We start from the raw sequence: 72089 nt of genomic DNA, 5'->3' as shown, positions 1-72089 counted from the left end.
GCAATGAATGGTGGGGTGGTTGGGGTATTTATAGCCCCAACCACCAAACTTGACCGTTGGCTGGAGGCGTCTGCTCGATGGCGCACCGGACAGTCCGGTGCACACCGGACAGTCCGGTGCCCCTGCCACGTCATCACTGCCGTTGGATTCTAGCCGTTGGAGCTTCTGACTTGTGGGCCCGCCTGGGTGTCCGGTGCACACCGGACATGTACTGTTTGATGTCCGGTGCACCGGTATGGGCAAGTCTGACGTCTGCGCGCGCTGCGCGCGCATTAAATGCACCGCAGAGAGCCGTTGGCGCCGAAGAGAGCCGTTGCTCCGCTGGCACACCGGACAGTCCGGTGCACACCGGACAGTCCGGTGAATTTTAGCGGAGCGGCTGCCACGCGAAACCGAGGCTGGCGAGTTCCGGAGGCCGCGCTTCCTTGGAGCACCGGACATGTCCGGTGCACACCGGACAGTCCGGTGAATTATAGCGTGCCGGCTTCCGAGAAATCCCGAGGGTGAAGAGTTTGAGTCTGAGTCCCCTGGTGCACCGGACAGGTACTGTTCACTGTCCGGTGGCACACCGGACAGTCCGGTGCGCCAGACCAGGGGTGCCCTCGGTTGCCCTTTTGCTCCTTTATTGAATCCAAAACTTGGTCTTTTTATTGGCTGAGTGTGAACCTTTTACACCTGTATAATCTATACACTTGGGCAAACTAGTTAGTCCAAAGATTTGTGTTGGGCAATTCAACCACCAAAATTATTTGGGAACTATGTGTAAGCCTAATTCCCTTTCAGGGGGGGGGGGGGAGAAACGGCGAAGGGGAAACCCGCGGCCTCCGTATTGTCCTACGCCAAGGTCGGGTGCGCTTGCAGTAGGGGGTTACAAGCGTCCGCGAGGGAGAGTGAGAGAGAGCCTTATGCGGTGGCCTGTCCTCCCGCGCGGCCAACCTCTCGTACGAGAGCCCTAGACCTTCCTTTTATAGGCGTAAGGAGAGGGTCGAGGTGTACAATGGGGGGTGTAGCAGTGTGCTAACGTGTCTAGCAGAGAGGAGCTAGAGCCCTAAGTACATGCCGTCGTGGCAGTCAGAGAGGTTTTGGCGCCCTGTTCATGTGATGTCGTGGCCGTCGGAGGAGTGCTTGAGCCCTATGGAAGTACAGCTGTCGGAGCTGTCGGATCCTTGCTGACGTCTCCTTGCTTCCGTAAGGGGCTCAGAGCCGCCGTCGTCATGGAGCATGCGGGGTGCCATCATTACTTGTTTACCGGGGCGAGCCAGATGGGACGCCGGTCTTGTTCCCCGTAGCCTGAGCTAGCTACGGGTAGGGTAATGATGGCCCCCGTATGACATGGTCGGTCCGAGCCTGAGGTCGGGCGAGGCGATGACTCCTCCGAGGTCGAGGTTGAGTCCGAGCCCGGGGGTCGGGCGAGGCGGAGTCCGTCTTCCGAGGTCGAGGCTGGGTCCGAGCCCTGGGGTCGGGCGAGGCAGAGTCCGTCGTCTGAGGTCGAGGCTGAGTCCGAGCCCTAGGGTCGGGCGAGGCGGAGTCCGTCGTCCGAGGTCGAGGTTGAGTCCGAGCCCTGGGGTCGGGCGAGGCGGAGTCCGTCTTCCGGCGTCGAGGTTGAGTCCGAGCCCTGGGGTCGGGCGAGGCAGAGTCCGTCTTCCGGGGTCGAGGCTGAGTCCGAGCCCTGGGGTCGGGCGAGGCGGAGTCCGTCTTCCGGCGTCGAGGTTGAGTTCGAGCCCTGGGGTCGGGCGAGGCGGAGCTTCCTATGGCACCCGAGGCTGGACTTAGCTGCTTTCAGCCTCACTCTGTCGAGTGCCACAACAGTCGGAGTGGGGCAGGCGACGCTGTTTTCCTGTCAGATCGGTCAGTGGAGCAGCGAAGTGACTGTGGTCACTTCGGCTCTGTCGACTGAGGAGCGCGCGTCAGGATAAGGTATCAGTCGACCCTTGCATTAAATGCTCCTACGATACGGTCGGTCGGCGTGGCGATCTAGCCAAGGTTGCTTCTCTGCGAAGCCTGCCCGAGCTGGGCCTCGGGCGAGTCAAAGGTGCGTCTGTTGCTTGAGGGGACCCTCGGGCGATACGTGAATCCTCCGGGGTCGGCTGCCTTTGCCCGAGGCTGGGCTTGGGCGAGGCGAGATCGTGTCCCTTGAGTGGACTGAGCCTTGACCTTAATCGCGCCCATCAGGCCTTTGCAGCTTTGTGCTGATGGGGGTTACCAGCTGAGATTAGGAGTCTAGGGGGTACCCCTAATTATGGTCCCCGACAGTAGCCCCCGAGCCTCGAAGGGAGTGTTGGTACTCGCTTGGAGGCTTTTGTCGCACTTTTTTGCAAGGGGACCGGCCTTTCTCGGTTGTGTTTCTGTAACACCCCAGGTGTTACCATGGCTAGAGCACACCTTGGCACTAAGGACTGTGAATTATATGGGGTAAAGGCTTAGGGCAACACATAAGAACTTTGGAGATCATGTGCTAATCAAGTTGCCAATGACCTAAGAAGCATTACTCTAATCCTTGCTCACTTACTACCTTGGATAAGAGGGGAGAAGAACCCTAGACCTCTCTTAAACCCTATCTCCCAAAACCCTAGGTAAGAGGGGAAAGAGAATGAACAAGTGTGCAAAGCATGAGTAATTTTTACCCAAACCTTAACTAACCTTATAACCATCAATTAGGGGAGGGAAATATTGCAAAAGGACCCCTGGAGAAACCCCAATTCAAATCTCCAAGTGGAGAGAGAGCTAGAGCTCTCTATTTCCCTCTAAGTCAAATTCTAACCCTAATCCAAAGACCAACCGTGTTCACCTTGAAGATGGCACCAAAACCACTTAGGTTCTATACCAAAAATGTGGTATACCACCTAAGGCACCCCCTGGAAAAAGTGGAAACCGAGACTTGGACGTTTGATAGGTTTTGGCATCAGTTTTGTCGCGGTGTGGGCAGTGAGACAAGCCAGATTTGGCGCCCGTCGATCTCCTGATCTAGGGCGTATCCTCCATTGGAACTCACACATGTGAGATAGCCCTAGGTGCCAGGAAGAGGTCTGCGCCGGATTCATGGCAAGATTCGCACGTTTGCGTTCTCTGGAGATGTTTGAACAATGGAAGAAACATACCTCCACGTGTTCGACGCTTCCTGCCCGCGCCAGAGCACGCTCACGCGCGCCCCCGCATGCCCAGCGCCGCGCCCGAGCCAAGCCAGCGCCATGGCCCGCGCCCGCGCCTATAAAACCCTCCCAGACTTCGGCTGCACTCTTCCGCGCACCCTCAAACCTCACCGGAGTCTAGCTCGCCGCCGTTTGCCCGTGCGCAGCGTGTCCGCGGCCGCCCAATCCCTCTGTCACCGTAGACCGGCCAATAGAGCCATTCCCAACCCCGTCCAGCCCTCGGAGAAGACTGTGCACACCTCCGTGAAGCTCCCCGAGCGAGGAATCAGAGTTTGCTTCGCCGGAGAGGCCAGTCCACGCTCGCCGGAGCTCTCAACCCCGCCGGAGTACGTGGACCGGGTAATCCACTCAACCATCCTTCGATTCCTTGTGCACACGGTCCCTACGTTACCCCATGAAGCTCACCGTGCCCTTGGATTGAACCAGTTCGCCGTGGTTTGGCCGGTACACTCGCCGCCGACGAGAACACCCGCCTGCGCGCGTGGACCGGGCGATTCCGGCCATCCCCGACGTCAAGCCGTACCTCGACGTGACCGCCAGAGCCTCCCCGAGCCAACCCCACCCTTCGCCGGACCTCCCTCGCCGCCGGTAAGCCGCGCCACCCTTTTCTTTCCCGCGATTACTGTTTGCATAGGGGGAAGGACTGCGGGTGAGAGGGAGAGAAGGTCAGGGGGTTTTGTGAAATGTCAGAGGCACAGGGGAATAGTGGCGCGAGGGTAGATTTGCGAAGGTTGATTTAGTTTAAACCCAGGGACCTCGGTGTAAACTGTTTTTCCAGAAAACCTTTATTAAATCTGTTTTTAAATTGAACAGAAACTTTGAAAATCCATAACTTTTGTTTAGTTCATCCAAATTTGGTCAAACCAATTTTGTCAGACTCTAAATAATGTAACCTACTTAACAAGAAAAATATAAAACCCCCTATGTACTATAGAAAACATTAAAGCTCTGATTTAATTATAGTTTTGACCAAAAGCTCAATAATAGGGCAAAAATTAGTTGCACTATTTGACTGGGGTTAGAAAAATTTTGAGAAGTTTATATCTACCTACTAACCCAAATAAAAATGTTAAATCTCTCTGTCCACTCCATTAAGTTAGTTTTTACCCCTTATTCTATAATATGCTTAAGGATAAGGAAAATAGAAAATGTAATTTAAATAATGAACCAGAGAGTACCTCTATTTTTGTTAGGATACTTATTCAATATAGTTCACTGGAAAAATATATCATACCCTGTTTTAGTATAAAATAAGTAGGATCCCTTTTGTTTTAATAAAACAAGTGAAACTTAGAAAAACCCTACAAAAATAACCCCAAGGTAAAAACACCCCCACCCTTGGGATAACTAATGTTTTATTAATGAGAACTTAGGAAAAATATGAAATCTGCTGTTTGACATTTTTCAAATAATAATGTAGTAGAAAGTGCCTTTTTGACATTAAACTTAAGAAAATCATAACTAAATAACCACCCCTTAGTTTTCTGTGATTTTTAGCACAGAAGCCTATTGTTACTATTGGATGTCAGCAAAAATAACCTTTAGGACAGAACCCACCCCTAACTAAGAGATGTAGTGTAAAGTGGCCCATTTTGCATAACTATTGTTATTTTTGTTTAAAGCCTAGCCTTTGTACTTTAAGCCTCAAATTCTTAAAACCAGCTAGAACAGCAAAGGGCAACCCACTGTACTTTTTACAGAATTTTTGGAAAATATTAAACCCCTGTCATAGTTCAAACCTACCCTAGAAACCCTAAGTAGAAATTAAGAAAAAGGAAATGAATAGTGGTAATTAATGTCATCTTAAAAACCTTGTAAATTTGTCCACTGAAATCTATAAAGACAATACAAATCCACTATGTTATCCTAAAAGAAAACCTAAGCCTAAAAGGTAATAAGTATATGTATATATACCACTAGAAGCCCTACATAACCAAGAAACCCTAAGTTACTTCTTGACTTAAATTCTTTTAGCTTAATGTTATTAAATCTTGCATAATCATGACATACATGTTCATTGCATCTCGATAGACTGTAACCTTGCTGACGGAGAGTACATCCTCGTGCCAGAGCAAGGAGCTGCTCAAGAGGTAGCCCCGGATCCAGCACCCGAGCCTGCACCAGAGGACCTGCCTGCCACTACTTTGGAAGGCAAGCCCCGGTTTTATGCATAACCTGTTATTTATGCTATTTTACTTCACTTAATGATTGTAGGATTGATTGTGCACTTAGGTGTAGGAATTGTTTGAAACCCTAGTTGCATGATCTCAGGAATCCTTTTGAGATGAATACTAGTATGATAGGTCGAGTAGTTGCTTTATTTAATTAGGATCTCGGTAGAAGACGAGTGATTTTTCTAGCACTCGCGCGAGATCAGGAAATTGATTGTACCCACTTCCACACTATCATGATACTAGTTGGTGGACAACAATCCATGGGGATTGGTTGTTTACGAGATGGGAAAATGGAATAAGGATTAACGTGCGGATACCTGTGTCAAGCGTTTGAACGTACTAAGCACATGCCGAGAAATATGGTAAATCGGTAAGCCTAGTACCTGAGTGAACCTGGCAGTGGACATATCCCCTCACGCGACCTGAGACGAGGTCTCCCATTCCGGTTATGGTGGGTACAAGTGCGGTCACTGCACGACGGCCAGTCGGGGTCAGTGAGGCATTGTACGCCAAGGCGGTGAGCCCTGATCTGCTGACGGGGAATCGATGGGGACGGTTGATGTGTGTGGGGACGGAGTGCCCCTGCATGTTGTGTGTTTAGGTTTACCTTGCAAGGATAAAAACTCGATTCGAATCGTCTGCTTCTCGCAGCTAATGAGACTGCTTGATCCATTGTACTGCATTGAGTAACAAGTGGAATTATGATGAGTTGATATAAGATGCTGATTGCTAATAATGCTTGCTACTATGTATTAGTAGATAGTACACTTTTAGCCTTAAGAGAGTCACACTTAATTTTGACAAAGTTAAAAACTTGATTTAGAAACTCAGCTAGTGCTTTTGGCAACCAAACCCCACAGCCAAACAGCTGCATGTCTAGAGGTAGAGGAGTAGACTCCTCACACCGGGTAAGTCTAGCTGAGTATTAGTATACTCAGCCTTGCTTGTGGCATAATTTTTACAGGTTCTCTAGAGGAAATGGTTGCTGGAATAACTTGGCCGTCCACCTTGCCACCGGGTTGGACTGTCGAGTGGGACCCTGCCTCGGCTGAGGAGGAGCATGAGGAGTGATGGGACAGGCTTCCCCATCTCTCTATTTATTTACCGTTAGTTTATTTCCGCTGCACTTCGAACAATGATGGTTACTTTTGCAAAAACTCCGATGATGATGATGATGATGTAATAATTTAATACTCTGGCATGTATGGTTTTATGCTTTATTGTATTTGCTCTGTGACTCACCATCGAGTGAGATTGTGGTACTTGATCCTGTCAGTGGCCGTGCCGGACTAGATCCGAGGGATTGACAGGTTATTCCCATTTAAGTGTGGTCTAGCCTCTAAGGCGGGGCTTAGGCACTTAAGTTGGAATAATTCAGGCAGTTCCGCCACAGCTGGTATCGGAGCTTGTACCACCACAGAGGAATCAATAAAATGTAAATACCATCAATTTTCCAAGTAAAACTTGATAGAAACAATATTGGATAGATAGTAGGACGAGCAGGATAGACCTAGGACGTGAAGCCTTAGGGTAATAGAAGGGTAGCTAGGTGACTAAGTAACTAGGCCCTACAGGCCACATTTACAGGATGGGAGTTCTTCCCTATTCCTTTTATCTTGTTGTGAGGCCGTTCAGGACGAGCATGCATGCATTCTTAATTAAGCAAATGGATAACTGAGTAAAGGACTTAAAAACAAGATAACAACCAACTAGGTCCCCAGTGCCTTTTCATTTAACTAGAGAAAGGCTGAGTTTTATTTTTTCCTTGTTCTTTTTATAATTCTTTTTCTTTTACTTACGCTTGACCGTACACAGATGACTTCCCACGGATCCTCCGATGACGGGAATGCACTGTCCCACACTGACGGGCTTGCACGAGAGGGTTTTCCCCGCATTTTGTGGGAGGTACTTCAGGGGGCCGGATACACGACACCCCCTCAGTACGCGGTGCAGCAGTTTGAGAAGCACAGCGTGCCCCGCTGTAGGGTGAGGATGACCTTGGAGCCTCATCCCCTGCAGCCAGGCTGGCGCTCATTGGACTCCGAGTCTTTCGGATACCGAGCGGAGGACACGATCGAGGCGATCGCTCTGCATGGATTGACTACTTTCTGCGGATTCCATCCTTTGGAGCTGGCTACCCACCCCATTGGCTTGTTCCCCGCTGAGAGGGAGGACGACCCAATGTGGAAGGATCGGGTGGAGCATGCCAAGGATATCTGGGCCATCTACCCAGGACAGACCGCGCACTTGACCGTACGGTGCATGAATGCTCTGTACCGTCTGCAGGTGATGCGCGGTGAGGCGATGTCCCATCTGATGGCACTGCTGGAGGCAACAAAGATTACGTTGGACAACTGAGAGGAACTCGTGGTTGATTTGTCTCAAGAAATGGTGGAGAAGGACTTGCAGGTGGAGCAGCTATCCACGGATATCCAAGAGTTGGAGGAGCTAGTGGGCACCAGGGAGAACACCATCGAGGTTCTAGAGGATCAGCTCATTAACACTCAGCAGCAGCTTGCTGAGGCTAACGAGCACCTGGATATGCATCACCAGGAGATCCAGGACCTGGAGGCCAACAAGGACGTCGACATCGAGGGAGGAGATGAGCCTGCCTCCAGTGTGGACACTGCTGGCTCGGGAAGACCACCTTCCCCCGAGTCGAGTGTTGCTTCGTTCGCTCACTAGGTGTTCAGGACAGGCTTAGAAGTTGGATAGTCGGACTCCTCGCAGCTAGCTTAGCTTTTGCACCCTTGGGGTACTAGGCTAGATAGAGTTGAGTCATTTTGGGACAATTGATGTAATCATGCTAAACTCTCTTGAAAGCTTGTTTGATGGATGCTGTCATCAGTTTAAATTTGGAAGGAAGAATTTGTGCCTTTTAAAATCCTTTTGATTGAAGTCGGAGTCTATCTTCTTGTTTTAACTTTTTCTTCGCGATAAAATCTGAACTTGGAAATAAGGTGTTAAGTATGTGGTTTTTCAGATAGCCGGGAGGCAGCGTCGTGGCCAGAATGAGCATGTTCCTCCACCGCCACCGCCTCCCACTCTGCAGGAGCTCATGGCTCAGCAGAATGAGATCTTGAGACAGCTGGCTCAACGACAGCCACCACCTCAGCACTATGGTGGTGGAGACCATCAGCGTCACCCCGCAGCGGCTACCTATCAGGAGTTCCTCAGCACCCAGCCTCCATTGTTCACCAGGGCGGAGGACCCACTTGATGCAGATGTATGGTTGCGAGTGGTGGAATCCAAATTCCCGCTACTCCATGGAGCTTGCTCAGAGGTCACCAAAGTCAGGTTCGCCACCCAGCAGCTTCGCGGACCCGCAAGGACTTGGTGGGATCATTTTCTTGCTATGCAGCCAGAGGATCGAGAAGTAGAATGGAGGGAGTTCAAGGCAGCTTTCAGGGGACACCATATACCAGCCGGGATTATGGACCGGAAGCTCAATGAGTTTTTGGCACTCACTCAGGGCAACAGGACAGTGTTGCAATATGCCCAGGCTTTTAATGACCTATGCCAGTATGCTGGGTATCACGCAGATACGGATGAGAAGAAGATAGACAGGTTCAGGAGGGGGCTCAGCACTAAGCTCCGTGACCGTCTCAACACCGTCAGGGCCAACAGTTACAATGAGTTGGTCAACATGGCTATCTACCAAGAGGACTGCATTACAGCTAGACAGGCAGAGAAGAAGAGGAAGACCCCTGTGGCAGGACCCCCAGCTCAGCCACAGCGCTTCAGGATTGTGTCCGACACCCAGGGCAGGGGACCCCAGCAGCAGCAAGGGCGATGGGTGATCCGACCGCAGCAGCAGGCACCCAACCGCTCCCAATTTCCAGCTCAGAGGAGCAATCAGCAGCAGCAGCAGTACCGCCAGGCAAATGACAACAGGTGCTTCACATGTGGCAACACCGGGCATTATGCCAAGAATTGCCCCCGGAACCAGCAGAGGCAGGAGCAGAATGTCAATCAGAACCAAGGCAAGAGACAGAGGGTGCAAGTGAGGCAGGGCAGGCTGAACTTCACCACCATGGCTGATATTCCAGAGGGAGCACCCGTCATGACTGGTATCTTTACAGTTTTGAATTATCCTGCTATTATTCTTTTTGATTCTGGTGCATCGCATAGTTTTATCAGTGCCAAGTTTAGTGCCAAGTGCCAATTACCTTTTCACCACACCAATGGAGGTATCACAATTTCAACCCCAGGAGGCAGGATTGCCACCTACCAAATTAACAAGAATGTGCCTATAAAGTTTGGTAGTGTGATAATTAAAACCAACCTCCTCATTTTGGGGTTGGATAGTGTGGATATCATATTGGGAACTGATTGGTTGACCAGAAATCAGGCTGTGATAGATATTGCAGCTAGAGCCATTGAGGTGCACTCACCAACTTGTGGTGGAACCACACTATATTTGCCTGACCAGGGTTGTACCCGATCTTGTGCCTTTGTTATGTTAGAATCCCCAGTGGACAAGATCCCAGTGGTCCGTGACTACCCGGATGTGTTTCCGGAAGAATTACCAGGAATGCCACCTGACCGAGACATTGAGTTCGCAACTGAGTTGCAACCCGGGACCGCTCCTATCTCCAAGAGACCCTATAGGATGCCTCCCGCAGAATTGGCAGAATTGAAGAAGCAATTGAAAGAATTGTTGGACAAGGGGTTCATTCGCCCAAGTACTTCACCATGGGGATGTCCAGCATTGTTTGTGAAGAAAAAGGATGAGAGTTTGAGGATGTGTGTTGACTACCGCCCTCTTAATGCAGTGACTATCAAGAACAAATACCCACTGCCCCGTATTGATGTTCTGTTCGATCAGTTGGTAGGAGCCAAGGTATTCTCCAAGATAGACCTTCGCTCAGGGTACCATCAGATCAAGATCCGTGCCAGCGATATTCCCAAGACGGCTTTCTCTACCAGATATGGGTTGTATGAATTTTTGGTGATGTCTTTTGGGCTGACCAATGCCCCGACTTATTTTATGTACCTGATGAACTCAGTGTTTATGCCAGAATTGGATAAGTTCGTGGTCGTTTTCATTGATGATATTCTGGTCTATTCCAAGAATGAAGACGAACATACTGAGCACCTGCACATCGTGCTTCAGCGGCTGCGCGATCATCATCTTTATGCTAAGTTGTCTAAATGTGAGTTCTGGCTGAAGGAAATCAAATTTTTGGGTCATACAATTTCTCAGGATGGGATATCAGTTGATCCTGAGAAGGTACAAGAAGTGATGGATTGGAAACCCCCGACTACAGTGAGACAGATTCGGAGTTTTCTGGGATTGGCAGGGTATTATCGACGATTTATTCCGGATTTCTCTAGGATTGCCAAACCAATGACTGAACTGTTAAAGAAGGGAGTCAAGTATAATTGGAGCCAAAAGTGTGAAGATGCCTTTCACACATTGAGGCAGCGTTTGACAACAGCCCCAGTGTTGGCTCAACCTGACAACACCAAGCCATTTGAAGTTTATTGTGATGCTTCTTGTACCGGATTGGGATGTGTCTTGATGCAAGAGAACAGGGTCATTGCTTATGCTTCCCGAGCACTCAGGCCCCATGAGCAGAACTACCCCACTCATGATATGGAATTGGCAGCTGTGGTTCATGCTCATAAGATATGGAGACACTACTTGATGGGAGCTCACTGTAACATCTACACTGATCACAAGAGTCTCAAATACATCTTCACTCAGGCAGATCTGAACATGAGGCAAAGGAGATGGTTGGAATTAATCAAGGACTATGATTTGGAGGTGCATTACCACCCTGGTAAGGCCAATGTTGTGGCAGATGCTTTGAGCAGAAAGGCCAGTGCAATTGTATGAGCATGGATGCAAGAGTCACCACCCTGTGCGATGAGTTGTGCAAGCTGAACCTGGAAGTTGTTTCTTCGGGTGACCTAAGCTATATCTCGGTAGAGCCCACATTGCAAGAACAGATAGTCAGAACACAGGTTGAGGATAAGGGTGTTCAGGTTATCAAAGATATGATCAAGCAAAAGGCAGAAAAATACAAGTGTTTCCGACAGGACAGCAAGGGAATTCTATGGTTTGGAGATCGATTGGTTGTTCCCAAGGACCCTAAGCTCAGAAAGAAGATACTGGATGAAGCTCACCTTTCTAAATTCTCCATGCACCCTGGTAGCAACAAGATGTACCATGATCTCAGATCTCTATATTGGTGGACTAGAATGAAAAGGGAAATTGCCAAGTACATATCCGAGTGTGACACCTGCCAGAGAATCAAAGCTAGTCATTTGAAGGCAGCAGGCCCTTTGCAACCCCTTTCCATACCATCTTGGAAATGGGAGGACATTTGCATGGACTTCATAGTGGGATTACCCAATACCTCCAGGCACCATGATTCTATTTGGGTTATTGTGGACAGGTTGACCAAGACCGCTCATTTCTTGCCAGTGCACACCACCCACAAGACAGAAAAGTATGCAGAAATTTATGTTGATCAAATAGTGCGATTGCATGGTATTCCGAAGACCATCATATCTGACAGAGGAGCACTGTTTGTGGCACGCTTTTGGGAGAAACTGCAAGAATCACTTGGGACCCAAGTAATCCGAAGCTCAGCATATCACCCTCAAACAGATGGCCAGACAGAAAGGGTGAATCAGATTTTGGAAGACATGTTGCGAGCATGTGCACTACACTACGGGAAGGATTGGGACAAGTGTCTTTCCTTAGCAGAGTTTTCCTACAATAACAGCTATCAGTCCAGTCTGAAGATGGCACCTTTTGAAGCCTTATATGGGAGAAGGTGTAGGACCCCACTAAATTGGTCTCAAGCAGGAGAAAGGGAAATTTTTGGGCCAGACTTGGTACTCGAGGCAGAGGCAAAGGTCAGGGTTATTACCAAGAACTTAGAAGCTGCTCAGGCCAGGCAAAGGAGCTATCATGATAAGAGACGGAAGCCTCTACAGTTTGAGGTGGGAGATCATGTCTATCTTAAGGTATCACCCACCAAGGGTGTCCAGAGGTTCGGGATCAAGGGCAAGTTAGCTCCTCGCTACATTGGACCCTATGAGATCAAGGCAAGTTGTGGACCCGTAGCCTACCAATTGGAATTACCACCTCACGTGTCAGCAGTTCATAATGTGTTCCATGTATCTCAGCTACGGAAATGTGTTTGTCTACCCACTGAAGTACTACCGGAACCAGACCTTGTGATAGAACCAGATTTGTCCTACCAAGAGCACCCCGTCAAGGTATTAGATCAAAAGGAAAGATCAACTCGGGCAAGGTCGGTCAGAATGTATAAAGTTCAGTGGAGTCACCATTCAGCAGAAGAAGCTACATGGGAGACTGAGGATTTTCTACGCTCTCGCTTCCCCGACTTTCTGCCCAAAGGAGTCGGTACGTAACCCCAAAACCCCACCCCCACCTGCCCTTTGAATTCAATTATAAGAAAAACTTAGATAACAAGGATAGTCTAAGTTGTGGATTTAACTTAAGAATGGCTTCCTTCTGAAGTTGCAAAGAGGATGACATTCGAAGAGCAGTTAATAAGAGAAACTTAAGTATAAAGGAAGAACAACACCAGCACACCTTCAAGCACCCTCCAAGGGACTCTACCTAAAATCTCGGGACGAGATTCCTTTAAGGGGGGAGGGCTGTAACACCCCAGGTGTTACCATGGCTAGAGCACACCTTGGCACTAAGGACTGTGAATTATATGGGGTAAAGGCTTAGGGCAACACATAAGAACTTTGGAGATCATGTGCTAATCAAGTTGCCAATGACCTAAGAAGCATTACTCTAATCCTTGCTCACTTACTACCTTGGATAAGAGGGGAGAAGAACCCTAGACCTCTCTTAAACCCTATCTCCCAAAACCCTAGGTAAGAGGGGAAAGAGAATGAACAAGTGTGCAAAGCATGAGTAATTTTTACCCAAACCTTAACTAACCTTATAACCATCAATTAGGGGAGGGAAATATTGCAAAAAGACCCCTGGAGAAACCCCAATTCAAATCTCCAAGTGGAGAGAGAGCTAGAGCTCTCTATTTCCCTCTAAGTCAAATTCTAACCCTAATCCAAAGACCAACCGTGTTCACCTTGAAGATGGCACCAAAACCACTTAGGTTCTATACCAAAAATGTGGTATACCACCTAAGGCACCCCCTGGAAAAAGTGGAAACCGAGACTTGGACGTTTGACAGGTTTTGGCATCAGTTTTGTCGCGGTGTGGGCAGTGAGACAAGCCAGATTTGGCGCCCGTCTATCTCCTGATCTAGGGCGTATCCTCCATTGGAACTCACACATGTGAGATAGCCCTAGGTGCCAGGAAGAGGTCTGCGCCGGATTCATGGCAAGATTCGCACGTTTGCGATCTCTGGAGACGTTTGAACAATGGAAGAAACACACCTCCACGTGTTCGACGCTTCCTGCCCGCGCCAGAGCACGCTCACGCGCGCCCCCGCATGCCCAGCGCCGCGCCCGAGCCAAGCCAGCGCCATGGCCCGCGCCCGCGCCTATAAAACCCTCCCAGACTTCGGCTGCACTCTTCCGCGCACCCTCAAACCTCACCGGAGTCTAGCTCGCCGCCGTTTGCCCGTGCGCAGCGTGTCCGCGGCCGCCCAATCCCTCTGTCACCGTAGACCGGCCAATAGAGCCATTCCCAACCCCGTCCAGCCCTCGGAGAAGACTGTGCACACCTCCGTGAAGCTCCCCGAGCGAGGAATCGGAGTTTGCTTCGGCGGAGAGGCCAGTCCACGCTCGCCGGAGCTCTCAACCCCGCCGGAGTACGTGGACCGGGTAATCCACTCAACCATCCTTCGATTCCTTGTGCACACGGTCCCTACGTTACCCCGTGAAGCTCACTGTGCCCTTAGATTGAACCAGTTCGCCGTGGTTTGGCCGGTACACTCGCCGCCGACGAGAACACCCGCCTGCGCGCGTGGACCGGGCGATTCCGGCCATCCCCGACGTCAAGCCGTACCTCGACGTGACCGCCAGAGCCTCCCCGAGCCAACCCCACCCTTCGCGGGACCTCCCTCGCCACCGGTAAGCCGCGCCACCCTTTTCTTTCCCGCGGTTACTGTTTGCATAGGGGGAAGGACTGCGGGTGAGAGGGAGAGAAGGTCAGGGGGTTTTGTGAAATGTCAGAGGCACAGGGGAATAGTGGCGCGAGGGTAGATTTGCGAAGGTTGATTTAGTTTAAACCTAGGGACCTCGGTGTAAACTGTTTTTCTAGAAAACCTTTATTAAATCTGTTTTTAAATTGAACAGAAACTTTGAAAATCCATAACTTTTGTTTAGTTCATCCAAATTTGGTCAAACCAATTTTGTCAGACTCTAAATAATGTAACCTACTTAAAAAAAATATAAAACCCCCTATGTACTATAGAAAACATTAAAGCTCTGATTTAATTATAGTTTTGACCAAAAGCTCAATAATAGGGCAAAAATTAGTTGCACTATTTGACTGGGGTTAGAAAAATTTTGAGAAGTTTATATCTACCTACTAACCCAAATAAAAATGTTAAATCTCTCTGTCCACTCCATTAAGTTAGTTTTTACCCCTTATTCTATAATATGCTTAAGGATAAGGAAAATAGAAAATGTAATTTAAATAATGAACCAGAGAGTACCTTTATTTTTGTTAGGATACTTATTCAATATAGTTCACTGGAAAAATATATCATACCCTGTTTTAGTATAAAATAAGTAGGATCCCTTTTGTTTTAATAAAACAAGTGAAACTTAGAAAAACCCTACAAAAATAACCCCAAGGTAAAAACACCCCCACCCTTGGGATAACTAATGTTTTATTAATGAGAACTTAGGAAAAATATGAAATCTACTGTTTGACATTTTTTAAATAATAATGTAGTAGAAAGTGCCTTTTTGACATTAAACTTAAGAAAATCATAACTAAATAACCACCCCTTAGTTTTCTGTGATTTTTAGCACAGAAGCCTATTGTTACTATTGGATGTCAGCAAAAATAACCTTTAGGACAGAACCCACCCCTAACTAAGAGATGTAGTGTAAAGTGGCCCATTTTGCATAACTATTGTTATTTTTGTTTAAAGCCTAGCCTTTGTACTTTAAGCCTCAAATTCTTAAAACCAGCTAGAACAGCAAAGGGCAACCCACTGTACTTTTTACAGAATTTTTGGAAAATATTAAACCCCTGTCATAGTTCAAACCTACCCTAGAAACCCTAAGTAGAAATTAAGAAAAAGGAAATGAATAGTGGTAATTAATGTCATCTTAAAACCCTTGTAAATTTGTCCACTGAAATCTATAAAGACAATACAAATCCACTATTGTTATCCTAAAAGAAAACCTAAGCCTAAAAGGTAATAAGTATATGTATATATACCACTAGAAGCCCCACATAACCAAGAAACCCTAAGTTACTTCTTGACTTAAATTCTTTTAGCTTAATGTTATTAAATCTTGCATAATCATGACATACATGTTCATTGCATCTCGATAGACTGTAACCATACTGACGAAGAGTACATCCTCGTGCCGGAGCAAGGAGCTGCTCAAGAGGTAGCCCCGGATCCAGCACCCGAGCCTGCACCAGAGGACCTGTCTGCCACTGCTTTGGAAGGCAAGCCCTGGTTTTATGCATAACCTGTTATTTATGCTATTTTACTTCACTTAATGATTGTAGGATTGATTGTGCACTTAGGTGTAGGAATTGTTTGAAACCCTAGTTGCATGATCTCAGGAATCCTTTTGAGATGAATACTAGTATGATAGGTCGAGTAGTTGCTTTATTTAATTAGGATCTCGGTAGAAGACGAGTGATTTTTCTAGCACTCGCGCGAGATCAGGAAATTGATTGTACCCACTTCCACACTATCATGATACTAGTTGGTGGACAACAATCCATGGGGATTGGTTGTTTACGAGATGGGAAAATGGAATAAGGATTAACGTGCGGATACCTGTGTCAAGCGTTTGAACGTACTAAGCACATGCCGAGAAATATGGTAAATCGGTAAGCCTAGTACCTGAGTGAACCTGGCAGTGGACATATCCCCTCACGCGACCTGAGACAAGGTCTCCCATTCCGGTTATGGTGGGTACAAGTGCGGTCACTGCACGACGGCCAGTCGGGGTCAGTGAGGCATTGTACGCCAAGGCGGTGAGCCCTGATCTGCTGACGGGGAATCGATGGGGACGGTTGATGTGTGTGGGGACGAAGTGCCCCTACATGTCGTGTGTTTAGGTTTACCTTGCAAGGATAAAAACTCGATTCGAATCGTCTGCTTCTCGCAGCTAATGAGACTGCTTGATCCATTGTACTGCATTGAGTAACAAGTGGAATTATGATGATATAAGATGCTGATTGCTAATAATGCTTGCTACTATGTATGAGTAGATAGTACACTTTTAGCCTTAAGAGAGTCACACTTAATTTTGACAAAGTTAAAAACTTGATTTAGAAACTCAGCTAGTGCTTTTGGCAACCAAACCCCACAGCCAAACAGCTGCATGTCTAGAGGTAGAGGAGTAGACTCCTCACACCGGGTAAGTCTAGCTGAGTATTAGTATACTCAGCCTTGCTTGTGGCATAATTTTTACAGGTTCTCTGGAGGAAATGGTTGCTGGAATAACTTGGCCGTCCACCTTGCCACCGGGTTGGACTGTCGAGTGGGACCCTGCCTCGGCTGAGGAGGAGCATGAGGAGTGATGGGACAGGCTTCCCCATCTCTCTATTTATTTACCGTTAGTTTATTTCCGCTGCACTTCGAACAATGATGGTTACTTTTGCAAAAACTCCGATGATGATGATGTAATAATTTAATACTCTGGCATGTATGGTTTTATGCTTTATTGTATTTGCTCTGTGACTCACCATCGAGTGAGATTGTGGTACTTGATCCTGTCAGTGGCCGTGTCGGACTAGATCCAAGGGATTGACGGGTTATTCCCATTTAAGTGTGGTCTAGCCTCTAAGGCGGGGCTTAGGCACTTAAGTTGGAATAATTCGGGCAGTTCCACCACAGTTTCGTTCCGGTGGGTGCGCGCGAGCGCACCCGCCGGGTGTAGCCCCTGAGGCCTCGGAGGAGTGGTTTGACTCCTTCGAGGTCTTAGCGCTTTTCGTGATGCTTCGGTCGGTCTGGTTGTTCCCTCATGCGAACTGGCCGTAGCCCGGGTGCATAGTCAGGTTCCAAGTTCTCGGGCTGGTATTTTGACGCTGCCAACGGTTTGGCCGGAGCCGGGTTTGCGAGAGCAGCCCCCGAGCCTCCGCACAGAGCGAGAGGACGGTCAAGGACAGACTCGGCTTTTTTCATACGCCCCTGCGTCGCCTTTCCGCAAGGAGGAGGGGGGAATGCGCCATGTTGCCATCGGAGGGCACCGAACATGGTGTCAACAATGAGTTGCTAACGGGTGATCCGAGTGGACGCCCGTGCCCCATTTGATAAGGGTCGGCTAGTGGCCCAGAGGCGCGCTCCAAAAGTACCTGCAGGTGATTTGCCGGACCCGGTCCCGTTTGATAGGGTCCGAGGGCTCGATGCCTCCCTCTGATGGGATTCCGTTACAGAATCGCTCCTGCTGGTCTCGGAAATGTCGTAGGGTACCTCGGGAGCGTAGCCCAAGCCTCGGCCATGTATCGGACGTACCTAGAGTCATCCCTCGCTTTGCGTGCTCTGAGGTGGCTGTCGAACCCTTCGGGGGCCAGCCTACGAACCCCTGATCAGTAGTGGGCGCAGAGCCCGAGTAGCCTGAGGCGGCTGTCGAACCCATCCGAGGGGCCAGCCTTCGAACCTCTGACCAGTGGTGGGCGTGGAGCCCGAGTGCTCTGAGGCGGCTGTCGAACCCTTCCGAGGGGCCAGCCTTCGAACCTCTGATCAGTAGGGGGCTCAGGGCCCGAGTGCTCTGAGGCGGCTGTCGAACCCTTCTGATGGGCCAGCCTTCGAACCTCTGATCAGTAGGGGGGCTCGGGGCCCGCTTCCTTCGCGGAGAAGGATCCCTTTCGGAGTATCCCCTTTCCCGGTCCCTGTAGCAAGAGAGAGAAAGAGGAAGAGGAAAAGGATACGAAATCGAACGACGTGGCGCACCTTTTTTGATGCGGTCATTATGGCGGAGGTGAAGCGTCGCCTGCTTCGCCTGCCAAAGGTGCCGCCTCCCCGGCCGCAGAGTCAATGCGACGGGACGTGTGGTTCGCGGGGCAGCCGTTGTGCGTGCGCGAGCCGTTTGAGGAACGGAACACGGGCGCGTCGTCTTCACGCCGTGGGAGAGGGCTCTCTCGCTGTCCCAGGAGGGGATGTGAGCCTGCAGACGACTTGACCGCTGCTTCCGCCCGCCTCTCGCCGCCATTACTGCCGGCCCACTTTTGGCCATATCGACCGTCGCGCCTTCTCCCGCGGCCGACTGACCCGTGATCGATGTGCTCGGTTGGCACTGTTGGGCCATGCACAGGGTTGCCTCGAGTCGCAGCACCCGTTCCGCAGTCGAGAAGGCGCGGTACTGGCCCAAGTGGCGGTGCAGTTTCTCGCACGTAGTAACCGGCGCGCCGGTTACATGACGTGTGGGCCTGGGCCCCCACGCTGGACGCGTCGGAGTCGAAAGGGTGCGCCCCCTTGGTACGGTTGCATGCCGCCTGCATGGCGGTCCGCCCTTTCACCCGATGGTCTGGGCGAAAGTGGAGGAGCGCTTGTAACCGCTGGGCAGTTACGCGCACTGCGCGTGGCGGTTTGGCCTCTTCTGTCCTGGGCCAGCTTGCATGACGCGTGGGACCTAGCCCCCGTGTCGTAGGGGGAAGACCTTGGAGCGTGTTGGTGAAGACTCAGTCCGCGACGGCTGAGGACGCAAGTGGGGAGAGTCGCCTTTAAAAAGGAGGGTGACCCCCTTGGGTGGCAACCATGTCTTCACACTCCCTTCATGCATCGCGCCCTTCCACCTTTCGAGCCCTCGGATGGGGAGCGCCCGCGTCGCTTTCGTCTTGTCGTCGTTGCAGGAACGCAACTTCGCGGAAGTTGGTACCTTTCAGCCATCGTTCGGCTTCAAGGATTTTCATCAGGCTGCCCAGCTGCATCCACTCGCCGGTGGTCACCCAAGACGGTGACCACCAGTTCGATGGTGGGGAGAAGCGAGCCGGGCTGCGGCCTCTGTCCCGCCCTCAGCTTCAAGGATCTTCATCATCCTTGCTGGGGCGGAGGGCGGGCTGAGCTGGAGCTCTACCTCCCGCACGGGTTCGTGGGTCACCCTCTCCTTCAGCATTCAGGGGAGAGGGCGCTCACCGGCCAAGCGGAAGGGGCGGACTCCGACGACGCGGGGCTGGTCGGCCGCGAGCGTCGTCAGCTTCAGCGCGTTGGGCTCGCTGGCTCAGCTGGCTCTGGCTCGGCTCCCGGTGCCCCCTTCCGTCGTACGAGCGGTCGTTGTGCCGCGCGCACCAGAGGACCGCCCAAGACGTCGCGCGCTGCTAGGGCGGCGTTCGTGTTCTTGGGCTGTCCTGCCTTTGCTTCGGTACGACGCCTCTGCACGGAGGTCGGTGCTCGCCCGTCCGGGAGGATCCGAGTGGGGATCTGCCGGTGGGCAGATGGCTGCCGTCGTCGGCGCTGAGGTGGTGGCGGCTGAAGAAGTCCTCGTCGCCGATGGGATCGCCGCCACCATCCATGCTCCGGGCTTCCGGCTCTTTGGCTTTGATAGCTTGTCCTCGCCCCTCGAGTGGGGACGTGGGCGAGGGGCTCGTCGCAGCAGCGTCCGCCCTGAGGTCATCGCTGCTGCTGTTTGGCCACCCGGAGCGGAGGTCGTTGTCGCTGCTGCCGGAGCGGGCGGCTGTGAGCCACCTGGGGTTTCGTCGCCCCGCAGGCCCTCTAATGTGGGGGGTTGTTCGTACCTGCGGGGGCGGAACCGGAGTTCCATTTGTAATGGCACCTTGAGTGCCGGTGTCTGTTCATTGTGGATGTCGGGGCCTGAACATGTATGTATTTTGGCGTGAAGCCATGTTTTTTCCTCATTTCGAGCACTAGGACTCGCCTGTCGGCTAACTGAACCGCTTAACCAAGTGTGAGTTGCCTCGTGCGAAGGTGACGAGTGAGGTATCCGTATCCCGGAGGCGTAGGAGTCCCTCGGCTCGGTCGGCCTTGCCGCCCGAGGCTTCTCTTGCTTAGTTAAAGGAACCCTCGGCCGCTCTGCGATGAGCCGGAGCCGGAGGCAGCGATGCCAGCACGGACAGAGGTAGAGTTGGCTCGGAAAGAAGCTTCGTCGGCCGGAGCCTGGCCGGGCCGTCCACTGGTAGGACCGACGCCAGAGTCGGGATGCCGAGGCCGTGAGCCGGGCTGACATCCTCGGGGGACAGCTGGCTGAGGCTACGGAGCGGCCGGTTGAGCCGTCTGCTCGGGCCAGGTTCCCGGAGGAGACGCTAGCGGCGATGGCCCAGGCGTGGTGCCGACAGGTTCCTTCGAGGTGGAGATCCTCCGACCGTGTTGCCGTTCGAGGCTGGGTCGGATTCCGCCGAAGGTGGAGTCGATGCCGAGGGTGCTGCTGCTCCCCCACTGATGTCTGATCCTGCAGGAGCAGTTTATCTTGTAGTGTGTGTACGTTTTTGACGGCCGCCGAGGCCCAAACATATCGTCGTCGTGTTGTAAAGCTGCGTTTCTTTTCCCCTTGTTTCGAGTATCTGGACTTATTTGTCAGTAACAGAATTGTTTGTCCGAGCGAGAGTTACTTTTCACGGAAGGTGATGAGTGAGGTATCCGTATCCCGGAGGCGTAGGAGTCCCTCGGCTCGGTCGGCCTTGCCTGCTTACGTGTACTCCGTCGTTTTCAGGATCCCACCTTCGAAATAGTCGAAAAGCACGAAAGACGTTCTGGCAGAAAGAATTTTTCCAAGGAAAATTTTGACGCAGAGGGTGTGCCCCCCTTCTAGCCCCCATGGGAGGGTCGAGCTTTGCCGTGGCGAGGCTGACCCTTCCTTGACGGTTAGACTTTGTTGGCGTATGTAAACGAGGTGTATGAACGACTTGAAAAACATCTTAAGGGTAGAAGCGACGTAGCTGTTGGATGTTCCAAGCGTTGCTGTAGACCTCGCCTTGACTGTTGGCCAGCTTGTATGTTTCGGGCTTCAAAATCTTGGCGATGATGAATGGCCCTTCCCAAGGAGGCGTGAGCTTGTGGCGCCCTCGGGCGTCTTGTCGTAGCCGAAGCACCAAGTCACCCACCTGGAGGTCTCAGGACCGAACCCCTCGGGCATGGTAGCGTCGCAGAGACTGCTGATACCGTGCCGAGTGTAGTAAGGCCATGTCCCGAGCCTCTTCCAGTTGGTCCAGTGAGTCTTCTCGGTTGGTTCGATTGCTTCGGTCGTCGTACGCCCTCGTCCTCAGGGAACCGTATTCTAAGTCTGTGGGCAAGATGGCCTCGACCGCATAGACTAGAAAAAACGGCGTGAAGCCCGTGGCTCGGCTCGGCGTTGTCCTCAGACTCCAGACCACGAGGGGAGTTCCTTCATCCATCGCCTGTCGAACTTGTGGAGGTCGTTGTAGATCCGCGGCTTGAGTCCTTGCAGAATCATGCCGTTGGCACGCTCTACTTGCCCATTCGTCATGGGGTGAGCTACGGCGGCCCAGTCCACGCAGATGTGGTGATCCTCGCAGAAGTCCAGGAACTTTCTGCCGGTGAACTGGGTGTCGTTGTCTATGATGATGGAGTTCGGGATCCCAAAGTGATGGATGATGTTGGTGAAGAATGCCACCGCCTGTTCGGACCTGATGCTGTTTAGGGGTCGGACCTCGATCCACTTGGAGAATTTGTCGATAGCGACCAGCAGGTGCCTGTAGCCCCCGGGTGCCTTCTGCAAAGGACCAACGAGGTCCAGACCCCATACAGCGAACGACCAGGTGATGGGTATTGTCTGCAGAGCCTGAGCGGGCAGGTGGGTCTGCTTTGCGTAGAATTGACACCCTTGGCAGGTGCGTACAATCCTAGTGGCGTCGGCCACCGCGGTTGGCCAGTAGAAACCTTGTCGGAAGGCATTTCCAACGAGGGCTCGAGGTGCTGCGTGGTGACCGCAAGCCCCCGAGTGTATTTCCTGTAATAACTCCTGACCTTCAGCGATGGATATGCATCGCTGGAGGATGCCTGAGGGGCTGCGGTGGTAGAGCTCCTTCCCATCACCCAGCAAGACGAACGACTTGGCGCACCGCACCAGTCGCCGAGCTTCGGCTCGGTCGAGGGGTAGCTCTCATCGGTGGAGATATTGCAGGTACGGGGTCTGCCAGTCTTGATTAGGCGGGACCCCATTCCGCTCTTCCTCAACGCGCAGTGCCTCACCCTCAGGGGCCGAGGGTGCCTCGGGCCAAGCCGAGGGCGCCTCGGGCTGAGCCGAGGGTGCCTCGGGAAGGGTGGAGACCTTCTTCGGCTCGGGCATGTCGTCGGTCTTGACTGAGGGTTGATGTAGGTCTCGAGAGAAGACGTCCGGGGGAACCGTTGTCCGCCCCGAGGCTATCTTCGCCAGCTCATCCGCAGTCTCGTTGTATCGTCGGGCGATGTGATTGAGTTTGAGCCCGAAGAACTTGTCTTCCAGGCGCCGCACCTCATCGCAGTAGGCTTCCATCTTTGGGTCGCGGCAATGGGAGTTCTTCATGACTTGGTCGATGACAAGCTACGAGTCGCCACGAGCGTCGAGGCGTCGGACCCCTAGCTCGATGGCGATGCGCAACCCGTTAACCAGAGCCTCGTACTCGGCCACATTGTTGGACGCCGGGAAATGGAGGCGCAACACGTAGCGGAGGTGCTTCCCGAGGGGTGAGATGAAGAGCAGGCCCGCGCCCGCTCCTGTTTTCATCAACGACCCGTCGAAAAACATGGTCCAGAGTTCCGGTTGGATCGGAGCTGCTGGAAGCTGGGTGTCGACCCATTCAGCCACAAAGTCCGCCAAGACTTGGTACTTGATGGCCTTCCGAGGGGCGAACGAGATAGTCTCGCCCATGATCTCCACCGCCCACTTTGCAATCCTACCCGAGGCCTCTCGGCACTGGATGATCTCCCCCAGGGGGAAGGATGACACCACAGTCACCGGATGAGACTCGAAGTAGTGTCACAACTTTTGCCGCGTCAGAATTACCGTGTATAGTAGTTTCTGGATTTGCGGGTAGCGGTTTTTGGTCTCGGACAGTACTTCACTGATGAAGTAGACCGGCCTTTGGACGGGCAATGCGTGCCCCTCTTCTCGTCTCTCGACCATGATCGCGGCGCTGACCACCTGAGTGGTAGCGGCGACGTAGATCAAGAGGGCTTCTCCGACAGCGGGGGGCACCAAGATGGGCGTGCTGGTAAGGAGCGCCTTTAGGTTCCCGAGGGCTTCCTTGGGGTCGAGAGGGACGGACTTAACCATCTCAGCTGGCTTGAAGTTGCTGGCATGGCGCTTCGCATCTGGCGCCTCCTTGGAGAGGCTCTCCAGGTCGGCGATGAGGGACTCGGATTCGGTGAGGGCCTTGGCGTACTCCACGCACTCCACGTCGCATTCGTACACGTGTCGGTACGTGGAGCCGACGATGATGACCCCGTTGGGGCCCGTCATCTTGAGCTTGAGGTAGGTGTAGTTGGGGACGACCATGAACTTAGCGTAGCATGGTCTCCCCAGCACTGCGTGGTAGGTTCCTCGGAACCCGACCACCTCGAACGTGAGGGTTTCCTTTCGGAAATTGGAGGGAGTCCCGAAGCAGATGGGCAGATCGAGTTGCCCAAGGGGTTGGACGCGTTTCCCGGGGATGATCCCATGAAAAGGCGCCGCACCGGCCCAGATCGAGGATAGATCGATCTGCAGGAGCTCGAGGGTCTCGGCGTAGATGATGTTGAGGCTGCTGCCTCCGTCCATGAGGACCTTGGTAAGCCTGATGTTGCCGATGACGGGATGGACAATGAGCGGATACTTCCCTGGGCTCAGCACGCGGTCGGGGTGGTCGCCCTGGTCGAAGGTGATGGGCTTGTCGGACCAGTCTAGGTAGACTGGCACCGCCACCTTTACCGAGCAGACCTCCCGGCGCTCTCGCTTGTGGTGCCGAGCCAAGGCGTTCGCCACTTGCCCACCGTAGATCATGAAGCAGTAGTGGACCTCAGGGAACTCCTCCGCCTTGTGATCCTCCTTCTTGTCGTTGTTGTGGGCTCGGCCACCTTCCGCCGGTGTCCCGGTCCTGTGGAAGTGGCGCTGAAGCATGACGCACTCCTCAAGGGTGTGCTTGACGGGACCCTGATGATAGGGGCACGGCTCCTTGAGCATCTTGTCGAACAGGTTGGCGCCTCCGGGAGGCTTCCGGGGTTCCTGTGCTCGGTGGCGGCGATAAGGTCCGCGTCGGCGGCGTCACGTTTCGCTTGCGACTTCTTCTTGCCTTTCTTCCTCGCGCCGCGCTGAGCGGACGCCTCGGGGACGTCTTCTGGCTGGCGCCCCTAAGGCTGCTTGTCCTTTCGGAAGATGGCCTCGACCGCCTCCTGCCTGGAGGCGAACTTGGTGGCGATGTCCATCAGCTCGCTCGCCCTGGTGGGAGTCTTGCGACCCAGCTTGCTCACCAGGTCACGGCAAGTGGTGCCAGCGAGGAAAGCGCCGATGACATCCGAGACGGTGATGTTGGGCAGCTCGGTACGCTGCTTCGAAAATCGCCGGATGTACTCCTGGAGGGACTCTCCTGGCTGCTGGCGGCAGCTTTGGAGATCCCAGGAGTTCTCGGGGCGCACGTATGTGCCCTAGAAGTTGCCGGCGAAGGCTTTGACCAAGTCGTCCCAGTTGGAGATCTGCACAGGGGGTAGATGCTCCAGCCAGGCTCGGGCAGCGTCGGAGAGGAACAGGGGAAGGTTGCAGATGATGAGGTTGTCATCGTCCGTTCCACCTAGCTAGCAGGCCAGCTGGTAGTCCGCGAGCCACAGTTCCGGCTTCGACTCCCCCGAGTACTTGGTGATAGTAGTCGGGGTTCGGAACCGGGTCGGGAACGGCGCCCGTCGTATGGCCCGGCTGAAAGCTCGCGGACCGGGTGGTTCAGGTGAGGGGCTCCGATCCTCCCTGCTGTCGTAGCGTCCCCCACGCCTGGGGTGGTAGCCTTGGCGCACCTTCTTGTCGAGGTGGGCTCGACGGTCGCGGCGGTGGTGCTCGTCGTCGAGGCGACCCAGGGCCGCAGGCGCAGTGTTCCGCGTGTGCCCGGTGTGGACCGAGGCTTCCCGCATGAATCGGGAAGTCGCGACACGATGCTCCGGGGGGTACCCCTGCCTTCGGCATGCAGAGCTCTCAGCCCGTCGGACCGCAGCATCTTCCAGGAGATTCTTGAGCTCTTTCTGGATACGCCGCCCCTCGGTGGTGGATGGTTCCGGCATCGCTCGGAGTAGTATCGCTGCTGCAGCCAGGTTCTGGCCGACCCCACTGGAAGCCGGGGGCAGCCTTGCCCTGGCATCATCGGCGATGCGATGCTGGACGTCCTGGGCCAGGTGACGTGCTTCTCCGGCCGGTGCTCGGCATGCCCACTCCTGCCCGATATTTTGCCGAAGCTGCACAAGTTGTCCTGCTTCCGCGTCGAGCCTGGCCTGTACCTTGCGGATTTGCTCGAGCTGTGCGTCCTGCCCCCCGCAGGGACTGGGACCACAGCTAGCTCCCGAAGGATGTCAACGCGAGGCGCAGGCCTAGGGGGATCACCGTCCTCCGGTATACCAAGATGGTTGCCTTCGTCGAGACCCCCTAGATCGATGTGAAAGCATTCACGACTTGGGCCACAGTCCTCGTCGTCGAGGCTGTGGCTTCTATCGGAGCAATCAGAGAGGCAGTAGTCACATGCAGTCATGAAGTCCCGCATGGCACTGGGGTTATCGAGCCCGGAGAAATCCCAACCAGAGTCGGGCTCGTCATCTTCCTCGGAACCCAGAGGCCCGTAGGTCGAGACGGCCGTCAGCCGGTCCCAGGGTGACCGCATATGATACCCCGGAGGGTTTGGACATGCCTTTATAAAAGCGTCCACCGAAGCGGGGTCGCTTGGTGGGTCGCAGCTGAATCTAAAAGGCATGGAACGGGAAACGGACGGTACCTCTTGATCGACGGGTGGTGATGAAGCCGCGTCAGGGACGGACTGCACCGTTGTCTCAGGTACGAGGCTAACGCCCAGCAAGTCCTTCACGAGCGTGCTGGCGTCGTCCGTCTGCTTGAGGTTGGCGTGTTGCGGGGAAACAACGCTCGTCTTCGTCTCAGACGCGAGGTCAACGCCCGACGTGTCCCCCGCTGGGGCGCCGGTGCCGTCGACTCGCTCGACTACCGACGAGGTGCCACCTCCTGCTTGGCCATGCCTGCCCCGCCTCCTCCTCCGTTGGCGGGGAAGGTGACGGGACAGACGCAGATGTTGCTCTTCCGCCACGTGGGGAAGACGTTGTTGATTCCGCCGCTGGCGGGCGGGCTGACGACCGCCATTGTCGTCGTCGCGCGGCGGAGGAAGGAGTATCATGTCGTAGCTGCCGTCGAGGGACATGAACTCAAGACTCCCAAAACGAAGCATCATCCCGGGTTGGAGAGGTTGCTGGAGGCTACCCATCTGGAGCTTAACGGGAAGCTGTTCGTCAACACGCAGCAGGCCCCTACCTGGCGCGCCAACTGTCGGCGTTTCGACCCTGGGGGTCCCTGGACTGACGAGTAAATTGTCGCCGCGTGTCCCAACCCAGATGGGTCGGCGTGAGACGGAGCATGAAGGGGGGGGGGAGAAACGGCAAAGGGGAAACCCGCAGCCTCCGTGTTGTCCTGCGCCCAGGTTGGGTGCACTTGCAGTAGGGGGTTACAAGCGTCCGCAAGGGAGAGTGAGAGAGAGCCTTATGCGGTGGCCCGTCCTCCCACACGGCCAACCTCTCGTACGAGAGCCCTGGACCTTCCTTTTATAGGCGTAAGGAGAGGGCCCAGGTGTACAATGGGGGGTGTAGCAGTGTGCTAACATGTCTAGCAGAGAGGAGCTAGAGCCCTAAGTACATCCCATCATGGCAGTCGGAGAGGTTTTGGCGCCCTGTTCATGTGATGTCGTGGCCGTCGGAGGAGTGCTTGAGCCCTGTGGAAGTACAGCTGTCGGAGCTGTCGGATCCTTGCTGACGTCTCCTTGCTTCCGTAAGGGGCTAAGAGCCGTCGTCGTCATGGAGCACGCGGGGTGCCATCATTACTTGTTTACCAGGGCGAGCCAGATGGGACGCCGGTCTTGTTCCCCGTAGCTTGAGCTAGCTAGGGGTAGGGTAATGATGGCCCCCCTATGACGTGGTCGGTCCGAGCCCAAGGTCGGGCGAGGCGATGACTCCTCCGAGGTCGAGGTTGAGTCCGAGCCCGGGGGTCGGGCGAGGCGGAGTCCATCTTCCGAGGTCGAGGCTTGGTCCGAGCCCTGGGGTCGGACGAGGCGGAGTCCGTCGTCCGAGGTCGAGGCTGAGTCCGAGCCCTAGGGTCGGGCGAGGCGGAGTCCGTCGTCCGAGGTCGAGGTTGAGTCTGAGCCTTGGGGTCGGGCGAGGCAGAGTCCGTCTTCCGGCATCGAGGTTGAGTCCGAGCCCTGGGGTCAGGCGAGGCGGAGTCCGTCTTCCGAGGTCGAGGCTGAGTCCGAGCCCTGGGGTCGGGCGAGGCGGAGTCCGTCTTCCGGCGTTGAGGTTGAGTCCGAGCCCTGGGGTCGGGCGAGGCGGAGCTTCCTATGGCGCCCGAGGCTGGACTTAGCTGCTGTCAGCCTCACTCTGTCGAGTGGCACAACAGTTGGAGTGGGGCAGGCGGCACTGTTTTCCTGTCAGGTCGGTCAGTGGAGCGGCGAAGTGACTGCGGTCACTTCGGCTCTGTCGACTGAGGATCGCGCGTCAGGATAAGGTGTCAGTCGACCCTTGCATTAAATGCTCCTGCGATATGGTCGGTCGGCGTGGCGATCTTGCCAAGGTTGCTTCTCCACGAAGCCTGCCCGAGCTGGGCCTCGGGTGAGTCAAAGGTGCGTCCGTTGCTTGAGGGGACCCTCGGGCGAGACATGAATCCTCCGGGGTCGGCTGCCTTTGCCCGAGGCTGGGCTCGGGCAAGGCGAGATCGTGTCCCTTGAGTGGACTGAGCCTTGACCTTAATCGCACCCATCAGGCCTTTGTAGCTTTGTGCTGATGGGGGTTACCAACTGAGATTAGGAGTCTTGGGGGTACCCCTATTTATGGTCCCCGACAACCGCCGAAGCTCATCCGCATTCCAAGATCTAGGAATACCGCTGCCGTCCATATCCTTCAGCCTGTAGGAACTGGGTCTTGACGAAGATACTACCAGGAAAGGCCCTTCCCATTTCAACTGCAGCTTGCCTACTGTGTCTGGGTTGGCAACTCTCCGAAGTACCAAGTGTCCTGGCTTAATATTTTTAACCGAACCTTTCTGTCACGCCATTTTATTGTTTCGGCTTGATATTTATTGATATTCTGTACAGCCTGAAGCCTAATCCCTTCTATAGCATCTTTTGCCACAGAATAATCAGCTTCGTCTTCTACCGAAGCCACTGTTCTTATTGATCCCGCTTTAGCTTCTTCTGGGGTTATTGCTTCGTCACCAAACAACAATTTGAATGGTGTAAAACCTGTTGACCTTGATATTGTTGTGTTGTGGCTCCACATCACTTTGATTAATTCGTCTGGCCACTTCCCCCTGGGCTGGTTGAAGATTAACTTCATTATTCCTGTCATTATAATGCCATTAGCTCTTTCGATAAGTCCATTTGACTCCGGATGCCGAATTGATGCAAAATGGATCTTCGTGCCAATTTGTTCACAAAACTCTCTGAAAGCTTCAGCATCAAACTGTGTTCCATTGTCCATGGTAATGGCCTTCGGCACTCCGAAGCGACACACAATATTTTGCCAGAAAAACTTTTGAACAGTAACCGAAGTTATTGTGGCTAAAGGCTTCGCCTCAATCCATTTGGAAAAATATTCCACTGCCACTACAACATATTTTAAATTCCCTTGTGCTGGTGGAAGTGGGCCTAGCAAATCAAGGACCCATCTTTGCAATGGCCAAGTGGGCTATATTAATTGAGTTAGAGACGAAGGTTGTTTTTGATCTCTTGCACATTTTTGACAACCTTCGCATTTTTGGACTAATTTTGCTGCATCCGAAGCTGGGGCCAATAGAATCCTTGACGAAAAACTTTACCCAACAGAGGCCTGGATTCGATGTGAGATCCACACAGGCCTGCATGTATTTCTTTCATCAGCTCTATACCTTCAGTTCTGGATAGACATTTGAGTAGTGGAGAACAGACTCCATGCTTGTATAACTCCCCTTTTATTATTACATATGGACGGGCTCTTGCCGCTATTCTCTTTTGATAAGCTTCGTCATCTGAAAGAAAATTGCCCTGGAGAAAAGACATGATCTCAGTTCTCCAATCTTCGCTATAAACAGGAGATATATTGAGCACTGCTCTTTCAAGAAGGTCAACCGAAGGTGCTTTTATTGTTTCAAAGAAAACTTCCGAAGGTAATGGCAGCCCCTGTGCTGCTGACTTGGCTAGTAGATCAGCGTGTTCATTTTCTCCTCGTGGAATATTCTTAACAGAAAACCCTTCGAAGGAGGCTTCAAGTCTTCGAACTGTATCCAAATATTTTTCAAGCTTCGGGTCTCTTGCTTTGCAACTTTTGTCAACATGGCCAGAAATAACTTGAGAATCAGTTTTGAGGACCGCCCTTGTTATCCCCATTGCTTTCAACTTCCAAAGACCCAAAAGCAAAGCTTCGTATTCAGCAATATTATTTGTACAACTAAAATCAAGTTTCACTGCGTAGCATGTTCTGACTTTGGAAGGTGCAATTAAGACGGCAGCTGCACCTGCCCCGAAGGTTCCCCAAGAACCATCGCACAATACTGTCCAAGCTTCAGCATCTTTACTTGCTTCTTCTTCCTAAGCCCCTGGCGTCCAGTCAGCAATGAAGTCTGCTAACGCCTGGGACTGAATCGAAGATCTATGCACATAATCAATGTAGAACCCATTGAGTTCCGCAGCCCACTTCCCAATCCTTCCAGTAGCTTCTCTATTTCTCATAATATCCTTCAAAGGCTGTGAAGAAGGAACAATTATATGGTATGCTTGAAAATAATGTCGAAGTTTCCTGGAAGCCATCAAAACAGCATACAACACCTTCTCTAATTCTGTATAGTTTTTCTTTGATAAACTAAGGACTTCGGAGACGAAGTATATTGGGGCTTGCTTTTTGGCTTGCCCTTCAAGCTTCTCTTGGACAAGTGCCGCACTTACTGCTGAGCACGAAGCTGCCACATATAACAACAGAGGAGCCCCTGGCGCTGGTGGAGTTAATGTCGTTAGATCTATCAAATACTGCTTCAGCTCGTCGAAGGCTTTCTGCTGAACTGACCCCCATTGAAAAACTTTGGCTGACTTCAGCACTTCAAAAAATGGTAAATTTCTCTCTGCTGATCTAGATATGAATCGATTCAGAGATGCAAGTCTTCCCGTCAGTCGTTGAGCCCCCTTCTTTGTGCTTGGTGGTTCCATCCGAAGAATAGCTTCGATTTTATTTGGATTAGCCTCAATCCCTTTTGTTGAAACTAGGCAACCAAGGAATTTCCCCTTCTTTACACTTTTCTGGATTCAGCTTCAGACCGGCTTGTCTAAAATTAGCGAAGGTCTCCTGCAGATCAGCAATGTGATTTTCTTGCTTTGTGCTTTTTACTATGATATCATCAACATAAGTTAGCACATTTCTGCCTATCTGAGAATGAAGAACCTTCGCTGTCATTCTGCTGAAGCTTCCTCCAGCATTCTTGAGCCCCTCAGGCATCCAAAGATAACAATATGTTCCACTAGGGGTTATGAAGCTGTTTTTTGGCTCATCCTCTTTCTTCATCCAAATTTGATGATAGCCTGAATAACAATCTAGCAGACTCATAAGCTCTGACGAAGCTGTTGCGTCAACTAGGGAATCTATCCTTGGTAATGGAAACTTATCCTTCGGACAAGCCTTGTTGAGATCAGTAAAATCAATACACATCCTCCATTTGCCATTGGCCTTTTTTACCATAACAGTGTTGGCTAGCCATTCTGGGTACTTCACTTCTCTAATGACTCCGGCGCTAAGGAGTCTTTTTACTTCATTCCGAGCACCTTCGGCCTTATCATCAGACATCTTCCGAAGCCTCTGCTTTTTAGGTCTGAAGGATGGATCAACATTGAGCGAGTGTTCAATAACATCCTTGTTGACTCCACAGAGATCATTAGCTGACCATGCAAAGACATCTTTGTTGTTGAACAGAAACCTTATTAGAGTTTTCTCCTGCTCCTCAGACAATTGAGATCCCAATAGCACCTTCTGCTCTGCTATATCGTCACATAAGAGCATGGGCTTCGGCTGATCGGCCGAAGCAACTTTCTCCCTTCTGTACTTGTATTGCTCACAAGCTTCAACTCCATCTATGTTATGGATTGCTTTTGAATCTGTCTAGTTTCCTTTGGCCTTTCTGGCAGCTTCCTGACTTCCATGAATAGCAATAGGCCCTTGATCCGAAGGTATCTTCATGCAAAGATATGCTGGATGAAGAATTGCTTCAAAAGCATTGAGAGTACCACGACCAATGATTGCGTTGTAAGGGTACTCCATGTCAATAATATCAAACACAACTTGTTCAGTCCTTGTGTTGTTGATAAATCTGAAGGTTACTGGCACCGTGATCTTGCCAAGTGCTACAATCTGCCTTCCCCGAAGCCACAAAGAGGATGTGTGGCGTCATGGATCTTATCTTCGGGCTCTTGCATCTGTCTGAAGGCCTTAGCAAATATAATATCCGCTGCACTGCCTGTGTCAACCAAAACATTGTGGACCAGAAATCCTTTGATAACACAAGAGATAACCATAGTATCATTATGAGGGTAATCCTTGAGCTGAAGATCCTCTTCGGAGAAGGTAATCGGGATGTGAGACCATCTTGACTTGATGAAGGGTCCTTGCACCCCTACATGTTGTACCCTTCTCTCTGCCTCCTTCTTCTGCTTCTTGTTAGCCGGCTCTGAGCATGAACCACCTGTTATCAGGAGTACAAGCTTCAGATCCGAAGCAACTCCAGCTTTGAACGAAGCCATTAGCTCAGAAAGTGGAAGTGAGTTCACCGGAGGTGGGCGCCAATGTTGGGGACTTGTTCTCAAATGCTTCGAATTAAGAACAAGGCAACACAAAAGATGTTAAGTATAAACGCCCTTCGTCCGCTGAAGCATTATCTCCCCAAGGATTTAATGAGCTTCGGACGAAGGTCATGGGTAAAGTATCACAAAGATTTCACCTTCGTGATTATATTTGTAAGACAACAATCAATGAAAAATGAAATATAAAGTATAAAATATTTTCATATGTTTTTATTATATGAATATACAAGTATCAAAACATAATATTTAAGCACATTATACCTTCGCCTTGGCGGAAAGCAATAATTCAAGCGTAACGTGTCCGTGATTACAGGATCGCGTGAACAGTGCCGGGATACTGTTCACCTATTTATAGGCACAAGATGCAACCTGCGCAAAATTACATTTATGTCCTTTACAATCAACTACAATAATGACACAAAACATCATGGGCCTTTAAGTCAACTCATCTTTAAGTCGGTTCGACCCTTCATCTTGAGATTTGTCTTTGTGCCGAAGCTTTATAGATAATAGCTTCGGCGTTTGCTTCTGAGAAGACCTTTCGAAGGTGTTCTTTTTAGGATCTTCGGCAACAAAGCATACCCCCAACAGTACCCGATACCTGTGATTGATGAGCTATTGGATGAACTATTTGGCACTCCCTAGTTTTATATCCTTGACCTGCGAGCAGGGTTCCACCAGATATTGCTCAAGGCTAGCGAAGAGCACAAGACCACATTCCAAACTCATATGGGACATTATGAATTTTGTGTTATGGCTTTCGACCTCACTGGCGCCCCTGGTACCTTTCAGCGAGCCATGAATCAAACATTGTCTCCCCTTTTGCGCAAGTGTGCCCTCGTCTTCTTTGACGATATACTTATTTACAGTGCAACATTGGAAGCCATCTTCACCATTTACAACAAATATTTGAGTTGCTGTCCAGGGATGAATGGAAGGTGAAGATGTCCAAGTGTTCTTTTGCACAAAATCGGGTCTCTTATTTGGGTCATGTTGTTAGTGCTGCTGGTGTCACTAAAGACCCTGCCAAAATCCAAGCCATAGCCAACTGGCCAATCCCATCAAATGTTAAGGAGTTACGGAGTTTTTCGGGCCTCGTCGGATACTATAGGAAATTCATACGTCACTTTGGGATCATTTGTCACCCCCTGCATGGGTTTCTCAAGAAGGGAGTTGTATTTGTTTGGATGGACGATCATTCCACAGCATTCCACACCCTAAAGAAGCTCTAGCATCGGCTCCGGCTCTTGCCCTGCCTAAATTTTCCTCTTAGTTCACTATTGAAACAGATGCTAGCTCTTTTGGAATTGGCGCGGTGCTTATGTAGAAAGGGCATCCATTATCCTTCTTGAGTAAAGCACTTGGCCCTAAATCCCGCAGACTTTTCAGCTTACGAGAAGGAATTCATGGTTATCCTTATCACGATTCAGCAGTGGCGTCAATATTTGCAGCATGGTGAGTTTTATCATACTCACTGATCACAGAGTCTCTCCTAGCTCAATGAGCAACGACTGCATACTCCATGGCAGCATAAGGTGTCCACTAAACTCTTGGGACTCCAATATAAGATTATCTACCGGCAAGGTCATTCCAATCGTCGGATTTCTCCAGAATTTAATGCTGTGTCGGAGGTCGTTCCACAATGGCTCACTGATGTGCAAAACAGCTATAGGCATGATCCGGCTGCTCAGTCCCTGATGGCCAGATTAGCTTTGGATCTTTTGGCTGTTCCAAGGTTCACTCGTAATAATGGTCTGATTCGTTACAAGGGTCATATCTGGTTGGGTAATGACAAAATTCTACAGCAATGGTTGGTGGCTACTCTTCATACTTCACTAATTGGAGGCCATTCCGGCATCCCTATTACCTATAGTCGCTTCAAGCATCTCTTCGCTTGGAAACATATGAAGACCACAGTCCAATAGTTTGTACAAACTTGCCAGACCTGTTTACAGGCCAAACCCGGCGTACCCAGGGAAACTTCAACCCTTGTTCCATTTGGGGCCTAGGAAACAATCACAATGGATTTTATTGATGGACTGCCTTCCTCAGGCCATGCCAACTGTATTCTAGTGGTGGTGGATAAGTTTACCAAGTATGCTCAGTTCATTCCTTTATCACATCCTTACACTACCAGTTCTGTTGCTCAAGTCTTCATGGTAAATGTGTACAAGCTCCATGGTCTTCCGTCAGCCATTATCTTAGATCGGGATCCGGTTTTCACCAGCATGTTCTGGCAGCATCTCTTCAAAATCATTGGCACCGATCTGAAACTCAGCTCATCCTACCACCCCAAATAGACGGGTAGACCGAGCGTGTCAATCAATGTTTGGACTTGTCCCAAAAAGTGGAAGGATTTGTTATCTGCAGCAGAATTTTGGTACAATACAAGCTTACACTAGGCTCTCGGTTGTTTTCCATTTCAAGCATTATATGGCAGAAAACCTAGGACCCTTGGTCTCACCATCCATGACGCAGCGCCAACCAGTTTGTTAGCTTGGTTGCAGGAACGTTCAGTGACACATGAGCTTCTTCGTAAGCATCTTCTGCGCTCCCAAGCCCGAATGAAACGACATGCTGATAAGCACAGGTCAGAACATACATTTCAAGAGGGCAATTGGGTATATCTTTGGCTCCAACCATATGTCCAAGCTTCTGTTTTGCCCTGTGCACATCACAAATTGAGTTTCATGTTTTTGGTCCCTACCAGATTCTGGGCAGAATTGGACATGTGGCATACCGCCTTGGATTACCTGCTTCTAGTCGCATTCATTCTGTGGTGCATGTGTCTCAACTTAAGCTGGCTAAAGGATTCAAAGGTCCAGCACCTCTTCCACTACCTGATGACATACCTGAGCTCAGTGTTGCACCGCAAATTATTTAGTCGCGTGGCATCACCAAGGGTAACCGGCTCATGCAACAAGTCCTGGTGTCGTGGTCCGGGCTTCCATCTGAATTGACAACATGGGAGGATCTCGAAGCACTTCAATAATGCTTTCCCTTTGCTCCTGCTTGGGGACAAGCAGGCCTTCCAGAGGGAGGTGTTGGGGGTCTTCTTCCCCACCGAAGGTCCTCAAGACACAAACACCTTCGACAAAATGATACAGAAGTCTTCCCTTCCTCTGCCAAAGGTCCTCAAGGCGAAGACCTCGCGTTGAAGCAACATTGACAAATGCCAAATCTATCATCAGCTTCGGTTCAAGCCAAGCAGAAGAAGAAAAGACCTGATAGACCTTGGTAATCTAGGTTGACTGTAGATAAATATTGAGGGTCACGAATGTAATTTCACCCGGGCTGCGTCCCGTGCCTATAAATAGATGAACAGTAACCCCGTACTGTTCACGCGGAATGGTAATCACTCTCTCGCGTCTTCACCTTCGAGCAAGTCGAAGGTATCAATGTAATATTAATATTGTTAATATCCATACATGTTTTATAGAATGCAAATATGTATGAAGTAATGAAATGCAGTTACTGTCTTCATCTCTTTGCATTTCCGTTCACATAATAAATGATGAAGGTATGTTCTTCTTGACCTTCGTCTGATGAGCATTAAAACCATGTGGAGATAATGCTTCGAAAGACGAAGGTCTATGATAATTAACAATTGTGTTGCCTTGTTCTTGACTTACAACATTTGAGAACGAGTGACCAACATTGGCGCCCACCTCCGGTGAACTCACTTCCATGATTGCGGCAATGGCTTCGCAAGGCAACCAAGCTGTGGCACCTTCGGCTTCGAAGTTGGTGCTCCCAATCACAAGCGGATCAAGTTCTGAACCAGCCAATAAGAAGCAGAGGAAGGAAGCACAGAGAAGGGTACAACATGTTGGAGTGCAAGGACCCTTCATCAAGTCCAAGTGGTCTCATTTACCAATCACCTTCTCCTAGTGTAACACCCTAAAACCCTATTTTGGGATCTAGAGAAAATTCATCTCAGGAACTAAATAAAAATGTTTTCTAAGAAAATATGGGAGAAAATAATCATCATAAGACTAGAGGTACTTTTTGAATAAAATATATAAATAAAATACTTGTAAACAAATATATCCAACCTAAGGTAATTCTTTATATTGAACCTTACCTTTCACAAAAAATATATAATGAATATTTTTATTCTTCTAAATTAAACTTTTTAGCTTTGATCACATATTCAAAATTATTTGTGTATTGCATATGTGAACCAATACTTAGATAAATAAATTGGCGAATTTTATACTAGTGTTTTTGTTTGTGCATTAAAAACCTAAATTTAAAATCTCAACTGCAGATTTGAACTCAATTTTGAAATTGGATAGAAAATAGGAAAAAGAAAAATATAAAAGGAAAGGTCATACCTGCGCTTGGGCTAATTTCATTCCTTTCGGCCCAGTTGCCAAATCCTGCCATGCGGCCTATCACGGTCGTCCACACGCACTGTGGTGGGTGCTGACACCCCTACCCAACGCGTTAGCCGCCCCATCACATGCCTCCTCTGTTAACCACTATCGCGTGGGACCCACAGTACAGCCTTCCCCTCGCGCTAGCCACTTCCACGTGGGACCACGGTGTCAGCGCCGTTCTCGCCCACTACCTCAACAACCATGGCGACTTATGTGGAGCTGCGGCGCGAGTCCGCTGGATCCACAATGAATCACCGTGGGACTCGCTCGGGCCACGATACCGCATGGGTCGTGATCTCTCGGCGGCATAAAGCTCTTCCCAACCCCACAACCGATCTCGCCTTGCGTCCTTTGCCCTATAGAGCGAACCGCGGTGTGTTTTGGTGTTGTCGCCACTGTAGACAATCTTGATGCGCGTCGTCCACCTAGCCTCGTGAAACGATCCGAGAGAATGGAGGAGGGTACGACAGGGTGTTACCCTCACAATTGGGGTGCGCGGCGTGCTGGCAGCCCGGTAATCCCTCACCGGAGTGCGTGCGCAGGCTTCATCCGCGACCGATCGTCGACTGTCTAGGGTAAGTCGTAAAATTACCTTCCTTAGCTTCACAGACAATCTAATTGCGCGTAAAACGCCGGGATTCGGCTATTAGTGCACCACTACCTTGGATTGCGCTTTCCTGGCAATGGCGCCGCCGTGAATCGGAGCTTCGCTGTGGGTAGGGGCCTGGGCACATCGTTTCATGGATAGGGGTTAGCCATGAGATTCATGGTGGTCGAGCATTCATGAAAATGGAGTCGGGTGTGTGAATTGGATGGGGTTCACTGTAGGGCGCGTTCGCAGGTGTGCTTCCGCTGCTCTGGGTGTGTGCCGCCGTGTCGTGCGCAGGGAGGTGGTAAAAGGATGCCGCGACCATTGGATCTTGATCCTGCGGTCACCGGATCGCGTGGGTGAAGACCTAATCTGAGCCACACATCTTCAATCCTACGGTCGGAATCGGATGCCAATTCGTTATTGTGGCCGATCTAATCGTAGCCCTTGATGTATGATCCAACGGCCCATAATGCACCATACCCTTTCGGCCCGCACCATTTGCATAAGAGCCCCTCCGTTTCTGCGGACTTAACCTGCAGTCCTGGCGCCAGCCGATCTGTGTCTTAGAAACTTTTACCCAGGGCCCCTGCACTTCTGAGTATTTGAAGCCCAATCTAGAGACTAATGAAAATGGGTAATTAATCAAAGAAATTGATTTTTAATGTATAGATAAATGTTAGAACTTGTTTAACTTGTAGAAAATTCATACTGAGTCCAAATTGACCCATTTCAGTTCATATAATTTTTTAATATTATTGTTTATCCATTAGTGCCACTGTTTTGACATGAAAGTCACATTAAAATTAATACCCTATTTAATCTTGTACCAAACACATAAAATCTTTAGAGATTCATAACTCCCTCGTTTTAATTCCGATTTGACTCGTTTCAGTTGCGTTAGTTTCATATAAGTATTTACTACGCAGTAGCAACATTTATTATACCATGTCTTATTCTTTTATAATTAGGTCTTCATTTAAATGATATTAGTTAGTCTCGTTAAACTACTTATCATCTACTAGAATATAATCTATGGTCAATTTATAGCTTATATTAAAGTTGAGATAATTATTTATAGAATAACCTCTTATATGATTTATATTAATCAATTTATAATATAGTTTAACATTTTAATCACATAAATCCTCTATAAAATCATAACTTCTTAACCGTAACTCCGATTTTAGTGGTTCTCGTTCCCCCGATCTCGTAGCTACGCGTAGATTATTATTATTATTCAGTTTATACTTATGTTTGGTGTGATGTTAATTTTATCTATACCATGTCTGTTTGTATTACTACGACTAGCAGTGCGATCACGAGGATCCGAAGAATAACCCTGGTAACTAGAATCTCAAGTGGCAGACAAGTTGTGCGCTTGATCCACTTTTGTTACCCAATAATATTCTTTATTATCATTATTCAATGCATAGGTTTAATTTTGATGGGGCCCAATAGGTCACCCTAGTCTGTGTATCCTGTTTACCTTGTTTACCCCTAAATCACTTGGGTAGTTTGCTATTGCTTTACATGGTTTTGGATTAATATTTCATTATATCCATGTTTCAATTATTCTGTTATTTTACTTATGTTCATGTCAAGATCATTAAATGTTAAATGGAACATGGAGCTTAACTTGAGAAACACGTGCCACCACAAGGGTTTAATGGGACGCCCTTGGCTAACTAACTAGGAAAGCTAGTGGAAGACTACATTACCCGAAAGGGGCAAGGGCAGTAGGGGATTGCATGCAAGGAGGTTCTCGGGTTGATTTTGCTGCGATGGCGGTCAGACGGGGGATTCTTGCAAGTGCTCTTCCCATAAACTGTAGCGGGTTTTCAGAAGCTAGTGGAACTTTGTAAAGGCCTCGTAGTGGATCCCTAGCCATTCACCTCGGTAGTGTCTAAGGGCCTTGCAAACACTGGCGACATAGGATACATGACTTGTGGGTATAGGGTACAACCTCTACAGAGTGTAAAACTGGTATACTAGCCGAGCTCACGGTCATGAGCGGCTCAGGACTCTCGCATGATTAATCTATGGAACTTAAATTCAATTTGTCATTTGCATTGCATGGGATCATTTGTTATTAATTTTGTTCTATTATTTGTTGTGGTTTGGTATTTACTTACATTTAGTAACTGCTAATAAAATTTTGACCAACTTATTAAAAGCAAAGCTCAGCTTTAACCATTCTCTTTGGTAAGCCTTACACTTTACATGATCTCCCACCTTTGGTGAGTTCATGTCACATTATTCCCCACAACTTGTTGAGCGATGAACATGTGTGAGCTCACCCTTGCTGTCTCACACCCCCACAGGAGAAGAACAGGTGGTTCGAGTGGAGCCACACAACGAGGTGTTCGATTCAATCTAGGTGGTGTCTCCCAATTGACTTTCTGGCGCCAAGGATGGATTTTAGATCCTGTTATATTTATCTTTTATTTTGTAAGACTTCCGCTATGTAATAAGTACTCTGATTATATTGTGACATTTATCTCTATACACTCTTTTATTATATATGTTGTCTTCTTTGGCGCATGTATGAGATGCATCCGACTTTGTCCCTTAAAGCCCGGGGTGTTACAGAAGTGGTATCAGAGGAATGTTGACTGTAGGACGAAACCTAGATAGAAATGGACAAAACCCTTATCTACTTACCTTACTCTGATTCTTTCTATACTTTTCTTGATCCTGTCTCACCTTCTACTGTTCTATTCTAATTAACCTTACCTTTGCTACTCTGATTCTTTTCTAAACTTATCTTAATCATTCCTCATTTATTTCCGCTTTACTTTGATTATTCTTACCTTTCTTTCTAAAAGACAAATGTGGATTTCACACATTGAAATCCGGTGCAAAAAGTGACTTTAGGAATAGGAGACCTACTCTTAGGAACAAAAATAAAACTATTTTTATAGATATCTATACGCTTGAGTGTTTGTTCTTATGATACCTGTCTGATTTGGATCTTTGATTGAGTGTGATTAGTTGTGGAGTAATGTTCACCATTACATCTGCATATACATATATGCATAAATAGAATTCATAAGATAACTAAGCAACTTAGGTTATCCTCCATTAAAGTGTATCAATTCTATATAAATCCATCTTATCTTAAAAGATTTTCTCTTATCTTAAAAGATTCTTTCTTATCTTAATAGATTCTATCTTATTCATAGAGACTCATCTTGTCCTAATAGGCATACATATCCCCACCACTTTGCTTATCTCATAATAGTGTAACAAACATGATCTATTCCAAAATAAATTAAGTAGATCTTATCTGATTACACCAATTTAATTCTGATCCCATCTAATTTGATCATATCTAACCTAATGGACAAACATGTTAGATAATACTGATAAAATAAGATTGGATCCTACTCTTATAAATATGTTTTAATCCAAGTTGGACTAAGATTCCAATTTAGACTAGACCACATACAACAACCTAGCCATATGCAACTACCTTAACCACTCGATAGTTGCATAACCCTTCTGTTTTAACCCATCAAAGATTCTGATCTACCTACCCATGTCAGTCCATCTTATCCCAAAAGATTCTAAAATATCCTAATAATATATGTCCTACCATGGTAGTTCTATCTGACTTAAACTAGTCTAATCCAGTTGTATCCAATGTAATCTAGACCCTACCTAATCTAATATGATTTAATCTATGTTACAAGTATTAACTAAACCATATTCCGATAAATGAGTTTTGAATCTAAACTGGTGTCTTAGACCAACTTGTTCGTGAAACCATAACCTAGTCTATGTTATAGTTTGCCCAACCCATTTATCTCGAAAGCAAAGTAAAACTCTATTCAATCTACCTACGCCGATAATATACACTAACCTCGAATCAATGAAACCAAGACCAGAGAAGAAAAGATGAACATCGACAAGGAAGGGTATAACAGTCAAAGCGAATCTCGAGATGGATCAAGACTTAAACATATTGGATAAGTTATCTTCCTTGCCATAATCTTTCTTGCCTCAACCTGTTCAGTTGATATCCTACATAATAAGTAGTTGGGTACCTGTACTCTCCTAATGTCACACCCGGTTTTAGAAGGCAAACCGAATGCGAACCATGTACCTGCCAGGATCAACAATTCACGTACACAACAGTTACATAACTGAACATCATCACACAGTGCTCAAATGATAATATAAAAGGGAAATAATAGTCGATTACATCATAGGTGTGAGACATCCACATAGTCTTTACAATAATCAAAGTGCGGAAAAGAAACGTAGATAAACGCGGCCTTCATAGGCAGCCGACTGGGGGTTGCCGCTAACCCACGCCTAGAACTCATCGTAACCTTGGAACTCCTGGTGGTCTCCTTCCATGACTTCATCCTCTCCTGAGCAGGGGTTGCAATGCTGACAACCTGGGATGGGGGGGGGTTTGGTGTGTAGAGCAAGGGTGAGTACACATCAACATACTCAGCAAGTATCCTGTTTGGCTGTAGTGGACTAGCTTTATGTGGGGGTAAGTCAAGCAGTTGCTTTTAGTTGGTCAGATTATTATTACTAGTAGAGAAAGCCAAGTTTTAGAATTAACCCATGTTATTAACCCAAACGTCCTCCTTTCCAAACGGAAAGAGTACCACTTACCATTACCAGAGCCAATACCAAGAACCATCAATCTCATTGCCACATGCAATCTGAACATCTCTGATCAAGTACCACTAATCACTGGAGCTCCCTTGGTCGCTCATAACTGCGAGCACGGCTGATATATCAGTTTTCATACACTCTGCAGAGGTTGTGCACTTTACCCACAAGCCGTGATTTCCCTTTCTGCCCGGAGATCATGACTCTCCATTGATCACTACCAAGGTGACCCAGCAGGGCATCACTATGTAGCCTTTACAAAGATTCCCCGGGACTATAGCCGCCCGTTAGGTTTCCTAAATGCACCGCACTCCTCCCCAAGGGGCGAACCCAAACTTGGCAGAGCGAGCCGCATACACCGAGCCCCATTAACGGCACGACGGCTAAGCGAACTACACCCCGGTTCCTCTAATTATTCAGCTAAGGGCATCCCATTCCACCCTCATGGTTGCACTGTTTTCCCGGGCGGTCATCCAACAAATAGGTCCTTACGGAGAGGCACTCGAGAAACCGCTCGAGCCCCCTTGAATGCCACAAGTATAACATCATAATAAAGGAGGGGAAAACAACGTATCATTGATAATTCTCATCATGTTCATTGATTAGAGTTGAGCAATAGCATAAAGCTAAACAATAATAATCCAACCCAAATAGGTAAACAAGGACATGGATAACAAAAGCTAGTCAATCCTTAGGTATAACTGCGAAATGCGGGAGGTGAATTAAAGAATGTATAGGACAGAGATAGGTCAAGGGACACTTGCCTCCACCAACCGACTGCTGCTCAGGGGCTTCTCCTGCGAGTTCCTCTGGCTCTTCAACCAGATCGTTCTCTATACGAGCGCAAACATAGACACATCCACACATTTAATACAAAAGAATAGTACACCATACAATAGAATGCAGTAAATAAACAGACGTTCCACGCGGGGCTCGCAACTATGGTTAAGAGAGAGAAAGAGGAAAAGACAGTCGAGAAACGATCACGTTACATTATTTTAAATTAAACCACTTGCTTAATAGAAGGGCATTAATTTGGACACTACGTTTAGCATAAAGTGAAGTCATGTTTCATGTTTAATCATTATAAGCAGATGAAGATAAATTAAAAGGATCGTCGTGCGGCGAGACGCAAGACATAACACTTTAAATTGAATTAAGAAATCAACGACTCGTCGCGCGACAGAGCGCACAATGAGACATTTGCATCAATTATAAAGAGACATTAAGCGTCGCGCGATGAAACGCACGACGGCATACGTCATCCGAACTGAATTTAAAGTGGAACGTCGCGCGACTGGACGCGCGACGTTACACATTAGACAACCTGAAATTAAAATGGATCGTCGCGCAACGAAGCGCGCGACGTAGCACATTAATAGAATCTGAAATTAAACAAATTCATCGCGCGATGAAGCGCGTGACGCAGCACGCTAACTAAACGGAGTTTGAAATTAATTAAAAACCAAGAATAAATCACCGCGCGCGTGGGGATGCGCACGCGGGAACGCGTTGGAGTAAACCGGGGAGCGCGAGGCCGCGCCGAGGCCACGCGAGCCGCGACGGGGTCCATGCTGCCGAGGGCAGGGGCCGTGCACCGGGGCTAGGACGGCCACGCGTAGGGGGCCGAGGGGCCACACGCGAGGGGGCTAGGGAGCCGCGCCGCCGGGGGCCAGGACGCCGCGCGCCGGGGGCCGAGCCGCGCCGCGCCGCCGGGAGCCGGGGCCGCCGCGGGGGAGAAACAGGGGCGGGGCCGCGCGCCGCGGGGAGGGAGCAGGGGCGAGCCGCACCGCCGCGGGGAGGGAGCAGGGGCGGGCGGGGCCGGGGCTGGGGGCCACGCGCGAGGGCTGCAGGGTCGTGCGCGCAGGGGAGAAGAAGGGGAGGGAGAGGAAGAGGAAGAGAGAGAGGAGAAGGGAGGGGAGCTCACCTCAGGGATCCAACTCCGGCGATCACCGTCTCCAAAACCTAGGGCACCACAGGAGAGAGAGAGAGAGATGGGAGAGAGAGAGGGAGGTTACTGCGCGGGAGAAATCAAATGAGCCAAACAGATCTAGGGGACGGGCGCGCGCGCATGGGGTGGGCAGGGGCGCCAGGGGCGCGTGGGCCAGACCGGGCCGAACCGGGCCGGGCCACACCGCGGATCGAAACCCACGGCACGCACGACCACTAAATGGAGTTCAATAGCGAACCGAAATCCGTAACGGAACGAGACGAACACGCGACATCAGACAAAGAAATGTGCTTCGGCATGATGCAACACCCATGACACTTAGGTTTTGTTTATACATGACACGGACACCTGCCACTATACTGGTTTGAATTTGGGAAGAAGGAGCGAAACGGGAAGAGAAAAGAGAGTAACGCCCGAATTTGGTGAGTGAAAAGAAGAAGAAAAAAATCTACCCCCAAATTCAGGGCATTACAAACCTATCCCCCTTAAAAGAATCTTGCCCTGGAGATTCAAGGTTGGCTAGGAAAGAGCTCAGGGTATTTAGCCATCAGATCATCTTCACGCTCCCAGGTTGCTTCTTCCTCAGAGTGGTGATTCCATATGACTTTGCACATTCTGATGGTCTTCCTCCGGGTGACTCTGTCTGCAGTCTCAAGGATTTGCGTTGGCTTCTCAATGTAGGTCAAGTCCTCCTGGACTTCAAGGCCTTCCACTGGCAACTGCTCTTCTGGCACTCACGGACACTTCTTCAACTGAGATACATGAAAGACATCATGCACTGCGGACAAACCCTCTAGCAAACTGAGCTGATAGGCCACTTCTCCACGCCTTGCGAGAATCTGATACGGACCAATGTAGCGGGGTGCTAGCTTGCCTTTGACTCCAAATCTTCTGACTCCTCTGATCGGCGAAACCTTCAAATAGACGAAGTCACCGACTTTGAAATTCAGATCTCTTCTTGTTGTGTCTGCATAGCTTCGCTGCCTTGATTGCGCTATCTTCAGATTCTCTCGGACCATCTTGATGTTCTCTTCCGCTTCAAGTAGAATGTCTGGCCCGAACACTTGTTTCTCTCCAGGCTGATCCCATTGCAACGGAGTTCTACAACTCCTTCCATAGAGCGCCTGAAATGGTGACATCTTTAAGCTGGCCTGGTAACTGTTGTTATAGGAGAACTCTGCATAAGGCTACCTCTTGTCCCATCCGAACTGATCCTGCAACGCACAGGCTCTCAACATGTCTTCAAGGATTTGATTGATCCTTTCGGTCTGACCATCTGTCTGCGGATGATAGGCGGAACTGAAATTCAGATGTGTACCCAAGGCTTCATGCAACTGCTGCCAGAAATGAGAGGTGAACTGCGTTCCTCTGTCTAACACTATCTTCTTTGGCACACCATGAAGACAAACGTTTCGAGACATGTACAACTCCGCCAATACTGCACTGCTATAGTTGGTCTTGACAGGTATGAAGTGGGCTGACTTGGTCAAGCGGTCCACCACTACCCAAATGGAATCGTAGCCGGCTCGAGTGCGAGGCAATCCAACTATGAAATCCATACCGATTTCATCCCATTTCCACTGAGGAATTTGCAATGGTTGCAACAATCTAGCTGGTCTCTCGTGCTCTGCCTTGATCCTTCGACAACTATCACACATAGCCACATGCTCTACGATTTCCCTCTTCATTCCGTACCACCAGAATTTCTTCTTCAGATCCTGATACATCTTCTCACTTCTAGGGTGAATCGAATAAGCTGTCTCATGAGCTTCCTTCAGGATCAACTCCCGAATAGACTGGACATTGGGAACACACAAGTGGTCTTTGAACCATATCACACCTTCTGCATCTTCCCAAAAATCTTTGCCTCTGCCATCTAGAATCAGTCGCCGGATCTCACTGATCTTCTCATCATTCTTCTGTGCTTCTTTGATTTCCCGCTCCAAGGTGGGTTCTAACTCGATTGCGACTCCTCGCATATTGTTCAGAAATCCGAGGCTCAACCTGTCAAACTCTTTGGCCAACTCGTAAGGCATCAGATGAGCGACCATCAGATTGATCTGACTCTTCCTGCTCAAAGCGTCTGCCACTACATTCGCTTTTCCTGGACGGTAATGAATCTCCAACTCATAGTCTTTGATCAACTCTAACCATCTTCGTTGCCTCATATTTAGCTCTGACTGAGTGAATATTTACTTCAGACTCTTGTGGTCTGTGTAAACGTCATATTTCTGTCCATACAGATAGTGCCTCCATGTCTTCAATGCGTGAACCACTGTTGCCAACTCTAGGTCATGGATTGGGTAATTCTTCTCATGAACCTTCAGCTGTCGGGACAAGTAAGCCACAACTCTTCCCTCTTGCATCAACACACATCCCAAACCGGTGTAACAAGCATCGCAATACACTGAGAAAGGCTTGTGCACATCAAGCAAGACTAAGACATGTGCTGTAGTCAACTTCTCTTTCAGCGCTTCAAAGGCCCCTTGACATTTCTGGGTCCACTTGAACTCGACCTTGTTGCCTAGCAACACTGTCATTGGTTTCGCAATCTTCGAAAACCCTTCAATAAATCGCCGATAATATCCGGCCATTCCAATGAAGCTCTTGATTACTCGAGCATCTATTGGCGTTTTCTAGTTCAGAATGTCTGCCACTTTCTTCGGATCCACAGCCAATCCTTCTTTGTTGATTATATGGCCCAAGAACAGGACTTCACTGATCCAGAACTCACACTTGCTCAACTTTGCATACAACTGGTGCTCTCGCAATCTCTGCAGAACCATCCTCAAATGATCTATGTGCTCTTCTTCGCTTTGAGAATATATCAGAATGTCATCGATAAATACCACCACAAACATATCAAGATAATCCATGAATACACTGTTCATCAAGTTCATGAAGAAGGCCGGTGCATTTGTTAGACCGAAAGACATCACAGTGAACTCATACAACCCATACTTGGTAATGAATGTCGTCTTCGGAATGTCTGAAGGTCGGATCCTGAGCTGATGATAACCCGACCTTAGATCTATCTTGGAGAACACGCTGGCTCCTCTCAACTGATCGAACAGATCCTCTATTCTGGGTAAGGGGTACTTGCTCTTGATGGTGACCTCATTCAGAGCTCGATAATCGATACACATCCTTTTGGTGCCATCTTTCTTCTCCACGAACAGGACAGGGCGACCCAAGGCGAGGTGCTTGGCCGGATGTAACCTTTCTCTGACAGCTCATCAATCTGCTTTTTGAGTTCAACCAACTCTGGTTCGGATATTCTGTAAGCTCTCTTAAAGATGGGGGCGGTTCCAGGAAGAAGCTCTATGGCAAACTCAACTTTCCGCTCTGGTGGCATACCTGGTAAGTCCTTTGGGAACACATCTGTAAACTCGGACACAACCTTGATAATCTCAATTGGGTCTGCTTCACTGCTATCAACAGCCATCTGATAACAACTTCCTTTCTTCGCCTCAAGCGGGACTAACTCGGTCACCACTTCCTCTACTAGTGGGGACATCAACTTGATTGTCCTCTTATCACAACTGATAACTGCCTGATATTTATCTAGCCAATTCGTCCCTAGGATGACGTCTATTCCCTGAGTACCCATTACTATGAGGTTAGCGGGAAACGCTATCCCCCTTATTTCCACACATACATTCAAACAAATGCTATCGGCTCGAATTCTACCACCGGCGGAGTCAATTTGAATGGGGGTTGACATGGTAGTTATTGGAAGATTATGTGCTTCTACCCATGATGCAGTAATGAATGAATGCGTAGCTCCAGTATCAAATAACACTTCTGCAATATGGGAGTCGACTGGGAACATACCTACTATCATGTCGGGGGTTTCCTGAACTGCTTCAGCCTCCAAGTGATTCAGTCTCCCATGGTTATAGCGCGACTGAGAGCGGTTACCTGATCCTGGCTGAGGCACATTCTGCTTTGCTGGGGCATTGGGGCCTGACTGCTGCTGGGCTGCCTTCTTCGGACATTGCATCACCCAATGGCCTTGCTCTCCACAGTGGAAACCGCTCTGTTTCCACCCTGAGCTGGTGCTGCTTGATTGTTCTGCTGAGTTGTTGGGGCAGGAAGACGAGGTGCCTGCTAATTCTGCCTCTGGAACTGACCTCCTCCTGAATGATTGTTCTGACGATTCTAATACTAGTGCTGAGGATACTGCCTTTGGAACTGCTGATGCTGGGGTGGACGCTGGTTCTGCCTGAACTGCTGAGGTTGATTGCCTGAGAAACGAGGACGATTGCTGCTTCTAGGCTGGGGTCCACTGATCTTGCGCTTGCGATCCTCCATCTCTGTCGACGTTTTGACCCCGGGGGGTCCCTGGACCGACGAGTAAATTGTCGCTGCGTGTCCCAGCCTAGATGGGTCGGTGCGAGATGGAACACAAGGGGGAACAAAGAAAGGGGAACCGTGGCTCGTGTAGTCCTGCGCCCAGGGCGGATGCGCTTGCAGTAGGGGGTTACAAGCGTTCGTGGGAGAGGGAGAGAGCCTCGTTCGTCGTCACGTCCTCCCGCGCGGCCACCTTCTCGTATGAGGGCCCTGGACCTTCCTTTTATAGATGTAAGAAGAAGGCCCAGGTGTACAATGGGGGGTGTAGCAATGTGCTAACGTGTCTAGTAGAGAGGAGCCAGAGCCCTATGTACATGCCGGCGTGGCTGTCGGAGAGGTGTTACTGCACTGTTCATGTGATGTCGTGGCCGTCGGAGGAGCGCTCAAACCACCGTCGGAGGAACAAGACCGGCGTCCCATCTGGCTCGCCCCCGGTAAACAAGTAATGATGGCACCCCGCGTGCTCCATGACGAGGCGGTGACTCCTCCGAGGTCGAGGCTGAGTCCGAGCCCTAGGGTCGGGCAAGGCGGAGACCGCCTTCCGGGGTCATGGTTGAGTCCGAGCCCTGGGGTCGGGCGAGGCGGAGACCGTCTTCCGAGGTCGAGGTTGAGTCCAAGCCCTGGGGTCAGGCGAGGCGGAGACCGCCTTCCGGGGTCGACGTTGAGTCCGAGCCCTGGGGTCGGGCGAGGCGGAGACCGTCTTTCGGGGTCGAGGTTGAGTCCGAGCCCTGGGGTCGGGCGAGGCGGAGACCGTCTTTCGGGGTTGAGGTTGAGTCCAAGCCCTAGGGTCAGGCGAGGCAGAGCTTCCTATGGCGTCTGAGGCTGGACTAGGCTGCTGTCAGCCTCACCCTGGCGGGTGGCACAGCAGTCGGAGCAGGGTAGGCGGCGCTGTTTTCCTGTCAGGTCAATCAGTGGAGGGGCGAAGTGACTGCAGTCACTTCGGCCCTGTCGACTGTGGAACATGCGTCAGGATAAGGTGTCAGGCGATCCTTGCATTGAATGCTCCTGCGATACGGTCGGCTGGCGAGGCGATCTGGCCAAGGTTGCTTCTCCACGAAGCCTGCCCAAGCTGGGCCTCGGGTGAGTCGAGGGTGCGCCTATTGCTTGAGGGGGCCCTCGGGCGAGGCGTGAATCCACCTGGGTCTGCTGCTCCTGCCCGAGGCTGGGCTCGGGCGAGGCGAGATCATGTCCCTTGAGTGGAAGGAGCTTTGACCTGTAATGCGCCCATCAGGCCTTTGCAGCTTTGTGTTGATGGTGATTACCAGCCGAGATTAGGAGTCTTGGGGGTACCCCTAATTATGGTCCCCGACAGTAGCCCCCGAGCCTCAAAGGGAGTGTTGGTACTCGCTTGGAGGCTTTGTCGCACTTTTTTGCAAGGGGACCGGCCTTTCTCGGTTACACTTTGTTCCGGTGGGTGCGCGCGAGCGCACCCGCCGGGTGTAGCCCCCGAGGCCTCGGAGGAGTGGTTTGACTCCTCTGAGGTCTTAGTGCCTTTCGTGATGCCTCGGCCGGTCTGGTTGTTCCCTCATGCGAACTGGTCGTAGCCCGGGTGCATGGTTAGGTTCCGAGTTCTCGGGCTGGTATGTTGACGCTGTCAACGGTTTGGCCGGAGCCGAGTTTGTGAGAGCAGCCCCCGAGCCTCTGCACAGGGCGAGAGGACGGTCAAGGACTGACTCGGCTTTTTGCATACGCCCTTTCATCGCCTTTCCACAAGGAGGAGGGGGGGAAGCACCATGTTGCCCTCGGAGGGCGCCGAACATGGTGTCTCCAGTGAGTTGCTAACGGGTGATCCGAGTGGATGCCCGTGCCCCGTTCGATAAGGGTCGGCTAGTGGCCCAGAGGCGCGCTCCAAAAGTACCTGCAGGTGATTTTCCGGACCCGGTCCCGTTTGATAGGGTCCAAGGGCTCGATGCCTCCCTCTGATGGGATTCCATTACAGAATCGCTCCTGCTGGTCTCGGAAATGTCCTAGGGTACCTCGGGAGTGTAGCCCGAGCCTCGACCATGTATCGGGCGTACCTAGAGTCATCCCTCGCTCTGCGTGTTCTGAGGCGGCTGTCGAACCCTTCGGGGGACCAGCCTTCGAACCCCTGATCAGTAGTGGGCGTAGAGCCCGAGTGGCCTGAGGCGGCTGTCGAACCCTTCCGAGGGGCCAGCCTTCGAACCCCTGATCAGTAGGAGGGCTCGGGGCCCGCTTCCTTTGCAGAGAAGGATCCCTTTCGGAGTATCCCCTTTCCCGGTCCCTGTAGCAAGAGAGAGAAAGGGGAAGAGGAAAATGATACGAAATTGAACGATGCGGCACACCTTTTTTGACGCGGTCGTTATGGAGGAGGTGAAGCGTCGCCCGCTTCGCCTGCCAAAGGTGTCGCCTGCCCTGCCGCGGAGTTAATGCGACGGGACAAGTGGTTCGCGGGGCAGCCGTTGCGCGAGCCGTTCGAGGAACGGAACACGGGCGCGTCATCTTCACGCCGTGGGAGAGGGCTCTCCTGCTGCTTTAGGAGGGGACGTGAGCCTGCAGACGATTTGACTGCTGCTTCTGCTCGCCTGCTGCCGCCATTACTGCCGGCCCACTTTTGGCCATATTGATGTCGCGCCTTCTCCCGCGGCTGACTGATCCGTGACCGATGCGCCTGGTTGGTACTGCTGGGCCGTGCGCAGGGTTGCCTCGAGTCGCGGCACCGGTTCCGTAGTCGAGGAAGCGCGACATTGGCGTAAGTGGCGGTGCAGTTATTCGCACATAGTAACTGTGGCGCTAGTTACATGACGTGTGGGCCTGGGCCGCAACGCTGGATGCGTCGAAGTCGAAGGGTGCATCCCCTTGGTGCAGTTGCATGCCGCCTGCATGGCGGTCCACCCTTTCACCCACTGGTTTGGGCGAAAGTGGAGGAGTGCTTGTAACCACTGGGCAGTTACACGCTCCGCGCACGGCGGTTTAGCTTCTTCTGTCCTGGGCCAGCTCACATGACGCGTGGGGCCCAGCCTCCGTGTCGTAGGGGGAGGACCTTTGAGTGCGTTGGTGAAGACTTAGCCTGCGACGCCTGAGGACACGAGTGGGGTGAGTCGCCTTTAAAAAGGGATCGACCTCCCGGGTGGCAGCCACGCCTTCACACCCTCCTCATGCATCGTGCCCCTCCGCCTTCCGAGCCCCCGGATGGGGAGCGCCCGCGTTGCCTTCGTCTTGTTGTGGGAGGAGCGCAACCTCATGGAGGTTGGCACCTTTCAGCCATCGCTCGGCTTCAAGGATTTTCATCAGGCAACCTGGCTACATCCCCTAACCGACGGTCACCCAAGGCAGTGACTACCAGTTCGATGGTGGGGAGAAGTAAGCCGGGCTGCGGCCTCTGCCCTGCCCTCAGCTTCAAGGATCTTCATCATCCTTGCTGGGGAGGAGGGCGAGGCGAGCCGGGGCCTGCCTTCGCGTGGGCTGGCGTCCCTTCTTCCTCCGGCTTCTGGGGGGTGGAAACCATCCTCCAGCTCTGCGGAGGAGGCGTCCTCTAGCCATGTCGGGGAATGCGAACTGCTGCTGCCCAGCCAGGGTGCAGCATTGCGTCCTCTGTCCGGGCGACGGTGGCCAGCCGCACCAGGGGGTCTCACAACACGTCGTACGCTGCGAGGGCGGTACTCGTGTTCTGGGATGGTCCCATTCTCGTTTTCGTGGCGAGGACGGGAGTGAGGACCTGCCGGTGCGCTTTGGGGCGGCCGGCGCTCGCTGGCGTGATGTTGGTGGGCAGGTGGACACCGCCGTTGGTGCTGAGGTGGTGGCAGCTGGAGAAAGCTTTCTCCGCCGACGAGACCGTCAGCGCCACCCGCGGACCGACCTCCGGCTCTTTGGCTTTAATGTCTGGTTCTTGTCCCTCGAGTGGGGACGCGAACGAGAGCCTTCCAGCGGTAGCGTCCGCCCTGGGACCATCGCTGCTGCTGCAGAGGTCACCGGCGAGTCACCTGGAGTTTGTCGTCCTGCAGGCTCTCCGATGTGGAGGTTGTTCATACCCGCGGGAGTGGAACCGTAGTTCCGTTTGTAATGGCACCTTGAGTGCCGGTGTCTGTTCATTGTGGCCGTTGGGGCCTGAACATCCTGGTATTTCGGGTGCAATACCGTGTTTCCTCCTTGTTTCGAGTACCAGGACTTGCCTGTCGGCTAGCTGAACCACTTAACCGAGTGTGAGTTGCTCTGTGCGGAAGGCGACGAGTGAGGTATCCGTATCCCGGAGGCGTAGGAGTCCCTCGGCTCGGTCGGCCTTGCCACCCGAGGCTTCTCTTGCTCAGTTAAAGAAACCCTTGGCCGCTCTGCGATGAGCCGGAGCCGGAGGCAGCGGTGTTAGCATGGACAGAGGCGGAGTTGGCTCGAAAAGGGGGCTTCGTCGGCCCAGGAGCAGGGGACTTCCCAGGCCGAGGAGGTGTAGCAGCGGCAGCTGAAAACTGGCCGGGTTGTCCACTAGCGAGACCAACCCAGGAGTCGGGTTGCCGAGGCCATGAGCCGGGCTGATGTCCCCAGGGGACAGTTGGCTGAGGCTACGGAGCGGCCGGTCAAGCTGTCTGCTCGGGCCGGGTTCCTGGAGGAGACCCCGGCGGCGATGGCTCAGGCGCGGTGCTGACATCTTCCTTCGAGGTGGAGATCCTCCGACCGTGTCGCCATCCGAGGCCGGGCCAGATTTCGCCGAAGGTGGAGTCGATGCCGAGGGTGCTGCTGCTCCCCTATTGATGTCTGAACCTGCAGGAACGGTTTGTCTGTAGTGTGTGTATGTTTTTTGCGGCCGCCGAGGCCCAAACATATCATCGTCGTGTTGTAAAGCTGCGTTTCTTTTCCCCTTGTTTTGAGTATCCGGACTTGTTCGTCAGTAGCAGAATCGCTTATCCGAGTAAGAGTTATTTTTTCGCGAAAGGTGACGAGTGAGGTATCCGTATCCCGGAGATGTAGGAGTCCCTCGGCTTGGTCGGCCTTGCCGCTTACATGCGCTCTTATTCGTTTCACGGGGTTCTGTTACTGATATAGCCGGGGAACACGAAAGTCGTTTTGGTAGGACTTTTTCCAAGAAAAATTTTGACGCAGAGGGGAGGAAAATTTTGACACAGAGGGGATTCCCCCCTTCTAGCCCCCGAGGGAGGGTCGGGCTTTGCCGAGGCTAGGCTGACCCTTCCTTGATGGTTAGACTTTATTTGTGTATGGACGAGGCATATGAACGATTTGAAATCATCTTAAGGGTAAAAGCGATGTAGCTGTCGGATGTTCCAAGCGTTGCTGTAGACCTCGCCTTGACTGTTGGCCAGCTTGTATGTTCCGGGCTTCAAAATCTTGGCGATGATGAAGGGCCCTTCCCAGGGAGGACTGAGCTTGTGGCGCCCTCGGGCTTCTTGTCGTAGCCGAAGCACCAAGTCACCCACCTAGAGGTCTCGGGACCGAACCCCTCGGGCGTGGTAGTGTCGCAGAGACTGTTGATACCTTGCCGAGTGTAGTATGGCCATGTCCCGAGCCTCTTCCAGCTGGTCCAGTGAGTCTACTCGGCTGGTCTGGTTGCCTCGGTCGTCGTACGCCCTTGTCCTCGGGGAGCCGTATTCTAAGTCTGTGGGCAAGATAGCCTCGGCCCCATAGACTAGAAAAAACGGCGTGAAGCCCGTGGCTCGGCTTGGCGTCGTCCTCAGACTCCAGACCACCGAGGGGACTTCCTTCATCCATCGCCTGCTGAACTTGCTGAGGTCGTTGTAGATCCTCGGCTTGAGTCCCTATAGAATCATGTCGTTGGCACGCTCTACCTACCCATTCGTCATGGGGTGAGCTACGGCGGCCCAGTCCACCCGGATGTGGTGGTCCTCGCAGAAGTCCAGGAACTTCATGCCAGTGAACTGGGTGCCGTTGTCGGTGATGATGGAGTTTGGGACCCCAACGCGATGGATGATGTTGGTGAAGAACGCCACCGCCTGTTCGGACCTGATGCTGTTTAGGGGTCGGACCTCAATCCACTTGGAGAATTTGTCGATAGCGGCCAGCAGGTGCGTGTAGCCCCGGGTGCCTTCTGCAAGGGACCGACGAGGTCCAGACCCCACACAACAAACGACCAGGTGATGGGTATTATTTGCAGGGCCTGAGCGGGCAGGTGCGTCTGCCTTGCGTAGAATTGACACCCTTGGCAGGTGCGTACAATCCTAGTGGCGTCGGCCACCGCGGTTGGCCAGTAGAAACCTTGTCGGAAGGCGTTTCCAACGAGGGCTCGAGGTGCCGCGTGGTGACCGCAAGCCCCCGAGTGTATTTCTTGCAATAGCTCCTGACCTTCGGCGATGGATATGCATCATTGGAGGATGCCTGAGGGGCTGCGGTCGTAGAGCTCCTTCTCGTCACCCAGCAAGACGAACGACTTGGCGCGCTGCGCCAGTCGCCGAGCCTCGACTCTGTCGAGGGGTAGCTCTCCTCGGTGGAGATATTGCAGGTACGGGGTCTGCCAGTTTCGATTAGGCGTGACCCCATTCCGCTCTTCCTCGACGCGCAATGCCTCACCCTCGACGGCCGAGGGTGCCTCGGGCAGGGCCGAGGCCTTCTCGGGCTTGGGCGTGTCGTCGGTCTTGACGGAGGGTTGATGTAGGTCTCGGGAGAAGACGTCCAGGGGGACCATCGTCCGCCCCGAGGCTATTTTAGCCAGCTCGTCCGCAGTCTCGTTGTATCATCGAGCGACGTGGTTGAGCTCAAGCCGTAGGACTTGTCCTCCAGGCACCGAACCTCATCGCAGTAGGCTTCCATCTTCGGGTCGCGGCAATGGGAGTTCTTCATGACTTGGTCGATGACAAGCTGCGACTCGCCACGAGCGTCGAGGCGCCGAACCCCTAGCTCGATGGCGATGCGCAACCCGTTAACCAGAGCCTCGTACTCGGCCACGTTGTTGGACACCGGGAAATGGAGGCGCAGCACGTAGCGGAGGTGCTTCCCGAGGGGTGAGATGAAGAGCAGGCCCGCGCCCGCTCCTGTTTTCATCAGCGACCCATCGAAAAACATGGTCCAGAGTTCCGGTTGGATCATAACTGCTAGAAGCTGGGTGTCGACCCATTCAGCCACGAAGTCCGCCAAGACTTGGGACTTGATGGCCTTCCGAGGGGCGAACGAGATTGTCTCGCCCATGATCTCCACCGCCCACTTTGCAATCCTACCCGAGGCCTCTCGGCATTGGATGATCTCCCCCAGGGGGAAGGATGACACCACACTCACCGGATGAGACTCGAAGTAGTGTCGCAACTTTTGCCGCGCTAGAATTACCGCGTACAGTAGCTTCTGAATTTGCGGGTAGCGGATTTTGGTCTCTAACAGTACCTCACTGATGAAGTAGACCGGTCTCTGGACGGGCAATGCATGCCCTTCTTCTCGTCTCACGACTACGATCGCGGCGCTGACGACCTGAGTGGTTGCGGCTACGTAGGTCAAGAGGGCTTCTCCGGCAGCGGGGGGCACCAGGATGGGCATGCTTGTAAGGAGCACCTTTAAGTTCCCGAGGGCTTCCTCGGCCTCGGGGGTCCAAGTGAAGCGGTCGGTCTTCCTTAAGAGGCGGTACAGGGGTAGGCCTCTTTCGTCGAGGCGCGAGATGAAGCGGCTCAGAGCCGCAAGGCATCCCATGACCCTCTGTACTCCCTTCAAATCCTTGATAGGCCCCATGTTGGTGATGGCCGCGATTTTCTCCGGGTTGGCCTCGATGCCCCGCTTAGAGACGATGAACCCCAGGAGCATGCCTCGGGGGACTCTGAAGACACACTTCTCAGGATTGAGTTTCACGCCTTTCGCCTTGAGACACTTGAATGTTGTTTCAAGGTCAGAGAGGAGGTCGGAGGCTTTCCTCGTCTTGACTATGATGTCATCGACGTAAGCCTCAACCGTTCGACCAATGTGCTCTCCGAACACGTGGTTCAGCGCTTGCATTCCTCAAACCGAATGGCATAGTAATATAGCAGTACATGCCAAAGGGTGTGATGAAAGAAGTCGCGAGCTGGTCAGACTCTTTCATCCTGATTTGGTGATACCCTGAGTAGGCATCGAGGAACGACAGGGTTTCGCACCCAGCAGTGGAATCCACGATTTGATCGATGCGAGGCATAGGGTAGGGAACCTTCGGACATGCTTTGTTTAGACCAGTGTAGTCTACACACATCCGCCATTTCCCGCCTTTCTTTTTCACAAGCACAGGGTTGGCTAGCCATTCGGGATGGAATACCTCTTTGATGAACCCTGCAGCCATCAGCTTGTGGATTTCCTCGCCTATGGCTCTGCGCTTTTCTTCGTCGAATCGGCGCAGAGGCTGCTTCACGGGTCGGACTCCAGCTCGGATATCCAGCGAGTGCTCGGCGACATCCCTCGGTATGCTAGGCATGTCCGAGGGACTCCACGCAAAAACCTCGGCGTTCACACAGAGAAAGTCGACGAGCACTACTCCCGACGTGTGGTCAACGCCCGACGTGTCCCCCGCTGGGGCGCCGGCGCCGTCGACTCGCTCGATAGCCAACGAGGTGCCACCTCCTGCTTGGCCATGGTTGCCCCGCCTCCTCCTCCTGCGGTGGGGAAGGTGACGGGACAGGCCCGGATGCTGTTCTTCCGCCAGGGGGGAAGACATCGTAGATTCCGCCGCCGGCAGGCGGGCTGACGGCCGCCATTGTCGTTGTCGAGCGGCGGAGGAAGGAGTATCATATCGTAGCTGCCGTCGAGGGACATGAACTCGAGACTCCCGAAACGGAGCATCGTCCCGGGCTAGAGAGGTTGCTGGAGACTACCCATCTGGAGCCTGACGGGAAGCTGTTCGTCAACACGCAGCAGGCCCCTACCTGGCGCGCCAACTGTCGGTGTTTCGACCCCGGGGCGTCCCTGGACCGACGAGTAAATTGTCGCTGCGTGTCCCAGCCCAGATGGGTCGGCGCGAGATGGAACACAAGGGCGAACAAAGAAAGGGGAACCGCGGCTCGTGTAGTCCTGCGCCCAGGGCGGATGCGCTTGCAGTAGGGTTTACAAGCGTTCGCGGGAGAGGGAGAGAGCCTCGTTCGTCAGCCCGTCCTCCCGCGCGGCCACCTTCTCGTACGAGGGCCCTGGACCTTCCTTTTATAGATGTAAGAAGAAGGCCCAGGTGTACAATGGGGGGTGTAGCAATGTGCTAACGTGTCTAGCAGAGAGGAGCCAGAACCCTATGTACATGCCGACGTGGCTGTCGGAGAGGTGTTGCTGCCTTGTTCATGTGATGTCATGGCCATCGGAGGAGTGCTCAAACCCTGTAGAAGTACAGCTGTCGGGGCTGTCGGATCCTTGCTGACGTCTCCTTGCTTCCGTAGGGGGCTAAGAACCGCCATCGTCATGGAGCACACGGGGAGCCATCATTACTTGTTTACCGGGGCGAGCCAGATGGGACGCCGGTCTTGTTCCCCGTATCATGAGCTAGCTAGGGGTAGGGTAATGATGTACCCCCCTGCGTCATGGTCGGTCCGAGCCCGAGGTCGGGCGAGGCGGTGACTCCTTCGAGGTCGAGGCTGAGTCCGAGCCCTGGGGTCGGGCGAGGCGGAGACCGCCTTCCGGGGTCGAGGTTGAGTCCGAGCCCTGGGGTCAGGCGAGACGGAGACCGTCTTCCGAGGTCGAGGTTGAGTCTGAGCCCTGGGGTCGAGCGAGGCGGAGACCGCCTTCTGGGGTCGAGGTTGAGTCCGAGCCCTGGGGTCGGGCGAGGCAGAGACCGTCTTCCGGGGTCGAGGTTGAGTCCGAGCCCTGGGGTCGGGCGAGGCGGAGACCGTCTTCTGGGGTCGAGGTTGAGTCCGAGCCCTGGGGTCGGGCGAGGCGGAGCTTCCTATGGCGCCTGAGGCTGGACTTGGCTGCTGTCAGCCTCACCCTAGCGGGTGGCACATCAGTCGGAGCAGGGCAGGCGACGCTGTTTTCCTGTCAGGTCAGTCAGTGGAGGGGCGAAGTGACTGCGGTCACTTTGGCCCTGTCAACTGTGGAACGCACGTCAGGATAAGGTGTCAGGCGATCCTTGCATTGAATGCTCCTGCGATACGGTCGGTTGGCGAGGCGATCTGGCCAAGGTTGCTTCTTCGCGAAGCCTGCCCGAGCTGGGCCTCGGGCGAGTCGAGGGTGCGCCTGTTGCTTGAGGGGGCCCTCGGGCGAGGCGTGAATCCACCTGGGTCTGCTGCTCCTGCCCGAGGCTGGGCTCGAGTGAGGCGAGATTGCGTCCCTTGAGTGGAAGGAGCTTTGACCTGTAATGCGCCCATCAGGCCTTTGCAGCGTTGTGCTGATGGTGATTACCAGCCGAGATTAGGAGTCTTGGGGGTACCCCTAATTATGGTCCCCGACAATCTCCTTATGCTTCCTCTCTGTCATGACTGCTCTGTCAATCAGGTGCTGGAATGTCAGAAAGGTATGATTCATCAGCTGATACTGCAGAGGGTCAACCAAGCCTCTCAGGAAACGATACTGTCTCTTGGCGTCGGTGTTGACATCTTCAAGAGCATAGCGAGACAACTGCAGGAACCTGTCCTGGTACTCACTGACAGACGATGACCCTTGCTTGAGTGTCAGGAACTCCTCCTTCTTCACTATCATCAGACCTGCAGGAACATGGTACTGACGAAAGCTACCTCTGAATTCTTCCCAGGTGATGGTGTCGGGGTTGGCATGGGTGGCGAGATAAGACTCCCACCAAGACTGAGCTGCTCCTCTCAACAGACCGGGACCATACAGGACTTTCTCCCTGTCATCGTACTTATCAGTATGCAACTCCCGCACCACTGTGCGCAGCCAGTCTTCAGCATCCATGGGGTTAGAAGAATGAACGAACGTTGGGGGATGACCTCTAATGAATTCAGCACGCTTGTCCCTGGGCATCTGAGGCATCTGAGGCTGAGGTGGTGGCTGTTGCTGCTGCTGTTGCTGAATGGTGGCTAGAGTCTGACCGATGGCTTGAACTGCCTGAGTCTGCATCAGGAACATCTGCTCGGTGGACATCGGGGGCAGGGGCGACAGTTGCTGTTGCTGGGGTATCTCATCCTGCTGAGCTGCTTGCTCCTGCTGAGAACGCCTTCCTCCTCTGCGCATGTTTTCTGACATCTACAGAATGCAACCACACATCAGAACTGATCTTGCAAATCTTGCAGCATAAGGAAAGAGTATAGAATTCTTCAACAACACTGGACAGATGAGCATCTTCACTGATCTCCAACACAGACCAACACAACTTGACAGATAAATAGGAAAGTGGAATGAAAGGCTTCCCAACTAGATAACTAACTTCATTGACATATAACAGGTAAACCAAAATGTAGGGGATACCCATACTCTGGTGACAGTCATTACAAAGATCCAAATCAAACATAGTTCATCATGACAAACATAAATGCACAGGATAAGCAAACTACCCTGTCTAACTAAGACTGACTAAGAGCGAGACTAACGCTAAGACTATAGCTTCTATGTATATATTTTCGTATTAATTACAAGATCCGACTCTGACGATCTATGGTTCTAAATTTATCTTGGTCTTGCAGTCGGGGTTGCCATAAGACTGGTGTCCACGCCGAGGTGAGCGATACGGGTGCTGAGTCCCTACAGGAGCGGGGGAACCATCATCCAGGTGACGACGCTCCGCGCGCTCAGCCCGCAGCTGGGCGATCTCAGCATGAGCCCTACTCAGCTCGTCTAATGCATGGTCCAGCTTCGTGTTTAGCACGGTGGCTAGGTTGACTGCGCTGTTCAACCTAGGATTGTCCTCACCAACAGGTGAGATAATCACGCCTCCTGTGTTGCCAGATGGACGGTGGGGGTAATACTTCAGGTTGAGACCGTCGGCTACCCCGCCGAGAACTGAGCAGTAGTGCGAATAGTGCTCTGAGCAGACCTCAGCACCCTAGAGACTGTTTTCCGGACGGCGCACCAAGCAGGTCGCCTCCCATCGGTCCGGGTAGACCCCGCGACTGTGCTGGAAGACCACACAGCGATACTCGATAGACCAAGTACGCCGGTCAAGTGCCCGATGTAGCAGGGTGTCGAGCGCATCGTGGAAGTGACACCCGCGAGCAGCGTCGCGAGTGATGGGTCGAGCAACCCATCCTTCCGGCTCCTGGTCAGCAGAAAAGTCAGTGTCGTGGCTCGAGCTGTTGTCGCCACCTCCGTCGTCTTGGTCTCCTCCAGCAGCAACTCCAGCGGCTGGGGCGCTCAGTGGTGGTGCAGGGGGCGCCTCCAGCGGGAACACAAGGGAGCAGCTCCTCACAGACTCTATCTCCTGCTAGAGCGAGAAAGAAGAGCCCTGCTGCTCCTGTCGTCGACGCTCCTGCTCCTCATGCAGGCGATGGTGCAGCCTCTCCAAGTGGCTAGACTGACCGGTCACCGGACGGCTAAGTGGACGCTCCACGAGACGAGAGGGTAAGAATGGGATGACAGATTTCCGTGCAGTGTGTCTAAGACGAGCCATCTACAAAAGACACCGCAAGCATAAGAGTGAGAACAGAACTAGTATGACCAGCAAGTAATAAACCATAAATAAATGAGGAATTAGAATAAACAAAAAGATTTTTAGCAAGGTATAATATATAGTAGAACATAGGTTTGGTCGATATGACCAACTTTTGAAGAGATACCAAAGTCAAGGCAGGGACAGAGGTCTATAATCCTTAGAACAACCATTCTACACTAGGTTAGCGATCCTACAGTCAGCACGACTTTGATACCACCTATGTCACAACCGGTTTTAGAAGGCAAACCGAATGCGAACCATGTACGTGCCAGGATCAGCAATTCACGTACACAGCAGTTACATAACTGGACATCATCACACAGTGCTCAAATGATAATATAAAAGGGAAATAATAGTCGATTACATCATAGGTCTGAGACATCCACATAGTCTTTACAATAATCAAAGTGCGGAAAAGAAACATAGATAAACGCAGCCTTCACAGGCAGCCAACTGGGGGTTGCCGCTAACCCACGCCTAGAACTCATCGTAATCTTGGAACTCCTGGTGGTCTCCTTCCACGACTTCATCCTCTCCTGAGCAGGGGTTGCAATGCTGACAACCTGGGGATGGGGGGGGGTTTGTTGTGTCGAGCAAGGGTGAGTACACATCAACATACTCAGCAAGTATCCTGTTTGGCTGTAGTGGACTAGCTTTATGTGGGGGTAAGTCAAGCAGTTGCTTTTAGTTGGTCAGATTATTATTACTAGTAGAGAAAGCCAAGTTTTAGAATTAACCCGCGTTATTAACCCAAACGTACTCCTTTCCAGACGGAAAGAGTACCACTTACCATTACCAGAGCCAATACCAAGAACCATCAATCTCATTGCCACTTGCAATCCGAACATCTCTGATCAAGTACCACTAATCACTGGAGCTCCCTTGGCCGCTCATAACCACGAGCACGGCTGATATATCAGTTTTCATACACTCTGCCGACGTTGTACACTTTACCCACAAGCCGTGATTTCCCTTTCTGCCCGGAGATCATGACTCTCCATTGATCACTACCAAGGTGACTCAGCAGGGCATCACTACTTAGCCTTTACAAAGATTCCCCGGGTCTGTAGCCGCCCGTTAGGTTTCCTAAATGCACCGCACTCCTCCCCAAGGGGCGAACCCAAACTTGGCAGAGCGAGCCGCATACACCGAGCCCCATTAACGGCACGACGACTAAGCGAACTACACCCTGGTTCCTCTAATTATTCAGCTAAGGGCATCCCATTCCACCCTCATGGTTGCATTGTTTTCTCGGGCGGTCATCCAACAAACAGGTCCTTACGGAGAGGCACTCGAGAAACCGCTCGAGCCCCCTTGAATGCCACAAGTATAACATCATAATAAAGGAGGGGAAAACAACATATCATTGATAATTCTTATCATGTTCATTGATTAGAGTTGAGCAATAGCATAAAGCTAAACAATAATAATCCAACCCAAATAGGTAAATAAGGACATGGATGACAAAAGCTAGTCAATCCTTAGGTATAACTGTGAAATGCGGGAGGTGAATTAAAGAATGTATAGGACAGAGATAGGTCAAGGGACACTTGCCTCCACCAACCGACTGCTGCTCAGGGGTTTCTCCTGCGAGTTCCTCAGGCTCTTCAACCAGATCGTTCTCTATACGAGCGCAAACATACACACATCCACACATTTAATACAAAAGAACAGTACACCATACAATAGAATGCAGTAAATAAACAGGCGTTCCACGCGGGGCTCGCAACTATGGTTAAGAGAGAGAAAGAGGAAAAGACAGTCGAGAAACGATCACGTTACATTATTTTAAATTAAACCACTCGCTTAATAGAAGGGCATTAATTTGGACACTACATTTAGCATAAAGTAAAGTCATGTTTCATGTTTAATCATTATAAGCAGATGAAGATAAATTAAAAGGATCGTCGCACGGCGAGACGCAAGACATAACACTTTAAATTGAATTAAGAAATCAACGACTCGTCGCGTGACAGAGCGCACAACGAGACACTTGCATCAACTATAAAGAGACGTTAAGCATCGCGCGACGAAATGCACGACGGCATACGGCATCCGAACTGAATTTAAAGTGGAACGTCGCGCGACTAGACGCGCGACGTCACACATTAGACAACCTGAAATTAAAATGGATCGTCGCGCGATGAAGCGCACGACCCAGCACATTAATAGAATCTGAAATTAAACAAATTCGTCGCACGACGAAGCGCGCGACGCAGCACGCTAACTAAACGGAGTTTGAAATTAATTAAAAACCAAGAAAAAAATCACCGCACGCGTGGGGCTGCTCACGCGGGAACGCGTTGGGGTAAACGGGGGAGCGCGAGGCCGCGCCGAGGCCACACGAGCCGAGGGCAGTGGCCGCGCACCGGTGCCGGGACGACCGCGCGCAGGGGGCCGAGGGGCCGCACGCGAGGGGGCCAAGGAGCCACGTCGCCGGGGGCCAAGACGCCGCGCGCCGGGGGCTGGGCTGTGCCGCCGGGGGCCGGGGCTGCCGCGGGGAGGGAGCAGGGGCGGGCGGGGCCGCGCCACCGCGGGGGAGGGAGCAGGGGCGGGCGGGCCGCGCCGCCGTGGGGAGGGAGCAGGGGCGAGCCGCACCGCCGCGGGGAGGGAGCAGGGGCGGGCGGGGCCGAGGCTGAGGACCGCCGCGCCGGGGCCAGGGGCCGCGCGTGCAGGGGAGAAGAATGGGAGGGAGAGGAAGAGGGAGAGAGAGGAGAAGGGAGGGGAGCTCACCTCGGGGATCTAACTCCGGCGATCACCATCTCCAAAACCTAGGGCACCACGGGAGAGAGAGAGAGATGGGAGAGAGAGACAGAGAGAGGGAGGTTACTGCGCGGGAGAAATCAAATGAGCCAAACAGATCTGGGGGAGGGGGCGCATGGGGTGGGCAGGGGCGCCAGGGGCGCGCGGGCCGGACCGGGCCAGGCCACATCGCGGATCAAAACCCACGGCACGCACGACTACTAAACGGAGTTCAATCGCGAACCGAAATCTGTAATGGAACGAGACGAACACGTGACATCAGACAAAGAAATGCGCTTCGGCATGATGCAACACCCATGACACTTAGGTTTTGTTTATACATGACACGAACACCTGCCTTTATACTAGTTTGAATTTGGGAAGAAGGAGCGAAACGAGAAGAGAAAAGAGAGTAACGCCCGAATTTGGTGAGTGAAAAGAAGAAGAAAAAAATCTACCCCCAAATTCAGGGCGTTACACCTAATCACCCACTACCTCCACCACCACCACCACCAGCTCCATCAAGCAACATAAATCTATATCGACTACTATTTGTAAGGTCTAAGTGCTACTTTAGTTAGAAAGTTGGTATGATACTATTTTTGAAGGAACAATAAGGTCTATTTGACCCTGTGAGTTGCTAATAAATTATGCATCATGCTGGGATTTTGTTTGTGCATATGTTTTGAGATAACATGGTTATACCCCTTTTTCTTACAAATCTCGAGGATGAGATTTCTGTTAAGGGGGGTAGGATTTGTAACACCCTAAAACCCTATTATGGGATATATAGAAAATTCATCTCAGGAACTAAATAAAAATGTTTTCTAAGAAAATATGTGAGAAAATAATCATCATAAGACTAGAGGTACTTTTTGAATAAACTGTATAAATAAAATACTTGTAAAGAAATATATCCAACCTAAGGTAATTCTTTATATTGAACCTTACCTTTCACAAAAATATATAATGAATATTTTTATTCTTCTACATTAAACTTTTTAGCTTTGATCACATATTCAAAATTATTTGTGTATTGCATATGTGAACCATTACTTAGATAAATAAATTAGCGAATTTTATACTAGTGTTTTTGTTTGTGCATTAAAAACCTAAATTTAAAATCTCAACTGCAGATTTGAACTCAATTTTGAAATTGGATAGCAAATAGGAAAAAAGAAAAATATAAAAGGAAAGGTCATACCTGCGCTTGGGCTAATTTCGTTCCTTTCGGCCCAGTTGCCAAATCCTGCCGCGCGGCCCATCACGGTCGTCCGCGCACACTGTGGTGGGCGCCGACAGCCCTACCCCACGCGTTAGCCACCGCGTCACGTGCCTCCTCTATTAACCACTGTCCCGTGGGACCCACAGTACAACCTTCCCCTCACGCTAGCCACTTCCGCGTGGGACCACGGTGTCAGCGCCGTTCTCGCCCACTACCTCAACAACCATGGCGACTTCTATGGATTTGCGCCGCGAGTCCACTGGATGCACAACAAATCACTGTGGGACTCGCTCGAGCCACGATACCGCATGGGTCATGATCTCTCGGTGGCATAAAGCTCTTCCCAACCCCACAATCGACCTCGCCTTGCGTCCTCTGCCCTACCGAGCGAACCGCGGTGTGTTCTGGTGTTGTCGTCGCCGTAGACAATCTTGATGCACATCGTCCACCTAGCCCCGTGAAAGGATCCGAGAGAATGGAGGAGGGTACGGTGGGGGTGTTACCCTCACAATCGGGGTGCGCGGCGTGCTGGCAGCCCGGTAATCCCTCACCAGAGTGCGTGCACAGGCTTCCTCCACGACCGATCGTCGACTGTCCAGGGTAAGTCGTCCGCGCCCATAAAATTACCTTCCTTAGCTTCACGAACAACCTAATTGCGTGTAAAACCCCCGGGACTCGGCTATTAGTGCGCCGCTGCCTTGGATTGCGCTTTCCCGGCAATGGCGCTGCCGTGAATCGGAGCTTCAGCGTGGGTAGGGGCATGGGTGCATCGTTTCATGGATAGGGGTTAGCCATGAGATTCATGGTGGTCGAGCATTCATCAAAATAGAGTCGGGTGTGTGAATCGGACGGGGTTCACCGAAGGGCGCATTCGCCGGTGTGCTTCCGCCGCTCTGGGTGCGTGTCGCCGTGTCATGCGCAGGGAGGTAGTAGAAGGATGCCGCAATCATTGGATCTTGATCCTGCGGTGACCGGATCACGTGGGTGAAGACCTAATCTGAGCCACACATCTTCAATCCAAAGGTCGAAATCGAATGCCGATTCTTTTTTGTGGCCGATCTAATCGTAGCCCTTGATGTATGATCCAACGGCCCATAATGCACCATACCCTTTCAGCCCGCACCATTTGCATAAGAGCCCCTTTGTTTCTGCGAATTTAACCCGTAGTCCTGGCGCCAGCCGATCTGTGTCTTAGAAACTTTTACCCAGGGCCCCTGCACTTCTGAGTATTTGAAGCCCAATCCAGAGACTAATGAAAATGGGTAACTAATAACAGAAATTGATTTTTTAATGTATAGATAAATGTTAGAACTTGTTTAACTTGTAGAAAATTCATACTGAGTCCTAATTGACCCATTTCAGTTCATATAATTTTGTAATATTATTGTTTATTCATTAGTGCCACTGTTTTGACATGGAAGTCACATTAAAATTAATACCCTATTTAATCTTGTACCAAACACATAAAATCTTCAGAGATTCATAACTCCCTCGTTTTAATTCTGATTTAACTCGTTTCAGTTGCGTTAGTTTCGTATAAGTATTTACTACGCAGTAGCAACATTTATTATACCATGTCTTATTCGTCGTGCTAGGCCGGCCCGTGGGCTTCACTTGAGGCCCAGGCACGGCCCACATATTGGGTCGTGCCGGCCCAGGCCCACAATTAGATTGGGCCGTGCCAGATCTAGGTCGTGCCAAAAATTGTGTGCTTTGGGCCGGCCTATTAGGCACAGCACAAATGTACACCTATACTCGCCGTGAGTAGGCCGGACTCCTCGCCGCCGATGAGCATCCCCGCCTGCGCACGTGGACTGGCCAACTCCGACCATCCCCGACGGCGACCCGCACACCGTTGTGATCCCCGAGACCTCCCCTACGTCCTCGACCACCTCACCGGAGCAATCTCGCCGCCGATAAGCCCCTCCGCCCTTTCTTCCGCCACGGTTACTTTTTAAGTTAGGAGAAGGACCTCGGGTTAGGATTTGAAGAACCCGAGGGGTTTTCTGTAACGTCAGTGACCCATGTGAATAGTAGTCTAGGGACTGATCCGCGAAGAAAACTTAAAATACCCGCCAGGGACCCCCGTGCAAAGTGGTTTTCCATTAAATCAATTCTGTTAATCTTTTTAAATAACCAGAGAACTTAGAAAACCCATAACTTGATGAATTCTTAATAAAAAGTTGTCAAACTAATTTTGCTAAATCCTAAATATTATGAACTATCATTTAAAAATGATAAACTCTATGCTTTCTGTTCTAAATTTTAGAGTTTAAAATTAAAAACAGAAACTTACCAAACCTAGTTTAATTAAGGAAAACTAGTTTTTCTTCTGTGCCGAACTTAAGAAAATTTGTGGGTATTCAAACCTCATTTAGACACTGTTTAAAAATAGTAGGAACCCCAGCATTAGAAAATATGATGTAGATATTCATTTAAAGCTATTTTGCCCAAAACTTAGAAAAAACCAGAAAGGCATTAGAAATTGATGAACAGTGAGTAAAATTATTTTTCCTAGTTTGCTTATGTAACAGAAAACCTAGGAAAAATAAAGAGACCATTAGTCCAGATCAGTTTTAAATTAAAATGCTTTATTTAGCCTTATTTGAACTGAAAATCAATTATTAGAATTAAAAAACTATACCCAAAATGGATAATAAAAATCCAGTTGACTTAAAACCACTAGAGCCCCACTACAAAAATAAAGAACACCTCAGCCCAACTTTTTAAGTAAGGAAAATAAATATAAAATGCTAATGAGGCATTTCCAAATAAATCATGAACAACCCTTAATAATGTGATAATGGGCAACCAAAAATTAGCTAAGTCCATAATGAGATAAACCACTAGAGAAAAATGCAAACCCATGAAAAAGAAGCAAACTCCTACCTATTGCTAGTGTTTTATGAGAAAGGCCACTTAATTCAAATAATGCATACCACCCATTCCCTTAAGCAAAAAGAGGTCAAACTTCAGAATGATTGCTCTTGCGCAAAACAATAACTAAGAAAAATAAGAACTCTGTTGTTTGATATTTTTCAAATATAGTGGTAGTAGAAAGCACCCATTTGGCTAGAAACTTGAGAAAACCATAGAAAAATAATTAAAAGGTATTAATGACTAGAAATTTGTATCAAGTCATGTTATAACACCTAAAAGCCAGCAAAAATAAGTTTTAGAGAACTACCCACTGTTAAATAATAGTTGTAGTTCAAAGCACCCCTTCTGCCCTAGAATTTAATAATTTTGTCCAGCGAAAACTATTCACTTTCTGATCCCCAAATTTTGAGGCAGAGAAACATACACCAGTACCAAGCCACTGTAATTTTTGCAGAATTTTTAGAATTTTATAAAAGCAACTTGTAGTTCAAACCCACTCCAAAACATTTAAGAGAGTAAAAGAAAAGGGAAGAAGAAATAAACCCCACCCCAATAAGTCTAACTTGAATACTTATCAACTCTCACTAAGACTTAAAAGGAACTCAGTGGAACCCCAAAAATAAACCTACCACTTACCTTAGCTAAGTTTAACTCAATTTACCAAGTATACCACCCAAGGGTCTTACATAAGTAAAGTTAACCTTGTTTAACTCAAGTAGATCCTACACCTCCAAAGTTGTAATTTCTAAAAGCACATATCATATCATACATATATCTTACGCATTGCATTCATTAGATTGTAATCTTGCCGACGGAGAGTACGTGCTCATCCTCGAGCAAGGACCTGTCCAAGAGGAGGACCAGGAGCAGGCTTCAGAGGCTGCCATTGAGGATCTCCCCGCAGCCCCAGCAATTGAAGGCAAGCCCCGGTTTTATGCATAACCATATTATTATATGCTATTTTACTACACTTAATGCTTGTAGGATTGTAATGTGCACTTAAGTGTAGGAGTTGCTTGAAACCTCTAGTTGCATGAACTTAGGATTCCTTTTGAGATGAATACTAGTATGCTAGGTCGAGTAGCTGCTTGCTAATCAGGATCTCGGTAGAAGTCGAGTGATTTTTCTAGCACTCGCGCGAGGTCAGGAATTGATTGTATTCATCTTGATAATGGGATATATGTTAGTCTATGGACTTGGATCCAGGGAGGATGCCTTGTCCATGAGATGGGAAAAGGAATTAAGGATTAATGTATGGATACCTGAGTCAAGCTTTTGAACGTATTAAGCACATGCCGGGAAAAATGGTAACCGGTAAACCTAGTACCTGAGTGAAGCCGGGCGCGGACTTTATCCCTCATGCGACCTGAGACTGGGTCTCCCATGCTAGCTATGGTGGGTACAAGTGCGGTCACTGCACGGCGGCAGCCGGGGTCAGTGGAGCATTGTATGCCAAGGCGGTGAGGCCTGGACGCGAACGGGGAATCCATGGGGACGGTTGTCATGTGTGGGGTCAGAGTACCCTGACATGCCGTGTGTTTAGGTTTACCTTGCAAGGTTAAAACTCGATTCGAATCGTCTGCTTCTCGTAGCTAATGAGACTGCTTGACCCCTTGTACTACATCGAGTAAGAAGTGAAATGAGGTTACATGAGATAACTTGTTGATTGAACTAAATGCTTGTCACCATGTATGCTTAGAAGGAGCAAATCTAGCTAAGTTAATGATGATAGAATTTGAAAAGCTAAAAATTGATTTTAGAAACAGATAGTGCTTTTGGCAAACCAAACCCCTCATCCAAACAGCTGCATAGTCTAGAGGTAGAGGAGTAGACTCCTCACATCGGTTAAGTCTAGCTGAGTATTAGTATACTCAGCCTTGCTTGTGGCACAATTTTTGCAGGTACCATTCAGGAAATGGTTGATGGTGTGACTTGGCCTACCACCCTGCCACCGGGTTGGAAAGTCGAGTGGGATGTTGTTCCGGCAGGAGAGGAGCACGAGGAGTAGTGGGCTAGGCCTTGCCCAATTCCTCGATACCGACGACATCGATTATCCGCTGCACTTTATTTTGTGAACTTTATTTGCTACTCAAAAACTCCGATCTATGTAATAATCCAGCACTTAATTTGAGGTTTCTTGTTTTATTGTATTTCTTCTGTGACTCACCTTCGAGTGAGATTGTGGAATTTGATCCTGGTTAAGTGGCTCTATCAGACTAGATCTGAGGGACTGACGGGTTATTCCGATTTAAGTGTGTTACGGCCCCTGAGGCGTGACTTAGGCACTTAAGCTGGAATAATTCGGGTGGTTCTGCCACAGCTTGGTATCGGAGCAAATTCCACAACAGAGAAGGACAATAAACCATGAATACCAATTTTCAAAATCTAAAACTTGCCTAGAAACTGCTACAGATCGTCAGAACTAGACCGCTAGACCTAGTACGAAAGGCCTTAGGCATAGAGGGAGAAATAGGTGGCTAATTAATTAGGCCCCATGGGCCAGTACTTATATTTTTAAGGATGCCCTAAAAAGCACCCTATTTTCTTTTGAGAGGCAACGTTACTTCTAGCATGCATGCATTATAAAACACAAAGAGGAATTAAAATTTTGAGCTAACCCACTTTCTCTAAAACCATCCGGGCTCTCTTTTTCTTTTTTCCTTCCACCATAATCTTTACCCTTGATTCCCTTCCGTAGATGAATTCACCCACCCCCGCTAGTGGAGGAGACTCTCGTTTCAGTTCTAACTTCCTTTCTCGCGATGGTTTTCCTTCCATCTTGTGGGAAGTGCTTAACTCCGCTGGTTACCCTACGCCCCCTTTGTACACGGTGCAGTTGTATGAGGAGCATCGGGTACCTCGTTGTCGGGTCTGGCTAACTTTGGAGGCTCATCCCCTTCAGCCGGGTTGGCGTTCTCTTGATTCTGAGACGATTGGACTCAGGACGGACGACACCGTTGAAGCAGCAACCATGAAGACTCTGACGACTTTCTGTGGCTACCATCCCCTGGAGATGGTGATGCACCCCTTGGGATTCTTCCCTGCTGAGAAGAAGGATGATCCCATGTGGTGTAACCGCGTGAGCCATGTGAAGGATGTGTGGGCAATGTATCCTGACTTGGTTGGGAGGGTCACTGTTCAGTGCATGAGTGCATTGTACCGCCTTTAGGCCCTTCAGAGCGATGCTATGGCACTCCTTGCTAACACCGCTCAAACTGCCAAGCTCACTCTCGACAGTCGGGAAGATTTTGTGGTCGATCTATCCACCGAGTTGGTAGAGAAGGATCTGCAGGTGGAGAGGCTGAGCCAGCGCATCACCACCTTGGAGCAGCAGGTGGAGATCCGACACAACACTATTGATGTCTTGGAGAACCAGCTTCACGATGTGCAGAGGGAACTCGAAGAAGCAAACGACCACTTGGACATGCACCACCTGGAGATGGAGGCCAATGAAGCAGGAAGCGAGGGAGAAGAGGCTCCCGAGGAGCTAGGACCAGCCCCTGGTGCCAATGGGACTACCTCCGTGATGCCTCCTTCACCCGTATCCAGTGTCGCTTCCACCGCTCAGGGTTAAGCAGTCACTTCGACACTTTTAGGCGGATAGAAACCTATGCGAGCTTAGTTAATGTCAGATTTTGGACTAGGCTTATGGGTACTTTCCCCTGATTGATGTAACCCTGTGAACTTTTGAAATATGTGGGATCTTTGTCACCATGTTATCTTCATTTCGAACCTAATATTATGATTATGGCATTTTTCCTTCCATATGAGATGATATCTTATCGTTCGAAACTGTGAGTTGGGATAACAATGGCGACAATCTCTATTTTCAGATGGCAGCTAGGCAGCATCGCGGGCATAACGAGCAGGTTCCTCCGCCACCTCCTCTAGCTCCCACAGTGTAGGAGCTGATGGCCCAGCAGAATGAGATTCTGCGACAGCTCTTGCAGCGCCAGCCCCACCCTCAGCAGCATGGTGGAGGCCAGCATCAGCGACCTTCGGCTATGGCAACTTACCAGGAGTTTCTGAGCATGCAGTCACCCTTGTTCACCAAGGCAGAGGATCTGTTGGACGCCGACATATGGCTTCGCGTCGTTGAGTCCAAGTTTCCCCTCCTCACAGGAGACTGCCCTGATGAGGCCAAGGCTCGCATCAAGCATTGCAGCTTTGCGGCCCTGCTCGGACTTGGTGGGACCACTTCTGTGCTATGCTCCCCGCTGATCGTGAAGTATCTTGGGAGGAATTCAAGACTGCCTTCAGAGGACACCACATCCCAGCTGACATTCTTGACCGGAAGTTGAATGAATTTCTGGCCCTTAATCAAGGAACCCGCACAGTACTGCAGTATGAGCAAGCCTTCAACGACTTATGCCAGTATGCAGGGTATCATGCTGATTCTGATGAAAAGAAGAGGGATCGCTTCCGCAGGGGTCTCAATACCAAGCTGCGGGAACGACTCAACACTGTCCGAGT

The sequence above is a fragment of the Zea mays genome, chromosome 4, assembly GCF_902167145.1.
Source record: "Zea mays cultivar B73 chromosome 4, Zm-B73-REFERENCE-NAM-5.0, whole genome shotgun sequence".
NCBI lineage: Eukaryota > Viridiplantae > Streptophyta > Magnoliopsida > Poales > Poaceae > Zea > Zea mays.
The sequence above is the reverse complement of the archived record's forward strand: the minus strand, read 5'-3'. Positions refer to the sequence as shown.